General features: G+C 35.1%; 1 long non-coding RNA gene and 1 pseudogene across 2 annotated transcripts; one reads left to right on the forward strand and one right to left on the reverse strand.

Moving 5' to 3' along the window:
• Window positions 1-1859: 1859 nt before the first annotated feature.
• LOC107966458 (polyubiquitin-like) lies at window positions 1860-3110 on the reverse strand (annotated as a pseudogene).
• A 106-nt stretch (window positions 3111-3216) lies between these two features.
• On the forward strand, window positions 3217-57999 carry LOC107969217 (uncharacterized). 2 transcript variants are annotated; one of them, XR_008540415.2, is made up of 4 exons: window positions 3217-3563; window positions 16408-16453; window positions 44058-44228; window positions 57740-57999. It is a non-coding gene; the product is annotated as an uncharacterized LOC107969217 (long non-coding RNA). The 2 variants fall into 2 exon arrangements; XR_001710894.3 differs by lacking the exon at window positions 16408-16453 and having other exon boundaries at window positions 3244-3563.
• The last annotated feature ends 14090 nt before the right edge of the window (window positions 58000-72089 follow it).

Consider the following 72089-nt stretch of genomic DNA (forward strand, 5'->3'; position numbering starts at 1 on the left):
GATCCGTAAAACCAGAGTGACTAAGGCAGATTACCTAAAATTATGTGTGAAACCATTCTCAGGTACACTATGAATATCAAAGGCTTGTTTCTAGATATTCCTGCATTTGTGTAATATACCCATGGGTACTTCTTGCATGCTAAATCACCAACTAGAGATTAACTGGCCAGTGATTTAAAGTCCTTACCCTAAGTATGCACTTACCACGCCAGTTTTAGTACCAGAAAACATTATTTCCCTACTATAAACCTGAAAAAGAAATTAAACAGGGCTCCCCACACTACTCCCAATTTTGTGCCAAGATGAGAATCACATTTACTGAAGTTGTATTACAGAAGATAGTGAAGCAGGAAGATTTGAGAACTTCCTTAGTACACCCTTACTCCCTCAAATATTCTCTATTAGCACTGCCCATGTATTACTGCCTAATGTCCATTGGCATAGAAGCCTAAAAACTGCTTATGTTGCCAGACTTAGACAAGGATAAGCACTTTTACCAAATACAGATAAAATCTCATTTGTTGCTGCAGTCTTTCACAATAAAGTTAAGCTGTTAGACATTAAGAAACAACAGCGTGGCCCGGAGTGGTGGCTCATGCCTGTAATCCCAGCACTTTGGGAGGCCAAGGTGGGTGGATCACTTGAGGCCAGGACTTTTGAGACCAGCTTGGTCAATTTGGTAAAACCCCATCTCTACTGAAAATACAAAAATTAGCTGGTGGGCCCCTGTAGTCCCAGCTACGTGGGGGGCTGAGGCAGGAGACTTGCTTCAACCTGGGAGGCGGAGTTTGCAGTGAGCCGAGATCGCACCACTGCATTCCAGCCTGGGGCAAAAGAGTGAGACTCTGTCTCAAAAAAAACAAAAACAAAAACAAAAACAAAAAACAACTGTGTGAGGAACCACTTTAATTTGCCACCTAACTCATCAAGATCAGGAAGATTGTCTTAGATCAGGATACAGTTTTAAACATTAAGTACCTGCAAGCCATGTTTCTCCTCAGCCAGTAGTCTTCCATACTCAGTAATTAGCTGCTTCTTCGCTCACCATTTAAAACATATACAGCAAACAGACAAGATTACGGTCCCATACTACCACCCAGGTTAAACACTTCGGTGTTACTACACTACAGAGCAATAAACACACAGCTCATAGTCACCCAATAATTGCAGAATTGAAAGCAGTTACGTTACCACTATTCAGGCAGCCTCAATCAAAACTATTTCTCCAGCAATCTTTGATTAGGCCTAGGCAGGCATATTTGTAAAGAAAATCCCTGCAATCACTTGAGCCCAGGAATGATACAGTGAGCTGTCATGGTGCCACTGTATACCAGTCTGGACTACAGAGCAAGACCATCTTTAAAAAAGCCTGGATATCCAACTTTTTGAGATGGAGTCTTGCTCTGTCACCAGGCTGGGGTGCAGTGGCACCATCTCAGCTCATTGCAACCTCTGCCTCCCAAGTTCAACTGATTCTCCTGCCTCAGCCTCCTGAGTAGCTGGGACTACAAGCAGGCGACACCACGTCCAGCTAATTTTTTTTAGTAGAGAGAGGATTTCACCATGTTGGCCAGGAGAGTCTTGATCTCTTGACCTCGTGATCCGCCCGCCTCGGACTCCCAACAGACTTTAAATTCGAGCTTCAGAAAGTTTGCCATTAGTCCAGGATCCTAACTTGTAATGACTTACAGCAAAGAAGGCTCTTACCCCTCAGCCCACCCAAGTGTATACCAGAGTCAAGTGACTTAACTTTGGGCACATTACCAATCTCAAAATTAAATCCCTCCCTAGACATTTTCACCAGTTTTAAGTGTACCCACACATCACTAGAGAATTTCATGACAAAACACCAAGTACGCTACCATTCAGCGAAACCTTTATTAACATTTTGAACAGGTTCAGCTATTACTGAAACTTGTAATTTCTAAACCTAAGTTGGGGCAAATGGCTATAGTGCAGAGTAATGCCATCAATGGGCACTGCTAATGCAAGACTGAAGAATTAACAGCCACCCCTCAGGCGCAGGACCAGGTGCAGGGTCGACTCCTTCTGGATGCTGTAGTCAGAAAGAGTGCGGCCATCTTCCAACTTCTTGCCTGCAAAGATGAGCCTCTGCTGATCGCGGGGGGATGCCTTCTTCATCCTGGATCTTGGCTTTCACATTTTCGATGGTGTCACTGGGCTCCACCTCCAGGGTGATGGTCTTTCCGGTCAGGGTCTTCACGAAGATCTTCATACCACCTCTCAGACGCAGGACCAGGTGCAGGGTCGACTCCTTCTGGATGTTGTAGTCAGAAAGAGTACCGCCATCTTCCAGCTGCTTGCCTGCAAAGATGAGCCTCTGCTGATGGGGGGGATGCCTTCTTTATCTTGGATCTTGGCCTTCACATTTTCGATGGTGTCACTGGGCTCCACTTCCAGGGTGATGGTCTTGCCGGTCAGGGTCTTCACGAAGATCTGCATACCACCTCTCAGACGCAGGACCAGATGCAGGGTCGACTCTTTCTGGATGTTGTAGTCAGAAAGACTGCGGCCATCTTCCAGCTGCTTGCCTGCAAAGATGAGCCTCTGCTGGTCACGGGGATTGCCTTCTTTATCTTGGATTTTGGCCTTGACATTTTCGATAGTGGCACTGGGCTCCACTTCAAGGGTGATGATCTTGCCGGTAAGGGTTTTCACGAAGATCTGCATTTTGACCTAGATTAAAAGTAAAACATAAGCATGTCATCTCAGGATCATTGTATTTCTTGCTTTTACATCTAATATGCTTCAAAGTTAGCAACTACTCCTTCAAAATGCCTTAAACATGGTAACATTCCGCAAACCTCCCCTGATTTTTATGAGGCTAAGTCACTTAATACAAAATTCGTCACTCAAGGTTTCAACGTCAACAGTGGAGAATCCAGAGCGCTCTCTAACCAAGCGTCCACAACTTTCTCCACTACCTGTTCCGGATATTCAAACTCCCCTGACCGAACTCCAACCTGCCTCAAACCTAAGCACGGTGTTAGGTAAACTGAAAACAAAACCGAACCCACAAGACTCGCGAAGTAAAAATCCCATTGAAACACAAGAAGGGACACCATTCTCATACTGGGATTCCAAATTTAGGGTTTCCAGAAGCCACACAAACTACCTCTTTTCCGCCTTCCTCCCAAGTAAACGCGACGGAATCGCTGTCGGTTAATGTCTGTTAGTTTCTGTCGGCGTGTGCGCGTGCACGTGCGCGTGCCAACTGCCCTCGCCCCACCTTAGGTCAACAAGGCCTACTCTCCCAGAAAGGCCGGGCGTCGCGTCACCTCGCCCTCCCCTCCCCTCAGCGGCCCACCCAACCCCAAGAAGCCTCCAGCTTGACCTCACCCATTCCCCCCTCTCACGCCCCCCCCTCTCACGCCCCCCCCCCTCACGCCCCCGCAGGTCTTTAGGGCTGTGGGCCAGTACCTGTTAGTGGATACGAGGATGCTGCGAATCACGTCCAGCCACAGGAACACCGCAACAACCTCCCCCATCAAAGCCAGTCGTGCCTGAATGCTCCGGTTTGGCAGAGCGCAAATTTGTGCAAGGTGTGTCGCGTTAACACTTCTTACATAGACACAGTCTCCGTGCGCCACTGAAAGTAGTTCGCCGCGTCCAACATCCCCAGATGCAGTTTAGGCTTTTCAACTGAGCCCCAAATTCCCATAGCGTAAGAAAGGATCCTAACAAATTATGTCCCTTCTCCTCTATGCACTTCTCTTCTTTAGGAAAATATAAGAAAATTATTGGGCGGATGAATTCGAGTTAAAGAAACCTTCCTCGAAAGCTCTGGAAACTTTCTTGCAGCGCCAGCACTGATTGGTTAGGCCTGCGAAGGCGAGGTCGGCGCTGATTGGTGGGGGATGCGGTGGCTCTGTTGTTCCTGGGCTCCGCCTTGGGTGGTTTAGCCCCGAGGTTGCTAAGTAACTGAGTGTGCGTGTGCGGCACAGGAGCGCCTTCCTGAAACAGGGTATTTCCGGCGAGAAAAAGAGGGGTTTTTTTTTCTTTAAAAAAAATTTTTTTTTTTTCCTGAGACGGAATTTTCGCTCGTTTCCCAGGCTGGAGTGCAATGGCGCAATCTCGGCTCACCACAACCTCGCCTCTGGGGTTCAAGCGATTTTCCTGCCTCAGCCTCCCAAGTAGATGGCATTACTGGCATGCGCCACCACGTCTGGCTAATTTTTTGTATTTTTAGTAGAGACCAGGTTTCACCATTTTGGTCAGGCTGGTCTCGAACTCCTGACCTCAGGTAATTCCACCCGCCTCGGCCTCCCAAAGTGGTCCGTCGTGCCTCAGAAGCGGGATGGAGTGGCACCCGATGTCGCAACAGCTGGTGGTGATTCTGAAGCACAATTCCCTCTCCCATGTTTTAAAAAACACGCACCCCTTGTCGGGCACAGGGGCTCACGCCTGTAATCCCAGCACTTTGGAAGGCCGAGGCAGGTGAATCACGAGGTCAGAAGTTCAAGACCAGCATGGCCAAGATGGTGAAACCCTGTCTCTACTAAAAATACAATAAAGTTAGCTGGGTGTGGTGGCGGGCACCTGTAGTCTTCGAGAGGCTGAGGCAGGAGAATGGCGTGAACCCAGGAGGCGGAGCTTGCAGTGAGCTGAGATTGCACCACTGCACTCTAGCCTGGGCAACAAGAGCAAAACTCCGTCTCAATAAATCATTCAATCAATCAATCAATAAAGGAAGCAAGATTTAAGGAGACAGGAAAAGTAACTGTGAACAGAGGTACGCACACATGCGAAAGCCAGGCTGAAGCTGCATGTGGTGGTGCACACCTGTAGTTGCAGCTACTCTGGAAGCTGAGGACCACATGAGCCTAGGAGTTTTGAGACTGCAGTGAGCTATGGTGGTGTCATGCATTCCACCCTGGGAGACACAGCGAGACCCCCATGTCAAAAAACAAACAAACAAACAAACAAAAAAAAAATTGGCTGAATTGGAGGCTTTTAATGGGAAGAAGTAATGAAGAGATCAGAAAGGTATGTTGAGGATAGAATGGACGGTCTTGGATATTAGGCTCAGGAATTTGGCCTTTATTTTGTAGGCATTGGGAAGCTGTGACCACCTCTGAACAGGATGAATAAAGCCTGGCCTGATATAGTCTTTTGATTGGTTGCCATCTCCCTCTCTTCTTAACTTCGCATTGCTCCATATTACTATCATATTAACTTTCTTCAAACATTCCTGCCATTACCAAATACTGAGTACAAATAATGGCAAATGCTTAATAAATATTTGCTCTTTTCTTTAGGAAAATTAATCATGAAATGATTTGTGAGGTAGACTAGACAAGGAAAAAGAACAGGGAGAAGAAATAAAGATCTCAGAACAAAGGTCTCTGAGAAAAAAAAAAATTGGAAAAAAAAGTCCGAGTGTGGTGGCTTACACCTGTAATCCCAGCACTCTGGGAGGCCAGGACGGGTGGATCACCTGAGGTCAGGAGTTCAAGATCAGCCTGGCCAATATGGTGAAACCCCGTCTCTACTAAAAACACAAAAATTAGCTGGGCGTGGTGTCGGGCACCTGTAATCCCAGCTACTTGGGAGGCTGAGGCAGGAGACTGGCTTGAGCCCAGGAGGCAGAGGTTGCAGTAAGCTGAGATGACACCATTGCACTCCAGCCTGGAAGACAGAGTGGGACTCTATCTCAAAAATGAAAAACAAACAAACAAAAGAAATATAGATGGCCAGGCCACGCAAGGGGGCTCACAGCTGTAATACAGCACTATGGGAGGCTGAGGCAGGAGGATTGCTTGAGTCCAGGAGTTCAAGACCAGCCTGGGCAATATGTTGAGACCCCGCCCCCCCCATCTCTAGAGGAAATAATAAAATACAACAAAAATGGCAGTTTCTCAGTTTGCTGTGCTGGGGTTCTCTGTGGTCATTGCCTCTTCAGAATCACTGATGGCCAGGTTCACTCCTCAAGACTGGAAGGAGCACCCACAAGGATGGGATTTTCGAGGCCAGAACTCCAGGTATTTTTAATTTTTTTTTTTTAATTTTAAAATTATACAGGGGCCAAGCACAGTGGCTCACACCTGTAATTCCAGTACTTTGGGAGAACATGGCAAAACCCTGTCTCTACTAAAAATACAAAAAATCAGGCCAGGCACGGTAGCTCATGCCTGTAATCCCGGCACTTTGGGAGGCCAAGGCAGGTGGATCATCTGAGGTCAGGAGTCTGAGACCAGCCTGGCCAACATGGCGAAACCCCGTCTCTACTAAAAATACAAACATTAGCCAGGCATGGTGGCATACACTTTTAATCCCAGCTACTAAGGAGGCTGAGGCAAGAGAATTGCTTGAACCTGGGAAGTAGTGGTTGCAGTAAGTCAAGATTGTGTGCCATTGCAATCCAGCCTGGGTGACAGCAAGACTCCTTCTCAAAAAATAAATAAATAAATAAATTAGCTGGGTGTATTGTTGCTCACCTGTAGTCCCAGTTACTCAGGAGGCTGAGGTGGCAGGATCACCTGAGCCAGGGAAGTTGAGGCTGCAGTGAGCTGTGATTGCACCATTGCACTACAGCCTGGGTGACAGAGCGAGACTCTATCTTAAAAAAAAAAAAAATTTTTTTAGAGATACGTGATCACAGCTCACTGTAATCTCGAACTCCTTACTTCACGCAATCCTACCACCGCCTACAGGTGTGTACCACCACACCTGGCTAATTTTTTAAATTTTTTTTGTAGAGACGGGGTCATGCTCTGTTGCCCAGGCTGGCCTCAAACTCCTGGCCTCAAGTGAGCCTCCTGCCTTGGCCTCCCTAAGTGCTGGAATTATAGGTGGGAGCCACTGCACCTGGTTGCATTTTTTTATTTAACTACATCTTGATCTTTTCATATCAATATACATATCCTCATTATTAACTGTTATGTAGAATAGCATAGTGTGGGCATAGTTTATTTAGCTATTCTTTTTTTCATGGAAATGATGATTGTTTCCAGTTTTTTTGCTATTACCAAGAGTGTTGACAGTGAACATTCTTGTACATACCTCTTTAAACATACATATGTGTATTATTTGAGAATAGAGAAGTGGGGTTGCTGAGCTGAAACATATGCATTTTTTTTTTTTTTGAGATGGAGTTTCACTCTTGTTGCCCAGGCTGGAGTGCAATGGCATGACTTGGCTCACTGAAACCTCTGCCTCCCTAGTTCAACCAATGATTCTCCAGCCTCAGCCTCCCAAGTAGCTGGGATTACAGGCACCCGCCACCACGCCCAGCTGATTTTTTTTTGTATTTTTGGTAGAGACAGGGTTTCACTATGTTGGCCAGGCTGTTCTCCAACTCCTGAACTCATGATCCACCCACCTCGGCCTCTCAAAGTGCTGGGATTACAGGCGTGAGCCACCACGCCTGGCCGAGTTTTAATTTTTGATTGAGTCAAATTTATTAGTCTTTTTTTTTTTTTTTTGTCTTAATGGCTCTCTGATTTGGGTTTTCTGGGTTTTTTGTGATTTATTTTTTCTTTTCTTTTTTTTTTTTTTGAGATGGAGTCTGGCTCTGATGCCCAGGCTGGAGTGCAATGGCATGATCTCGGCTCATTGCAACCTCCATCTCCCGGGTTCAAGCCATTCTCCTGCCTCAGCCTCCTGAGTAGCTGGGATTAAAGGCGTGGCCACCATGCCGGGCTAATTTTTGTATTTTAGTAGAGACAGGTTTTCACCATGTTGGCCAGGCTGGTCTTAAATTCCTGACCTCAGGTGATCTATCAGCCTCAGGCCTCCCAAAGTGCTGGGATTACAGGTGTGAGCCACCGCATCTGGCTGTGATTTATTTCTTGTTCAAGAATATCTTTCTGGGACTAGGTGTGGTGGCTCACACCTGTAATCCCAGCACTTTGGGATGCCACATGAGGAAGGCCACTTGAGGCCAGGAGTTTGAGACCAAACTGGGCAATACAGGGAGACCTCATATTTGCAAAAACATTTAAAAAATTAGCTTAGCAGGGCCGGGTGCAGTTGCTCATACCTGTAAGCCCAGCACTTCGGGAGGCCGAGGCAGGCGGATCACGAAGTCAGGCGATTGAGACCATCCTAGCCAACATGGTGAAAGCCCGTCTCTACTAAAAATACAAAAAAATTAGCCGAGTTGTGGCGGGCTTCTGTAGTCCCAGCTACTCGGGAAGCTGAGGCAGGAGAATGGCGTGAACCCAGGAAGCGGAGCTTGCAGTGAGCCGAGATCCTGCCACTGCACTCCAGCCCAGACAACACATCGAGACCCCACCTCAGGAAAAAAAAAAAAAAAATAGCTTAGCAGCGCAATGGCTCACGCCTGTAATCCCAGCACTTTGGGAAGCTGAGGCAGGTGGATCACCTGAGGTCGGGAGTTCGAGACCAGCCTGACCGACACGGAGAAACCCCGTCTCTACTAAAAACACAAAATTAGCCGGGCATGGTGGCACATGCCTGTAATCTCAGCTACTTGGAAGACTGAGGCAGAAGAATCGCTTGAACACGGGAGGCAGAGGGTGCAGTGAGCCCAGATTGCACCATTGCACTCCAGCCTAGGCAACAAGAGTGAAACTCCGTCTCAAAAAAAAAATTAATTAATTTAAAAAATAAATAAAAAATTAGCTTAGCATGGCACATGCCTGAGTCCTAGCTATGCAGGAGGCTGAGGTGGGATGATAGCTTGAGCCAAGGAATTCAAGGCTGCAGTGAGCTGTGATCAAGCCACTGGACTTCAGCCTGGGAGACAGAGCAAGACGCTGTCTCAAAAAAAAAAAAAAAAATTCTTCCTTACCCAAGCTTATAAACATATTTACTTATATTTTCTTCTACTACTTTTACAGACTTTTGTTTGTTTATTTGGTTTTGTTTGTTTGTTTGTTTAAGATGGAGTCTCCCTCTGTTGTCCAGTCTAGAGTTCAGTGGTGCAATCTCAGCTCACTGTAACCTCCACCTGCTGGATTCAAGCAATTCTCCTGCCTCAGCCTCCTAAGTAGGTGGGACTACAGGCACATGCCACCATGACTGGCTAATTTTTTGTATTTTTAGTAGAGACAGGGTTTCACCATGCTGGCCAGGCTGGTCTCAAACTCCTGACCTTGTGATCCACCCACTTCAGCCTCCCAAAGTCCTGGGATTACAGGCGTGAGCCACCACACCCATATGTGTTTTTTAACCATATAGTTCTTTGATCTACAAAGAAATTTCCCCAACCTTGCTAGAGAGGTTGACATTCAAATTCAGGCAATTCAGAGAACTCCTGTGAGACAGTGGAAAAGACAACCATCCCCAAAACGCATAATCATCAGATTCATCAAGGTCAATGTGAACGAAAAAATATTAAAGCAGCTATAGAAAAGGGTTAGGTCACTTACAAAAGGAACCCCATCAGACTACAGCAGACCTTTCAGCAGAAACTCTGCCACGCAGAAGAGATTGGGAACCTATATTTAGCATTTGTAAAGAAAAAAATCCAACCAAGAGTTTCAGATCCTGCCAAACTAAGCTTCAAAAGTGAAGGGGAAATAAAATCCTTTTTGGATTTGCAAATGCCAAGGGAATTCATTACCACCAGACCAGCCTTGCAAGACATCCTTAAGAAACCCATTATATCAACCACACTCCAAAACCACATCGCAATAAAATAGAAATTTATACCAAGAATCTCTTTCAAAACCATATAATTACATGCTAATTAAACAACCTGCTCCTGAACGACTTTGGGGAAAATTTAAATTAAGGCAGAAATGAAAAAAAGTATTTGAAACAAATGAAAACAAAGATGCAACATACCAAAATCTTTGGGGCACAGCTAAAGCCATGTTAATTTGAAAGGTTATAGTGGAAAACACCCATGTGAAAAAGTTAGAGATCTGAAATTGGCAACCTAAAATCACACCTAGGGAGACGAAAATAACCAGTAGCATATTAAAAAGCTAATCCAGCAGCTTTATTCCTGGAATGCTAGGTTGTTGCAATATATAAAAATTAATAAATGAGATTTATTACATAAATAGAAATAAAAATAAAAACCACATGATTATCTCAAAAGACATAAAAAGGACTTTCGATAAAATTCAAAAACACTTAATATTAAATACCCTCAAAAAACTAGGCATTAAAGGAACATATCTCAAAATAATAAGAGCTATCTATGGCAAATCCACAGCCAACCCCATACAGAATGGGCAAAAACTGGAAACACTCCCCTTGAGAACTGGGATAAGACAAGGATGTCCACTCTAACCACTCCTGTTCAATATAGTACTAGAAATTCTAAACACAGCAATCAGGCAAGAGCAAGAAATAAAAGATATCCAAATAGGAAAAGAAGAATTCAAACTCTCTTTGCTAATGACATGATTCTATTGCAAAATACTAAAGAGTCTACCAAAAGGCTCCTAGAATTGATAATCAATATAAGTAAAGTTTCAGGATACAAAATCGATGTGTAAAAATAAGTAGCATTTCCATACACCAACAACATCTATGCTAAGAGTTAAGAGTGAAATCAAAAACACAATTCCACTTACAATGGACTCAAAGAAAATGAAATACCTAGGAATACAGCTAACCAAGGAGGTGAAAGATCTCTACAAGGAGAACTACGAAACGCTGCTGAAAGAAATCAGAGGTAACAAATAAATAGAAAAAACATTCCATGCTCATTGATTGGAAGAATCAATATCATAAAAATGGCCACAGTGCCTAAAGCAATTTGCATTGCTATTCCTATCAAACTACCAATGTCATTATACACGGAATTAGAAAAAAATGATTTTAAAATTCATAAGGCACTAGAAAAGAGCCCAAATAACCAAAACAATGCTAAGCCAAAAGAACAAAGCCAGAAGCATCACATTACTCAACCTCACATCATATTATAAAGCCACAGTAACCAAAATAGCTTGATGTTGCTACAAAAATAGACACACAAACGAATGGAACAGAATAGAAAAATCAGAAATAAAGCCACACACCTATAACTATCTGATCTTCAACAAGGCTAACAAAAACAAGCAATGGGGAAAGGACTCCCTTGCAATAAATGATGCTGAGGTAACTGGAATTCAATCGCACACATGTTATAAAGGAGTTTAAAGTGTTACTGAAAATATGTAATAATATAAATAAATTGCTCTCTATTTTTAAGGAGCTAAATCAGGTAATTTTAGTAAATATGAATTTCCAGTTTGAAGACATTGTTTTAAACACAAACATCTGCATCTGTTTCTTCTGAGAGTTAGAAGGGGAAATAATAGCAAAAGTATTTTAAGCAAAGAAAAAACAGCATAATGGTAACTGTCAATTGGCCTTAACAAGTAAAATCCTAAAGTGGCAGTATGGACAGCTGAGCAGCAAAGTGACGTGCACTGTGGAACATTTGCAGGGTTCAGTAATTGGCAACATGAGGTAGGTTAGGAGAAAGGGTGAAAATTGGAAGATTGCTTGAAAGTTGGATTTTCTACTTCAAGCAATCAGAAGAGGCTGTCTCTCATTATCTTAGAAAATTGAAATTTATTACCCATCGAGGTAGAAAAAGTATCTGGACCACAATGTTTCTGGCCACAGTTCTATCACAATTGAGAGGAAGAATACCACACAAATAGGAAGTAGGGGCAGCTAAAGAGTGAAAGATTTATATTTTCAGAAACCTGATTATTCCCTCAAAAATGACCTGATACATTGGCTCTGGGTATTTTCCAGTAATATTGTCTTGCTAGGTCACCACATGTGCAATCCACAAACAGCATGCATGTGTAAAAATTCTCAAATAAGATTTAATGACTCCGTCTTAAACATGAGTCAAGATCACAGATACGAAAGGAATGTTCTAATATTAAACAGAAAAACTTAAAGAAAGCAACTTGGAAAAAACAGAGACTGTGAAGATAGGTAACTAAAAATAAAATAGAAACAGAAAAAAGCAAAAACTTTCATCACCATTTCAGAGATAAAAGAAATGCTATCATGTCTGTGAAACAAGATTATGGTACTACATAAATACTCAGAGAACAAAAGAATTTTTAAAATTAAATATATGAGCAGAGAATTGAAATTTAGTAGAAAGACTGAAAGATATTATTGTGACACTCTAAGAACAAAAGTGAAACTTAAAATTGCAAACCAGACCAGAACTTTTGTAGACCATATATATGTATGTAATATAGACAAATTATACATGATAAATATATGTATATTGATATATGCTTATATATAACTATATATAAAATTTGTTAAAGTGTAAAGAAAAGCACAATAATACTATACTTAATTTTAGCAACCAGTGATTCATGAATAAGGCTGCTGTAAACCAAAAGTGGCTGTGCTGAAGGAATGCCAGGGGAAGGCTTTTATACAGAGAACATGGAAGTAAAGTAATGACAATTTTTGAGTCATTAAAGTCAAATATATTAACATCATTATCAATCCAAAAATAGACCAATAAAGCCTTATTTTGTCTATCCTGCTGCAACATTCATAACTATAATTAATTGATGGCTTTTGATTGGTTAGCCTTAAATGTTAGTTTTCTTTAATATGGGTATATAAGAGAGATAGCTCAAGTTAAATTATGTTTACAAACCAAGCAAGATTAATATAATATCACTAATGAGGCCTTAATGGGTTTGTCTACTCAGGGGTTCTCCAGTTCTGGTCTCCATTTTACTTTACGCTAACTACATATATGTACACATACATGCACACACGCACACATGTATATACATGTTATACCTATATGTATACATATACATTGTATAACATAAACATATGTATATATAGATACGTTATATACCATAATTTTAATATACATTAATAAAATACCCCTGATGTATATTATATAGAATATAATAATGTAATGCATAATATATATGCATTGATAACATTAATATATATTTTAATATATTATTGAATATATAGTTAATATACTGTAAATTTAATTTAATAATGTAATACTTAAAAAGAACACAGATATAATAGAGAGTAGACAATCATTGAACAAATAATTTAAATTTCTAAGTTGCAAGGCCCCATTGAGAGACAAAAAATGGATGAAAATAGATCCATTCTGGGGCAAATAAGCCTGAAATTTAAGATTACTTGGGAAAAAGAGAATATCCTAGGTGAATTCAAAGCGGAAAAGCTAATATAGTAATGATAAAAAGTTAAATTGACACTGGATTTCTCAACAGCATCTCTGAAGCTGAGAGAGAATGATGCAATGACTTTAACTTCTGAAGCAAATTTGATTTCCAAACTTAAATTATGTCCCATGCTAACAATTATTTGAAAGTTAAGTGTAGATTTCAGATGTACAAGGTCTCAGAAATCTTAACTCCTATGGACTTTAAGAAACTACAGTAGAGCATATAACAAAACAAAGGAGATACCAAGAAAGGAAATAATATGCAATTCTGAACAAAAGGTAATCCAGCACCAAAGTAGGGAATGGGTAGAAGCCACGTGACACTGTCAAGATCCTCCTTCAGTACAGGATTATGTGTTACTCCCAGTGCTGGGAGGGCCACCTGCAAACAGCCCTGAGCTGCCAGCCTTTTGAGAGTGCCTTAGCTGAAGGGAGGAGCTGGCCACTCACCGTACCTTGGGATAGCTGTGTACTTTTGTTTATAATCCCTATATTTCTAAATGTCATGCTTATACTCTCATTGCTCCTTGGTTTTTCTGTTTTTGTCATTAAAACAGAGCTAGGGTTGGCTACTGTGTTTTGTTTTTGTAATAGATAAATTTTGTAGATTATTTGATTCTTCAAAATGTATGTATGTTTAAAAATCAAGCTTACAATGTAATGCATTATCGTGATCAAATTGGAGTCACTGGGATATATATCACCTCACACATTTATAATTTATTTTTATTAGAAAAATTCCCATTTCATTCTTTTAGTTATTTTGAAATATACAATAAACTATTATTAACTATAGTCACCCTATTGTGCCAGAACACTAGGTTGTATTGTTTCTATCTTTTATTTTTTACCCATTAACCAATATCTCCTCATCTTCTCCTCCCCACAACCCTTCCAGCCTCTGGAAACCACTATTCTATTCTTTATTCAAGATTTTAACCTTCTTAGCTTTCACATATAAGTGAGACCATGCAATATTATAAAGTTAAAATAAAAAATTAAATAACTTATATCAAACGGGTATAAAAATGGTGACCTAAATGAAATAAGTCATGAGGTAAAAGGCATTTTCATCCCTTTTGCATTACTAAAAAGGGTGGCTATTCTAAACATCACTAAGAGTAAAGACATTTCCTGATATAAAGATGTTTCCAGAGTTTACTAAGTAGAAAAAAATTTATTGCTTCATACCTGCTTTACATATTTAGAGTTTTCATAATCATTAATCTGATATATAAGAAATGAGTTACTTGCCTAAAAAAACTGTAGACAGTTTTGTTGAAACAGCAGCATAGCATATTATTTGTAGCAACTCTACAATATGGTAATAATTTTATTATTCCTTTACTCTTCTTGATGATATAAAACACTTTTTGGTGAGTATATGCTCCTCTAGAAAATCAAACACATATAACTATACAATTATGATAATAGTTTCAGAGACTAAACTTTTTATTATAGATGAAGAGTTAACTCGAGCGAGGTCTTTTGTGTGCGTGGGTTAAGGGCACATTCCTAAAAAAGTCTATAAAAAGTATCAAAAAGTACCAAATCCAGTTGTATAAGTGTGTGTGTGTGTGTGTGTTTGGACCCAAATATGAAATGCAAATTTTGTGATAACTCTTTTCGTACCATCTCTCCCTGACCCACTGTACTTCCTAAGTTCTTATGTAGCTTCTGCCCCCACCCAACACTATGTATCCCGAAAGATTTGTATACTGCCTGATGATATGTTCCATTTTTAATTATTTTATATGCAGTATCAATGTATTGGCCCACATTATATTCAAACTCTGAATTTATAAAAGTGAGAAAAAGACACCCCTACTAGCGGGCAACTTTCATTGCAGTACTGTTCGGATGTTATTCTTTAACAAGCCAATGGATATCTCCGTTTTTTAATATTGCCTAACATAAATATGTTCTATAAATTGCAATAATATATCTAAAATTTCAGTTGTCTGATGGCATATGATGGCATATATATGTATATATATGACTAGCAACGGATTAACTACTGGGAGTTTTCCTCACTACAGAAGTAGCCCACTCATTCTCAAGATAAAGATGTTGAAAAGAAGATGAGTACAAAAACTGATATTTTATAATTTTCCTATTGTAAAGCACACATTTATTTAATGTGTTTTTCCCTGAAGCTTTGTACTCATTTTTTTTTGCATGTAACTTGATCCAAACAGTTTACAAAAACCAATTAGTTGAGATTTTTATATATTGTCTGATTTAGAGCCATTAACCCATTTTAGTGTCTCAGGTTCACAATTTCTAAGACAAGGGTAAAAATAATCACACACTGAGTGATATTTAATGGCTAATAAAAGTACCATTTGAAAAGAGAATTAGTAGTATAACCTTTAAGCTCAGGCTCTCTTAGGTGTGATATGTAGCCTTAGGAGAAATAGTTTGCAATTAATTGTGTAATTTCAAGTTTTGTCTTTTCATCACTGTGTTCCCTTTTCAGAGAGTCAGCTACGTAATTACAGACTCAGATGAACACAGATACTTGTGACAAGTAACTATAACCAATAAACTCCAGAAAACTGCTTTTATATCTTTTACTTATTTTTCTGTTTTGTCTTTCTCATTCCCCAAGAAAGGTGAGAGTAATTTATTTGTCCCATCAGAGTATTTTATGTCATTATTATTTCAGACTATCATGACAAGCAGGCTAGAGGTTGAGAATTAAGTTTGAATAAAGTTTGAAATGACATTATAATTTTAATTAATATATTTGATAAAAATATGACTTAAAATGTGTTCTCTTGAAATGAGCATTTTTCATAAAAGAATACAGGAACAACTCACATGTGTTTAAAATTCTATTAAAAGAGGAACGAACTTTTTTATTTGGTTATAATAAACAGGCCAGATAATGTATTAATATGTAGTAATTTTAACCTTCCTAAGACTTTAAAATAATCTGAAATATTTGCATCAAAAGCATACAACTGTGGACAATGGTATCAAAACGATATAGAAAAGCAGAGCTGAGCACTTTCAAATTATAAATAAAATTTTCTTACAAATGGAAACACATTTGAAAAAAGATTATTATGACCACTGATCTCTCTATTAGTCAACATAATAAACCAAGACCGATCACTGTTTACTGTTCATTTAGACCAGGTTACATATATGACAAAGTTACTTGCCTATCTGAATATTAGGTACAAAGTTACAGTTAGACAGGAAGAATAACTTCTAGTGTTTTATCACACAGTAGGTGAAAATAGCTGACAATAATGCTTTGTATGTTTCAGGATAACTAGAAGAGATGATCTTGAATGCTATCATCACAAAGAATTGGTAAATGTTTAATGTTAAGGATAAGCTAATCACACTGATTTAATCATTATACAATGTATCCATTACTGAAACATGATACTTTAACTCATAAATATGTACAAATATGTGTCACTTATAAGTAAAATGAAACAACAAAATCCAAAACTGTCTGTTTATTTAAAAGCAAAAAATCCCCCACAAGATGAATGTTATGAGTATTACATATATTACAAATGATACAGCCATTATTTTCAAGGGTAATACTTCTTCTCAGATTCTATTTATATGCTGATTATTTTCTCTAATTCCAGATTCATGTATCATTGTTTTAATTCTGTTTTATAAATGTGTATTTTGCAGTTTTTGTCTACCTCATGAAAGTTCTTTTCAAAAGTCACCATCAAGCAATTCAGAAAAAAGACTTGTTTTAAGTGTAATGTTGGAAAAATTAGCTGATTTTATCTAGTGAATAGGCTGTTATGACTTTGAGGGAAAGAAATAGATACTAATAATACTTTAATAATAATAATAATGAAACGTGACAGACTTATTTACTAGCTGAAAACACTATACGCTATTTCTAATGAGCAAGCTGATTAGATATGATTGAAATAGATTTTACACTTACTAACAAAAAAATTATACTACTTAGAATACATTTTGGAATTTGGGGTCTTTGAATTGCTATTTGATTCTATAATCTCACCATACAGAATATTCTTGATTTATATTTTACATATGTTTTTAAAGTTCACAAGGTCAAGGGTATAAGGTGTTATAACAATAAAATATTTATATTTATCTTATTTAAAGTTGCATATTCTTGTTTGTCTTAATGTTTTCTCCCTCCAGTCTTACTCTCTGCCAGGACTTTTGTTTCACTAACACTGACACTCATTTTTTTATGTGAACTTTTTGGAAATCTTTTACCGTATTGCCATCCCTTAGAGGATAAATCTATCTACCAATGTTATGTTCACAGCTGTTCTTCACCCTGTTGTAGTTTTTCATCCCAGTGTTATCACTTCCTTCTCAACACTCCTTGGCATTAATGCTTTATTCTTCCTTTGCTTCCTTTGCCTAGAATGCTCTCCCCTCCTTCCCACGTTATGCATCTAGTCTAGTGGCATGTCCTTTAACTTTTACAGCATATATAAGGCTTTCCCTTTTCTACGATAACTTTTTTGAAAAATTTATTCAGTGTCAAGTGACTTTGTGGCTTCTTTTCTATTTACTCATACTTTTTTTTACAAGTAACTGTGCATATTTAAATTGTAGAAGTTGGTAGGTCTTATACGTAAAAATGCATTGTATTAACACAGTGAACAAATCCATTACCTTCAAATGTTTTCTCATGTTCCTTTCAGTCTCACTCTCCTAATGCTGCCTAGTTTTCATCCCCAAGGAAGCATTGCCCTGACTTTTGTCAGTATGGAATAGTTTGTGCTCTCTATAATGTTACACACATGAAACCATTTAATATTGTCTTTTTCGGAGGCAGGTAATAGCTTGACTCCTTTTACTTAGTATAATTCTTGAGATTTATCAATGTTGTTGCATGTATGAAGAGTTTTTCTCTTATTGACGAATACTCTTCCATTGTATGGATATGTTCATTTTTTTCACCATTCCCCTATTCATAGACACTTGGGTTATTTCCAGTATTGGGCTACTAGGAAAAAATTAGTTATGAAGATTAGTGTACAAGTTTTTGTATGGACATATATTATCATTTATTTTGGGTTAATATCTAAGGATGAAATAGCTGGCAGGTATTATGTTCAATGTATGAAGATGCTGCCAAACTATTTTCCAAGGTGGTTATAAAGTTTGATTTTTTACCCAAATGTGTGAGAGTTTTATTTGTTCTCCATCCACAGCAACACGGGCTACGATCAATTTTGTTGATTTTAGTTCCAATAATATGTACGGTTTTCTCATGGTCATTTTAAGTTGTATCATCTCATCCCAGTTAAAATGACTTTTATGCAAAAGATAGGCAATAAAGAATGCTGGTAAGGATTTGGAGAATAGAATAATCTCATACACCATTGGCCGGAATGTAAAGTAGTATTACCACTGTGAACAGCTTGGAGGTTTTTTAAAAAAAACTAAAAATAGAACTACCATATCATCCTGCAATACCATTAATGGGTGTACACCCTAAAGAAAGTAAATCAATGCATCAAAGAAATATCTATACTTTCATGTTTATTGCAGCAATAATATTGCAGCAATTGTTTATCGCAGCAAAAATATTGCAGCAATTGTTTATTGCAGCAATATTCACAATAGCCAAGGTATGAAATTGACTTAATTTTCCATCAATAGATGAACGGACAAAGGAGTGTAGTATATATACATAATGGAGCACTATTCAGCCATAGAAATGAATGAGATCCTGTCATTTGCAACAACGTGAATGGAACTGAAGAACATTATGTTAAGTGAAGTAAATTAGGCTCAGAAAGACAAATATTATATCTCTTCACTCATATATGGAAGCTGAAAAAATAAACTCATGGAGATAGAAAGTAGAAAGATGGTTTTCAGTGGCTGAGAAGGGTAGCAGAACAAGGGGATAGAGGGGAAATGGTTAATGGGCACAAAAAATACAATTAGAATGAATAAGATCTAGTATTCAGTAGCACAATAGAGTGACTGTAGATAATAGTCGTTTGCTGTATATTTTAAAATAACTGAAAATGTTCCTAACACAAAGAAATAATAAATAATTGAGGTGATTAATATCCCAGTTACCCTGTTTTGATAATTACACATTGTATGTCACTATCAAAACATCACATGTACCCCATTAATATAGACACTATTATGTACCCATAATAATGAAAAATAAATTGATAACTTTAGCCAATGGAAGGGTTTTATAATTTGCACTTATATTGTTTAAATTTAAAAAAATAAAATATGCTTTTCAAAAACCGTAAGATAAAGAATTAAGCCACAGACAGAGACAGTTTCAAGTAATATTTTTAATAAGAAATTCTCAAAATTCAATAATTATCCATTACTTTGATATAGACCTTCCTCTAATTTGATTCATCTTTTCACTTGCCTGCCTCTTAAAAGATTTACATTCCTTGAAATTAGAGAGTTTTTATATTCTAAAATTTTTTGAGTGATTGTAATAGCCCTCTCATGTAAAAGCCTCCAAAAGTTTGAGAAATGCACATATAATTTGGCGTTGGTTACATAAAATCTATATTTTTACTTATATATTTTATTCTTGTAGTCAATAGTATCAATGAATGATAAAGTTAAAAGGTATATATTCCTATTATGTTTTTTTAAAAATTGCCAGCTAATAGGTAATGGCTTACATATGTAAATATGTATAAAGAAATAGAAGATTGTCTTATTTTTCAAATAATATTTGTGAGTAAAGATATACAAACTGAAATACATCATTAGAAATAGCTCTGATATATTTAGGCATTTGAGTATTATTTTAAACCGGGGGAAAATTTTATGTAATCTCTTCATATTCTTCACTGTAATATTTTAAATAACATTTAACAAGACTGTAATTTATTATTTGAATTGAAATATTGCTTTCTATGGAACTGACTTTTCAACGTCAGTGTAAAATATGGAGACAGGTTGAGAAGTTATTCTGATTGTGGTAATTTGATAGCACAACACGGTGAATACAGTCAACAATAATTAATTGTACATTTTAAAATAACTAAAAGAGTATGGTCAGACTGCTTGTAACACAAAAAAGGATGAATGCTTGAGGTGATGGATATTCCATTTGTCCTGATGTGATTTTGACGCATTGTATACTTATATCAAAATGTCTCACAATATGCCACAGATATAAATACCTATTATGTAGCCACAAAAATAAAAAATAAAATGTTAACAAATTAACACGAGTGCATTTGAGTTAAAATTTAGATGATATAAAGTCATATAGAAATTTTAAAAATCCATCAAAAGTGGCCAGGTGTGGTGGCTAATGCCTGTAATCCCAGCACTTTGGGAGGCCAAGGCTGGTGGATCACAAGGTCAGGAGATCAAGACCATTCTGGCCAACATGGTGAAACCCCGTCTCTACTAAAAACACACACACACAAAAAATTAGCCGGGTGTAGTGGTAGGTGCATGTAATCCTAGCTACTCGGGAGGCTGAGGTAGGAGAATCACTTGAACCAGGGAGTCGGAGGTTGCAGTAACCAAAGATCATGCCACCGAACTCCAGCCTGGCAACAGCGTGAGACTCCGTCAAAAAGAAAAAAAAATCTTCAAAAGTGAGAAGGAACTAGTAACTCTAAGATATATGGAATAGGAAAACCAGTGTTGAAGTCTTCAATTATACCAATGGTTTATTACATAACTCCTGGAGCCAAGATTAAACATAATTCCAGGGCAAAAAAATGTTTATTTATTTTCAAATAAAATAAGATAAAACTCTGACTAAATGTATGAGAATTCTTCACATGAATCACAGGTATCTGACTATGAAAATGAAGCAGACATGCTATTAGCCATTATTGGAAAATGTTACAAAAAATTATCCAAAAATGTTACCCAAAGATGATTAAGAAGTTCTTAGTTTGATTTGGAAAGATGTAATCACCTTGTATTAAACTCTTACTAGATCTTAATACTTAATAATTGAAATTAATAATTTATATAAGCTCCAATGCTATTCAATAAGCATTTTTGATAAGCATCTGGGGTCAAGCTACATTTTGTAGCATCTTTCAGTGTTGTCTAATTTTGCAAATGAAAATATTTTAAGAGAAATTGCTCTAAACTTCCAATGCCAGCCCAAACCATAGTGACTGTTCTGCCAAAACTAAAACATTGGATAACATATGCGAAACAGTAGCTTTCAAGGCATTCACCAAAGGTTGGTAAATACTTTCTTTCAGCTTGCTTGACTAAAAGAACAAATCTACAGCTGAAACCTCTGAGCTTCCCATGGCTTTTCCAACTCCATCTATACCATTTCCCCTCAGAAGTATAAGAACCAGTCCACTGAAGGTTCCTCATTAACCTAATTAATGGTACCTCATTTCTTCTGTTTAATTCACCCCGCTTTGATGTAGGTAGCTGCTTCCTAGTCTTTCTGTAATACCTCAATTCCCGAGTTGGAAACTTCCTAATATTTACATCACGTGAGCATTTCCTTTTCGATTTTTTAGTATTATACTTTTCAGGATTTTCTTGGTCAAGAATAAATGCAGACAGTATATATTTTGCCACTTTTTTCTCTATAATTACAAGTGGAATTTAAATTCTACAAAATTAGTCTCGTAGAGAAAAATATGTTTATTTGTGTCTAACTAACCTTGTTGATTTACCCAGAAAGTATGACTTCCATGTGTTTCTTCCACATCATCAAAGTTCTATAATGCCAACTATTGTACCATCTCCTTATCAGTGTGCAAAGATCCACTCACAGAGGATTTTTCACTGAGTGAATTTGTTTGTTTCTTGGGGGAGAATAGAACAAGTTGATGTTCTCCCATGGGACCTAATAAAACCTTATGAACCTCTCTGCTCTGAAACACTGCACTATTCCAAACCATCTTGGCAATGCTGATGATTTGTAAAAAGCCAGATCAGCTCTAATTCTTAATGAGAATTGTGAGAGAAATATGAATTAAAAGCTTGACTATATGCCATAGTTCAATTTAACATTCATTTCCTGAGTTTCTTAATTCTGGTAAGATTGTGCAATTAACATAATACTACTTAACTCTGGATTCACATAATTTCTATTTTACCTTTAAATTGAAAATATCATGCTTCAGTTAAGTAAGACTCTAAAGTTATAAATTATTTCTTGATACATATCTAAAAATTGAAATAAATCCACAATGGAAAGTTTTCCATAGCTTGAATTTTTTAATATATTTCCAACTGAATTGTAAGTGTATCATTTTTTATATAAAGATTATTTTATTACAATATTTTGCTTTATTTCGTTTTCTCTATTTCTTATGCCTTGGATATGTATTAGACATAAAGATATGCTTTTAGACATAAATTGATATTTTACATTTCTGATATTGATAGGGTCTTTTTAATCATTCTTGCTAGTATTTGGTACTGATTAGCTTCACATCTTTAGATATATTACTTTATGTTTTTATTTCTTTATCTCTAAAATAGAAATAATGGTGGTATCTGCCACAAGATAGTCTACAAGATTCCTGCTTATCTTGCATATTCACTTTACTTTCCCTCCCAAGAAAACTTTCCTTCTCCTAATTTTGTTAAATATTCAAGTTTCTCTAATTAACTATATAATTTCCTGAGAGTTAAAAATAATGCTTTCAGGATAAGGTACTCTCTCAGTCTGCATGACCTTGCACAATTATATCCTTGATTACAACCAAATAATACTCTTTGCTTCAATCAATGTAATGGGAATATAAATATCCAGTAGATTTTGATTCATATTTGGCCCTTAAATATTGGTTGATGAATTGCTACTGATGTTCATAGAAACTCAGAAGACAAATTCATAACACTCTTTTCAGCATGATATTCCTAAATAGTTTCTCTATTTATTCTTTGTCTTCTAAATATAATGTACTTTATGGCAACGGACAAAGAGGGAGAGAGCTTGTGCAGGGGAACTCTTTTTAAAACCATCAGATCTTGTGAAAATTATTCACTATGACAACAACAGCACAGGAAAGTCCTGCCCCCGTGATTCATTTACCTCCCACCGGGTCCCTCCCACAACACATGGCAATTCAGGATGAGATTTGGGTGGGGTCACAGCCAAACCATATCACTCTGCCCCAACCCCTCCCAAATCACATGTACTTACATTTCAAAACCAATCATGCCTTCACAACAGTCCCTCAAAGTCTTAACTCTTCTCAGCGTTAACTCAAAAGTCCACAGTCCAATGTGTAATCCGAGACAAGGCAAGTACCTTCCGCCTATGAGCCTGTAAAATCAAAAGCAGGTTAGTTACTTTCTAGATACAGTTGGGGTAGAGGCATTGGGTAAATACAGCCATTACAAATGGGAGAAATTAGCCAAAACAAACGGGCTACAGGCCCCATGCCAGTCCAGAATGCAGAAGGGCAGTCAAATATTAAATTTCCAAAATCATGTCCTTTGACTCCTTGCCTCACATCCAGGTCATGCTGATGCAAGAGGTGGGTTCCCATGGTCTTGGACAGCTCCACCCCTGTGGCTTTGCAGGGTACAGCCTGCCTCCCAGCTGCTTTTACAGGCTAGCATTGAGTATCTGCAGCTTTTCTCTGTGCATGGTGCAAGCTCTCTGTGGATCTACCATTCTGGGGTCTGGAGGACGGTGGCCCTCTTCTCACAGCTCCACTAAGTAGTGCCCCAGTAGGGACTCTGTGTGGGGGCTCTGACCTCACATTTCCCTTCCACACTGCCCTAGCAGAGGTTCTCCATGAGAGCCTTGCCACTGCAGCAAACTTCTGCCTGGATGCCACCGCATCCAGACATTTTCATACATCCTCTGGAATCCAGGTGGAAGATCCCAAACCTCAATTCTTGACTTCTGTGTACTCACAGGCTCGACACCACGTGGAAGCCACCAAGGCTTTGGGCTTGCACCCTCTGAAGCTATGGCCTGAGCTCTACATTGGCCCCTTTTAGCCATGGCTGGAGCAGCTGGGACCCAGGGCACCAAGTCCCTAGGCTGCACATAGCACCGGGACTCTGGGCACATCCAACAAGACCACTTTTTCTCCTAGGTCTTGGGTCTGTGATGGGAGGGACTGCTGTAAAAACCTCTGACATGCCCTGGAGACATTTTCCCCATTGTTTTGGGGATTAACATTCAGCTCCTTGTCACTTATGCAAATTTATGCAGCCGGCTGGAGTTTCTCCTCAGAAAGTGGGATTTTATTTTCTATCACATTGTCAGGCTGCAAATTTTCCGAACTTTTATGCTCTGCTTCCTTTATAAAACTGAATGCCTTTAGCAGCATCCAAGTCACATCTTGAATGCTTTGCTGCTTAGAAATTTCTTCCACCAGATACCATAAATCATCTCTCTCAAGTTCAAAGTTCCACAGATCTCTAGGGCAGGGGTAAAATGCCACCAGTCTCTTTGCTAAAACATGACAAGAGTCACCTTTGCTCCAGTTCCCAACAGATTCCCCATTTTCATCTGAAACCACCTTGGCCTGGACTTTATTGTCCATATCACTAGCAGCATTTTGGGCAAGGCCATTCAGCAAGCCTCTAGGAGGTTCCAAACTTTCCACATTTTCCGATCTTCTTCTGAGCCTTCCAAACTGTTCCAACCCCTGCCTGTTACCCAGTTTCAAAGTCACTTCCACATTTTTGGGTATCTTTTCTGCAGCGCTGCACTCTTGGGACCAATTTACTGTTATTAGTCACGCTGCTGATGGAGGCATGCCCAGGACTGGGCAATTTACAAAAGAAAGAGATTTAACTCGACTTATGGTTCCACGTTGCTGTTGAAGCCTCACAATCATGGTGGAAGGCAAGGAGGAGCAAGTCACATCATACCTGGATGGCAGCAGGCAAAAAGAGAAAACTTGTGCAGGGGAACTCCTCTTTTTAAAAGCATCAGATCTCATGAGACTTATTCACTATCATAAGTACAGCACAGGCAAGACTTGCCCCCATGATTCAATTACCTCCCAACAGGTCCCTCCCACAACACATGGGATTTCAAGATGAGATTTGGGTGGGGACACAGTGAAACCGTATCAAATGTGATCAGCAAAAGTATCTTGTCTTTGTAATTAAAGAATAAAGAAAAGAGTGTGTGTGTGTGTGTGTGTTTGTGAACTATGAAGATCATTAAAATAGTGAAATTAACTTGTCAACTGTAGTATCATGGAAATTGTGATTCACCAAGAGAGTAAATAACAATTGTACATGCTCTAAATTTATCATCAATATCAAAGCTTTATTCTCTTTTACTGGGCTTATGTAAGAAAATAATGTTTCTAAGCAAGTCATTAAAAAATATAAAGCAAATCGATTAATGCATCTGAGTTGAATGAAGTGATTATTTATTTATTTATTTGAGATGGAGTTTCGCTTTTGTTGCCCAGGCTGGAGTGCAATGACATGATCTTGGCTCACCGCAACCTCTGCCTCCCAGGTTCAAGCAATTCTCCTGTCTCAGCCTGCAGAGTAGCTGGGATTACAGGCATGCACCACCAGGCCTGGCTAATTTTTTTTGTATTTTTAGTAGAGAGGGGGTTTCTCCATGTTGGTCAGGCTGGTCTTGAACTCCTGACCTCAAGTGATTCACCCACCTCGGCCTCCCAAAATGCTGGGATTACAGGCGTGAGCCACCGTGCCCAGCTTGAAGTGATTATTTTTAAGGAAGGTGATAGGATAGTTAAAAACCACACAACTTTCTCATGTTCTGTACCCACCAGCCACTCTGCAATTATCAGTAGGTAGCAAAGCCCTGAACTTGGTCTTACGTCTTATTTTACATACAGCAACAGACTAAACTGTAATCATAGTATCTGCCTCAGGAACCTGCTCCAATTTTAATAAAATTGTGTATTTTATAGTATGGAGTAACTATCGGCTGAGCTTTGATTCTGTGATCTGGTTCCCTTTCAACTTGTGATCTTTTGCGGTGGAATAGATTATATATTTTCCAGTTGCAAGAGGATTAATGAGATCTTCTTTTAAATCATTAATGTAAGGAAAGCTTGGAAAATAATGTGAGCCAAAATTTGGATTATTGTAAGAATCTACACTCTCTTCTTTTAGTTGCATCTTCCACAGCTCCTCTAAGCAAAAGCACCACATTGCATATTATTTCCTGTTGAGCAGGAAAGAAATATAGCATATGGTCATGCTAATGGGAATTGGGAGTAAAAGTTTTGTCCAGGCTTGGACCAGAGCTTATAACAGCAACAACAAAAATAAGAATAACAAGTATCAGGTTGAATTATGAATTCTCTACTGGGGATATATATATATATATACACACACACACACACACACATATATATACATAATATGTATGTATATATATGGTTTTGATTTGTTCATTTTTTATGCAAAGGTAAGCAGTATTGTAAGAAATAAAATCTAGAAACCTAGCAATGAACATGGACTTAAGTGTTTTCCCTTTGCTGTCATCCAACTCTTCAATGAGGCTTTGAAATTTAAAACCACACTTATTTTAATAGCCATGTGTATATATTTCCATTTGTAATATTTTAAATAATAAACTTAAAATATTATAAGTATATTTTAAGTAAATAAACTTGCTTTCTATTTCTTCTTCTTCCCAAATGCATCTCTTCTACCACTAGACTTATACTGACATAAGTTACAGGAAGTGTTTATATTCTTACTATAGAACAATCAGCTGTGCCTCTAGGTTGCTTGAGGCAGATGTCATTCCAACTGACTTGAAAAGTATAATGACCTTCTGGGACCTTGACACTGATTGTGCAACCTGAATGAAATATGCCTCTTTGGAAAACTCTATACTTGTCCAATATTGGAAAGTAACCTTCTTGTAAGAAAGTTAATGCCCAGATCCCCAAATGACTTGGCCTCCTCACTTCTGTGCAGCAGTGAAGTGTAAAATGGTAGCAGATAAAATGCTATCTTTGTTGTTTATAAAATACTGTAAAGTTTGAAAAGCACTTTTTCCTCAGCCCCAAAGGAATTTTATAAATGAGAAAAAAGTAAGATAAAATATTTAGTATCTAGTGAAGAAAGTTTATTTTAAAAAACATTAAAATTGTATATTAAAAATGATGAAAATTATAGTAATAAGACTCAAGTTTCTCCTTTGCAAAACTCAAGTAGGAATTATTTTCATTGAAATTTATTATTTTAGTTTTAATGGAAATGTAGGATGGAAACTTTCTTCCAAAATTTTTAATATTATGTTATTAAGCATATTAGTGAAAATAGTTGCTCTAATATTTTTCCTCTTACAGCATTTTGATAGAAAAAGTTTTCTCCATTTCATACAGAGTATGCTGGATTATATAAAATACTTACAAATTGTTTATTATTCTTACGTTAAAAGCCACACGTTAAATTCTTCCCATCCCACTGATTTAACTCACAATATTCCTTGCACATAAAATATTTTTTCATCTGATATGTGTCTGCTGTTATCAAATTCTAAACTTTTTACAAAGAATCCTTTGATTCATCATCTCATACCAAAATAATCTCTTTTTTTCTCTGAAAGTGTATCTATAGGCCAGGTGCAGTGGCTCATGCCTGTAACTGCAGCACTTTGGAAGCCTAAGGCAGGCAGATCACTTGAGGCTAAGAGTTTGAGACCAGCCCGGCTAACGTGGTGAAACCCCTTCTCTACCAAAAATACAAAAATTATTCAGGCATGGTGGCTCACACTTGCAATTCCAAATACTCAGGAGGCTGAGGCAGGAGAATCACTTGAACCCAGGATTGGGAGGTTGCAGTGAGCTGAGATCGCACCACTGCACTCCAGTCTGGGCTACAGAGCAAGACTCTGTCTCCTAATAAATAAATAAAATGGAAGTGTATCTACAGTTTTGTACATATTTCTGCACTTAATACATTTTAATTTACATGATTTATACCACTGACCAAAATATAATTTCTTTGAAGACAGCATGATATTCCTGTTTTTATTTTCTAAATAATCTAACAGAATAAAATAGAGGAGTGTATAGGAAAGAATTTTATATTTCATTCACATTCTTCCTTCTTATTGTGAGTAATTAAAGAAACTAATCTCTTTGAATTTTTGTCTTATCAATAAATCAATAATTTTAATGCATGTCTCAAAGCATGTTTTTAATTATTAAATACAATAGCATTTCTGACACATAAAAGTCAGTATTTGTCTATTCCTTTCCCATAGAAATATACCCCTGATATATATACTAAATAAATGGATAATAATATTATTGTCAATATATAATATATCACTGTTCTTGATCAGATACAAAGGTTACTATGGGGAAAATATTTGAAATTTCACGAACTTATCGAAAATTTGGAAGAACAAGATGATTTTTTGTAAATTGAAGATTATGAGGATGGCAGCTGTTTTTCATCTTCCCTCAAAACAAAATGAAGATAATGAATTGATTAATTTTTTGGTAGTGCTACTAAAAATGTAAATGAAGTTGAGATTTCAAAATGAATTATACATTAACAAAACTTTTGCAATTCAGCATTGGTTTTCCATTTTTTTCAAATATCCACCCCTCCCACAATCAATGGGTTTTGTCAATCAAATTTTCTTCCACTCTCCTATTGAATATGTGATGTATAATTAAAGTTCATTGATTAGGCTTATTTCCTGGGAATCCCACTTTTAAGGAGACAGAACAAAAATTCCAGCTTATTCTTTCTTGCATAAGAATTAAGAAAATGATGTTCAGTAGACCTACAAACTCCCCACTACCTTTTCTAGGTTCTTTTCTTTGTATAATATTCCCTCGATTTGGAAAACCACAGTTTATTATTTCAAGCAATTTTTTTTTTTTTTTACTTAAGTTAACCTCATTTCATGTTTGTTACTTGAAACAAAAATACTTAAAGTAAGCAGCAATATAACTTTAAGGTATACTTTACAAAGCACTTACCAGTTTCTATTCGTATTTCCTACAGATATTTCTAGGCTTGTTTAATAAATAGGCTCAGTCCTTCCAGTTTAAAAACTAGCCTTCTCAAAAAATGTGTCACTCCCTCATAATAAAATTGTATATTTTTAAAACTCCACTTGTCACTGAAAAGTGTTTTTTAAGTATAGTTTTAAATGTATTGCCATCACTGAAATACCTCGCATTCATTCTTCAGCACACTAGGTTGTGTGAGAATCCTGAAACAACTGGCCCAAAGTTGTCAGATTCAAAATTAAATGTCAAGTGACCAGTTGTTATGCATATTATTAATAGACTCTAACCTTCTGCAAAGCTGCCTGTTGTTCTAGACAAATATATAATTAAGGCATCACATCGTCTTTAAACTGCTATTACCTGCATATTAACATGATATATAGCTAATCTAAAATTCAATTTAAGGCCATGAACATTTTCTAAATCTTATCTGTATATCGCTAAATAGATTTCTCATGGAATTAATCAATGTCATGAAGAGTATGACTTCTTGAAAATCATTGCCTCAGGATTTGATCATGGTGACCAGATAGTAAAGTCCAAGGCAAGAAATTTCCTTTCCTTCAGCAAACATTTTCAAGATACTAGTTGAGACACTTGATCTATAACAGTGAAAAAGGCTTGCTTATAGTGAAACATCATTCCTAGTGTGGTTCTTCTTGAGCCTACTAAACAATAAAAGCCATAAAAATTACCCAAAATATTTATAGTTTATAAAGAAAATGCAAAGCTCATTTTAGATTCATATTAGCATGGATTTAATAAATCCAAGCTGATTTTGTCACATAATGTATTATTATCAAGTGAACTATTGTATAAATTTTGAGAATAATTTACTATTAAATAAGTATAAATATCACATTTATTTTTTGAAGGAAAGATATGTCCATGTATTTTTCTTTAAAATTTTTCTTATTTACCAGCCAGGCATGGTGGCACATGCCTGTAATCCCAGCTACTCGGGAGGCTGAGGCAGGAGAATCGCTTGAACCCGGGAGGTGGAGATTGCAGTAAGCCGAGTTCCTGCCATCCTATTCCAGCCTGGGCAGGAGCGAAACTCCACTGGAAAAAAAAAAATCCATAGTTTAGGCCGGGCGCGGTGGCTCACGCCTGTAATCCCAGCACTTTGGGCGGCCGAGGCGGGCGGATCACGAGGTCAGTAGATTGAATCATCCACGGTGAAAACCCGTCTCTACTAAAAATACAAGAAATTAGCCAGGCGTGGTGGCGGGCGCCTGTAGTCCCAGCTACTCCGGAGGCTGAGGCAGGAGAATGGCGTGAACCCGGGAGGCGGAGCTGGCAGTGAGCCGAGATCGCGCCACTGCACTCTAGTTTGGACGACAGAGCGAGACTCCGTCTCAAAAAAAAAAATTTTTTTTTTCTCATTTGCAATCCACTAATAACTAGAAGTCATGAATGATTGGGTTATTTGATCCTTTTAGATAACCAGTTTGCTCCATTGGACTTTTTTCTTCACCTGATTTCACAACAAATCTTGGCACATAATAATAAATTGTAAGATTTTTCTGTTTAGGCATTATGGAAGAGAAAGTTTAAATAACATATTTGCCAGTGTATATAAAACTTGGCTACAGGCTCACGCTTGTAATTCCAGCACTTTGGGAGGCCAAGGCGGGTGGATCACTTGAAGTCAGGAGTTCAAAACCAGCCTGGCAAAAATGGTGAAACCCTGCCTTTACTAAAAATACCAAAAAAATTAGCTGGGCGTGGTGTTGGGGACCTGTAGTCCCAGCTATTCGAGAGGCTGAGGCAGGAGAATCACTTGAACCCCAGGCGGAGATAGCACCACTGCACTCCAGCAGGGGCGAGAGAGGGAGACTCTGTTTCAAAAAAATAAATAAATAAAAAACTTGGTTAATATTAGGATCATCAGTTATCTTCCATCTGAAATCAGTATTATTTTATCTACTATTTTGCATCTGTCTCTTAATCTAAAATAGTATTTCTCCTTTTTTGTATGACGGAATGGTGTATATTAAAAAGATGCCAGAAATTTTAACACTTTGGGCTTATAAACTTTTGAACTACAGAAAGAAATTGGTTAGGTAAGATTAACTAAATTGAATTAACAAAATGCAGAAAGACTATATTGATAGAACAAAATAATAACTTAAAATATGTAAATAACTAGCTTCAAGTATTTAAAATTTATTTTATACTAAAATTTAAAATTTATAATATTTAAAATTTACTGTCAATAATGTGTGTTGTTTTGGGATTTTTAAACTGCATCACATTTTATTTGGCATCCAAGATTTTTGCATTATTTAGCTATCATAGTCAAATATTTAAGAAGGTGTTATTTATAAAAAGGAAGTATAGTGAGAATCATCATGTATCATAATTAAGATAACAAACAGAAGTTGCACCTAATAGAAAGTGTATGTGAAAAAAAATTAACAAATTCAGACATAATGACTCTTACTCAACATTGTGCTCTCAAACATGGGTTAAGTGATGTCATTTCAAGATTCTCAAAAAGATTATATAATCAATCATTATATGAATCACTAGAGAGATGTGTAAAATCTGCCAAAAAGAAAGGGAGAAAAATAACAAAATTACAAAGTTTACAAGCTTAAAAAATCTTTTGCTTATACTGTTCTGAAATATCCCACTAATCTATTCAGTCTTTCCTTCTTTATACACTGCCAAAAACAGTTCAACCCATCACCGTCTAGTCAAAACGCAGCAGTGATTCCAAAAGAGTGATTCTTCACTCAATTTGAAATCCCATATAATCTATTATTAATTAGTTTTAGTATGAAAGTATATAAACTGTAAATGTGAAATTTAATATTGTTTAAAAAAAGGGCAATGAGATAACCTCCTAAATCAAGAAATACTGCACTGCTCTCTGTGACCTAAGGGATACCATTTTCTATGCAAATTTTTCCTACTAGAATTTTGTGATAGCTATTTTCTCTATATCTTTATTGTTTTTGTAACTATATTTTTTCCCTGGACAAAATAATTTGCTCTTGCCTCTTGTGGTAGTCAACATAATGGTCTCCCAAAGATGCCCATGTCCTAATCCCTGGAATCTGAAAATATGTGATCTTATATGGCAAGAAGTCTTTTCAAATGTCATTTAGCTAAAGACCTGAAAATGGAAAGATTATCCTGGATTATCTAGCTGTACCAAGTTTAATCACGTGGTTCTTTAAATTAGAGGGATGTGAATATAGAAATATGACACAGAGAGAAGCAAAGTTTTGCCTTGAAAATGGAAAAAAAGGAACAGCAGTCAAGGAATGTCTGCAGTATCTTATAGTTGAAAAAGTCAAGAAAAGAGATTTTATTCCTAGGACCACCAGATTATAACACTGTCTTACCAATATCTTAATTTTAGTCCAGTGAAACCAGTGTTAAAGTCTAACCTACAGAACAAAAAAAAATAACTTTGTGAGTTTTTTTAACCACTAAATTTATAGTAATTTACTACAGCGGCAACAGAAAATTAATATATCTCTTTTATTAATTTATATAAATGAATCAAACTAAATTGAGTTTAATCTTGGTATTTTGCTCAATATTAATGTTTTCTTTAAAAATGTATTCATCTCAAATTTACTGTTGTCACTCATTATCATTGTTGCTGTGTAATATTACATTAAAAATTTATAGCAATTAATTATCCATCATTTAATAAACACAATGAAATTTTAGTTGTTTCCTACCTGAGAAAATTAGTCAAAAATTTGTAATGAATATTTTTGTATATTTATCAAATGGAGTTTTCTAAGATAAATATTTAGGTGTGCTGTGTCATAGGATGTGTCTATCTTAAGATTTAGATGATAAATATTTAAATTTTTTTCTAATGAGGTTGTACCACACTCTCCAACCAGCAGAGTATGAGAGACCTTAATGAGGTCTACATCTATTTAGTTTTAGCCAATACGATAAGTACAGGGTTGGGTAGCATTGTAGTTTTAATTTGTAATTTCTCAATCAATAATAGTTAAGACTTTTTTATGTTTATTAGCCATTTGGAGTTAATATTTATGAATTATGAATTCTAAACCATTCTTAGGTCATTTTTTTCAATTGGGTTATTTGCTGTCTTTTTCTTATTGACTTTATTTCTTTTGTGTCTTTTTAGCACTAGACCTTGGTGGTTATATGTATTGAATATATTTTCTCCCACTTGATTTGTATTTTCGTTCATTTTCCAGTGTCTTTTAATGAAGACAAATTCTTAATTTCAATGTAGTCAAGTTATAACTTTTAAGTTCTATGTGTTTATTTAAAAATATTTCTCTAAATATATCATGAAGATATTCTTATATATTACCATTTAAAAACCGTATTTCCTTGCTATCACATTTAATTTTTAATACTTCTAGAAATTACTTTTATAAGACTTGAGTAAGGGGGAAAATCATGTTTTCATAGAAGAATACACAGTTGTTTTGCCATTACTTTAAGAGAATATTGTATCCAAATGGTTCTACAGTGGAACATATCTTACAATAAAATGGTTATAAAATTAATTATTTTTATAAGACACTTCAATGTTTCTGAACTTCTTTGTTTCTGATGAACAGTGGGCAATTAATCATAACATTCTTCCCTGTATGTGATGTTTCCTTTCTCACTGGTTCATTTTAAGATTTTCTTTTTCTTTGACTTTTAGCATTTTGTCTATAATGTGGTTAACATTTTTGTTGTGTTTAGTTTGAAGCTCCTTGGATCTCTAAGTCAATATTTTCTACAAAATTTGACAAGTTTTCAGTTATTATTTCTTCAAATATTTTGTTTCTCTTTCTGTTTCTCTTTCTGGCACTACAACTATAAGACATGAACTTCTTGGCAAGGTATGTTAGTATATTTATGTACTGTTTGTCTTTCTGTTACTTAGATTGATCTGTTTTCATGGTAACTGGTTATTTTTTCTGTCATCTTCAGTCCTTCATTGAGTCTTTCTTTTAATTTATTGGACATTTTAGCTCTAAAATTCCATCTTTTGTCCTTTCCTTGTCCTATCAGAATTCCGTTCTCCGTTCACTAATTACTACCATTTTTCTTTAAACTTTGGACATATCCACTCATTCTTTGAATATTGCTTAATAAGCTTCTGTGAAATCCTTCTTGCTAAATCCAAAATTTGACATTACTTGAATTTTTTATTCAGTATCTTTTTCTTTATTGTAAGTTATCACTTTCCTGTTTCTTTACATTCATGAAAAATTATAAATAACATACTGTAGGATATATGGATTCTTAGAATTATTATCTTATTTTTGTCTGCTAAATAGTAACCTTGTTTGGACTTGAAATGCTAGCTTTATTTTCCAAGCATTAGGCATCAGCTAAAGTGTCTGCTCAATTTTTGTGCCTTCAAGATGCTGTTTTTAGGCTGGACTCTTAAAGATCTCTGAGAAACGGGTTCACTTGGACTGGTCACCGACTTGTCTGAGTCCAGTAAGACAGAACACCCATGCATCCATAAGTAATATGAAACGTGTTTATTACATGAAAATAGGTGGGAAGAAAAAACACAAGTCTAGAATTCATGTGAACCAGTCCGCCAAGGCTCAGAAAAGCTGCCCGGAATGGATGGAATCTTATTTGCATGTCTCCCACCTGCACTGCAGCTGAGGAACCCTGGTAAACAGCCTGAGCTCGGTTTTATACCCCTGGGTTGTCATTTTCGGATAAAGTGGGGAAGGACATCCTGTTTTCAGGAGAGGGAGGGTGGACAGGTTGAAACAGAGTCCAGGCTTTCCAGCCAGTCCCTCCCTATTTTAGGATATTACATTCCCAACATATTTTATAGTTATTCATGAGAGCTACAAGTAAAAATGGGGGGGGAAACTGGGTTAGTTCAAGGCCACCTGGAGAATCGTCCCCCAGTATCCACTGTCTCTGCTTAATTTGTCTCTCAACATAAAAGAGACAGAGATTACCAGTTGACCCTCCTTATCTGTGGGGTTTTGCATCATGGATTCAACCAACCACATATCAAAAACATCAAAAAATGCATTTGTATTGAATATATACTGACTTTTTTTGTCCTTATTCCCTAAACAATACAGCAGATCAACTATTTACATAGCATTTATATCTTACTAGGTATTATAAGAGAACTAGAGATTAGTTAAAGTCTGCAAGAGAATGTGTAGAGGTTATATGTAAATATTGCACCATTTTATATTAGGGACTTAAGCATCCATGGGTTTTGGTATCCACAGGGGTCCTGGAAACAACTCCCACAGATACAGAGAAATGACTGTACTCAAAATTAGAAGCAAAATCTTCCTGGCATTTCCTTGTTTCTGGGGATTTCTACTAATTTACAGCTGCTCCATAGATTTGTTTTCTTTCCTTTGAATCTCCAAGTTGAATATGGTTGAGGAATGCCATCAATTAATTCAATTAATAAGAAAACAAGTACATGGAACTCACCTGGAAGAGCTTTATTTTATGAGAATACATACTTTTGGACTCTATGTTCTTTTAAATGGATATCTCTAATGCATATGTATAGTTTATCTTAGTGACCATTCAGAAATATAAGTTTGTGCTGAAATTATAGATCACACACTTTCTGTGATTCTTTCACTTCCAAAATATCCCATCTTAAATTATTTAATCTTGAACTTCTTTTCTACCATATTGGGCTGGTAAGCCTGCAATGCATCAGTGTGATTTTTCACATTGAAAACATTTTTTCTCTGCTGTAGCAAAGTACATTGGAGGATCTCTTCAGGAAACAAAATGCTAATATTCTTACCCCTTACTGTTGAAGGACTCTCCTCTAACTTCAGCTTGTTTTGTATACTTACTCCTTCTTTTGAATCCTTTTTGAAATATTCATGCATTTTTATCTACATGTTATAATTTTTATCCCAAAAAAATTTTACATGACCATTTTACTCTCCCATCATTACAAGTAATGAATATTCATGTATTTTTTAAGAAAATATACACTAAGCAGCCACTTTATGCTCAGAACTATTTTAGGAACTTGAGATATATTTCAGTGAATGAAATAGCCAAAAAGTATTGCCCTAATAAAGCTAAATAAAACTTGTGATAGAAACAGAATAATGCATAAACATAATATATAATCACATTATATGTATTTGAATAGTGTATTTGATTCCTGAGGAAAATAATTCATAGCAAGTAAAAATATGAAATATGGAGGTTAAAAAGGTATTAGTTTTAAATACTCCAATCATAGTAGGGATTATTGACAAGATAACATATCAGCAAATAATTGAGAAAGTTCAAATAATTAGCCGTATAAACCTGGAGAGCAAGGAATGCAAACAAAGGCAAGAATCAGTGCAAAGATCATCGAACAGTGTCATGCCTAGAAAGTTAGAAAGAAATCAAGAAGACAAGTGTAACTGGATAAGGATGAGCAAGTTAGAGTGTAATTAGTAATTACGTTGGGAAGACAATTAAAACTAAGTAAAATAGATCCTTAAAATTTATCAAAAAGACTTTGGCTTTACTCTAGATAAAATAATGGTAAGTGTTAAGAATTGACTGTGGAGACCAACAATGTGACCAAGCTGAACAGTGAAAACATTATTCCGTGAATAAAAGAACAAAATCTTATTAGACTGGACTTTGACAGTTGCAGTAGAGATATGCAAAATTAGCCATACTTGAATTTGCATTTATAATGGCACAATATCATGTCCTAATTGAAATGTTTTTGCAGATGTATTTTTAGATTTTGTGTGTTTAACAGAAAGACAGGAAAGAAGGGTGATATGGTCAGGCTTTGTGTCCCCACCCAAATCTCATCTTGAATTATAATCCCTATAACCCCCATAATCCCCACCTGTCAAAGGAGAGACAAGGTGGAGGTAACTGAATCATGGGGGCAGTTCTCCCCATGCTGTTCTCAGGATAATAAGTGAGTTCTCATGAGATCTGATGGTTTTATACAGGGCTTTTACCCCCTTTGCTTGGCATTTCTCCTTCCTGTTGCCTTGGTTAGAAGGTTACTTGCTTCATCTTTGCCTTCTGCCATGATTGTAAGTTTTCTGAGGCCTCCTCACCCATACTGAACTGTGAGTCAATGAAATCTCTTTACAAATAACCTAGTCTCAAGCAGTTCTTTATAGAAGTATGAAAATGGACTAATACAGTAAATTGGTACTGCAGAGGGTGGGGTGTTGCTAAAAAGATACCCAAACATATGGAAGCAACTTTGGAACTAGACAACAGGCAGAGGTTGGAACAGTTTGGGGGGCTCAGGAGAAGACAGGCAGACATGGGAAAGTCTGGAACTTCCTAGAGACTTGTTGTATGGCTTTGACCAAAATGCTGACAGTAATATGGACAATGAAGTCCAGGCTAAGGTGGTCTCAGGTGGAGATGAGGAATGTGTTGGGAACTGAAATAAAAGGGACTCTTTCTACACCTTAGCAAAGGAACTGGTATTTTTGCCCCTGTTTTGGAGATCTGTGGAAATTTGAACTTGAGAGAGATGATTTAGGGTACCTGGCAGAAGAAATTTCTGAACAGCAAAGCGTTCAAGAGGTGATTTGGGTGCTCTTAAAAGCATTCAGTTTTATGCATTCACCAAGAGATGGTTTGGCATTGGAGCTTATGTTTAAAAGGGAAACAGAGCATAAAAGTTCAAAAAAATCTGTAGCCCAACAAGTGATAGAAAAGAAAAACCCATTTTCTAAGGGGAAATTCAAGCTGGCTGCAGAAATTTGCATAAGTAACCAGGAACTAAATGTTAATTGTCAAGACAATGGGCAAAATTGCTCCAGGGTATGTCAGAGATCTTGGCGACAGACTCTCCCATCACAGGCCCAGAGACCCTGGAGGAAAAAAACGGTTTCCTGAGCTGGGCCCAGGGCCTTGCTGCTTCGTGCAGTCTCAGAACATGGTGCCCTGCATTCCAGCCATGGCTAAAAGTGGCCAATGCACAGCTCAGGCCATTGATTCAGAGGGTGCAAGCTTCAAGCCTTGGCTGCTCACACATGGTGATGGACCTGCAGGTGCACAGGAGTCAAAAATTGAGGTATGGGAACTACTGCCTAGATTTCAGATTATATGTAGACACATCTAGATGTCCAGGCAGACGTTTGTTGCAGGGGTAGAGCCTACATGGAGAACACCTGCTATAACACTGCAAAAGGGAAATTTGGGTTCAGGGCCCCCACACAGATTCCCCATTGACGTAATGCCTAGTGGAGTTGTGAGAAGATGGTCACCATCCTCAAGACTCCAGAATGGTAAATCCACTGACAGCTTGAACTGTACTGGAAAAGCCACAGACACTCAATGCCAGCTCATGAAAGCAGCCAGAAGTGGGGCTGTACCCTGCAAAGCCATGGGGCAGAGCTGTCCTAGGCCATCTGAGCCCACCTCTTGCATTGGGAAGACCAGGATGTGAGACATGAAGTCAAAGATCATTTTGGAGCTTAAGATTTGACTGACTACCCTCTAGATTTCAGACTTGCATTTGTTTTGGCCAATTTCTCCCACTGGGAACAGTGTATTTGCCCAATGCCTACAACCTCATTATAACTAGGAAGTAACTAAATTGCTTTTGATTTTACAGGCTCATAGGTAGAAGGGACTTGCCTTGTTTCAAGTGAGACTTTGGACTGTGGACTTTTGGGTTAGTGTTGGGATGAGTTAAGACTTTGAGTGACTGTTAGGAAGGCATAATTGGTTTTGAAATGTGAAATGGACATGAGATTTGAGAGGGTCTAGGGGCAAAATGATATGGTTAGGCTTTATGTCCCCACCCAAGTCTCATCTTGAATTGTAATCCCCATAATCCCCACACGTCAAGGGAGAGAACAGCTGGAGGTGATTGAATCATGGGGCAGTTTCACTCATGCTGTTCTCATGATAGTGAGTAATTTCTAATGAGATTTTATGGTTTTATAAGGGGCTCTTCCCTGCTTCACTTGGCACTTCTCTTTCCTGCTGCCTTGTTAAGAAGGTGACTTTCTTCCTCTTTGCCTTTTGCCATGATTGTAAGTTTCCTGAGGCCTCCCAGCCATGCTGAACTGTGAGTTAATGAGAGCTCTTTCCTTTATGAATTACCCAGTCCCATGCAGTGCTTTATAGTAGTATGAAAATGGAATAAGGAGGGGGAAAAAGAGAAAGAAGAGAGAGATGAGAGGGAGATGTCAGCACATAGATGTCTATAGAAAAATTCTTGCTATCCTCTATTCAGTCAGGACTACAGGTTCTTATGCAAGAGCTCTTCCATATTTATCATAGCTCTTATTACAATCTAGCATACTTAATTTTTTATTTTCCTAAATGATTTAATGGCCTATAATCGGCTAGTGTCTTTTTGAAGGTATTGTAGATATTCAATAATGAATTGTTGATTAAGTGATTTACTGAATAAATAACAGTTCAACTGAATAGCTCATTAAATAATACTAATAGCTGGACATGGTGGAGCATGCCTGTAGTCCCAGCTACTCAAGAGGATGAGGTGGGAGTATCGCTTGAGCCTCGGAGGTGGAGGTTGCAGAGAGGTGAGATTGTGCCAGTGCACTCCAGCCTGGGAGAGAGAATGAGACTCCATCTCAAAAAATGAATGAATGAATGAATGAATAAATAAATACTGAGAAAACTGATCTCAAGTAAAAATAATGTTTACTAAAAACTGATTTGAAAATAATCACCTAAAAATATTTGCATGATCCTCTCTAATGATACACTGGAGTTTGGGAAAAGATCAAGTGAGGTAAGAATGGAGAAGTCATTGCACTTTTAAATGCCCACAGCCAAAGAGTATCATTAGGATACAACAATGAGTCAGCTCCCATGAAATTACAGCCATAAATCACACTAATGTAATGAAGATGAATTCTAGTCAAAAGGATTTGGGCCATTTGAAAACTTCTTAATCAAAATAGTTGCAGAAAATGCAATTGAATTTTGTATAAAAAATAAAAGTCTGTGACTCCTCAGTGACTCCTCATCACAAGGATAAAACCTGTGATTTTTTAATGGTTCAGAACAACAGGATCAAGATAAGGAAAATAGATTATGAATGTTATGGTGGGAGTGAAGGCTTAGTTGGGTTCAATTCCCAGCTTTTCCACTTACTAGCAACAAGACCAAAGACAATTTATTGTTGTGTATTTATATCTTTGTGCTTAAAGTGGTGAAAATAATAGCACACACCTTATAGATTTAGTTTTTAAATGAAATGAGTTAGATATTTTGGAAAACACATGCCAAATGTTAAACCCTGCATTTGTTTAATATCTCACAACACTGACTCAAAACCACTATTGAGATACAGAGATTTAAAGACTCTTCTTTTTTTCTTTCTTTTTTTCATTTTATAAAATAACTGGGATTATAACAAATAGGTTATCTTGAGAGAATCTCTACTTTTATATTTTACAATACAATGTGACTCTGAATACGCAAAAATAACATTTGGCTTGGAAAACATGTTAATAAGGAAGGAAATTGGTAGGATAACATTTAGTATAGTCTTTTTAAAATTTCTTTTGAGACTATGTGACAAATATGCTGTCATACATCTTGATATGTAGTAAGCTGCTGTATGGTCAATGTGGGTTACAACACCGAGCTCTGTTTAACTTACCATAGGTAAGGTTGTTGAACTGTTAGGGCCAATATTTTTTAAAACATATTATTTCAACTTTTGCTTAGACTTTTCCTACCAAATTTCTACTTTGTCGAAGTTTAAAAGCTGTTTTTTGACATTTAAAAGGCAGATGCACTCCTGAGGGATTCACTGGTAAAAGCCATTACTGAATTTGCTGATATAAAACTTGCATGATAGCTTAAATCTTTTATAGAGTGTCTTTTGAAAATGTGTGTGTGTGTTTGAGAGAGAGAGAGAGAAAGAGAGAGAGAGGTTAGATGGTAATGGTAAATTACATTACATGAGTCTTCACCATAAGCCTTCCACATTACACTTTTTGATGTTTAATAAAAGAGAATCACAAAAACTGTATCCTCAGAGCCCTTGTTATGTTATCATATGAATGAATATCCATGCCATAGGTTTTGAGAAGCCATATAGACATAAGTTTGGTGAAATTTTATTTATGAAACTGATAAAGTGATTTTACTTTTCTGGAAACTCTGGGTGCCTATCAACTGTGGAGCCATAAGAATAACACTTCACATGAGTTCTATATATATCACAACTATAAAAGATTAAGGTAAAGGTGTTATATCCATATCTATATTTCTACTTTATTTCGATCATTTGGTGTTTAGAAATAAAGCAGAGGGGAAGAGAAGTATACTGTTTGCAATAATAATTCTAACTTCTGTAGTTAAATGTATAATGTAGTATTTTTAGCAGAAAAGATCTTTTTGCAGCTAATTTTGAAACTTTAAAAAGTCAAAATTAGACTTCTGACTTTGGGAAAAGTTGATGTAGATTTATTTTTCTGGTTTCTACTATTACCTCCTCACCCACTTCTTCCACAAGTACACCTAAATATCCTGAACATCATTTAACATATACAACCATGAAATGACTCTATCAGGTATCATAGAACAGAAACATGAAAAAATTGAAATAAAAACCTTGCTAGATGAGTTTGGTTGTAGAATGGAGATGATGGCAGAGAACAGAATTAGTGAACTAGAAGACTTATCAATAGTGTTTGCTCGATCTTAACAACACAGAGAAATCGACTTTAAAAATACACAGAGTGTAAATGATATGTAAAAGAGTAACAAAAGATTTAGCATCCATATCATTGCGGTCCCAGAAGGAGAGGGAAAAATGAAAGGGCAGGACAAACATTTGAAGAAATAATATCTGAAAACACCCAAACTTAAGACATGAACCCACATACTTAAGAAGCTGAGCAAACCCCAAAGATGATTAAAAACAAACAAATGAAACCTTTAACAAGACAGACAAAAATTATACTTATAAAAACTATAGGAAAAAAAAAACCTTAAGAAAACCAGAGAGAAGCAACACATAATCTCTAGAGGAATGTAACTTCAAATGACAGCCCACTTCTCATCCAAAACCATTGAGACCAAAAGCAAATAGTGGAACACATTTTTAACCTTCAAATTAAGACAATTGCCAAAGTAAATCTTCTGTCAGGTGAAGCTATCCTTTAGAGGTCAAAAAAAGAAAGCCATTCTCAAAGAAAAACTAAGAAATTTTTCCACCATAGGATCTACCCTTAGGGCATGCAAAAAGAATTTTCCCAATGGAAATAAAGTGATAACAAAAGAGTAGAAACTTCAGACAAGGATAAAACAATGTATAACAATGTGGGTAAACATATAGACTATCCTTCATTTCATGAGTTTCTTAATCAGATTTAATGGTGGAAACAGAATTTATATTATAACTCAATTGATACGGGGCTCAATGTATGCAGAGAACATATTTAAGAAAACTGTGAATTTTGAAAATGGGAGATTAAATAGATCTAAATTAAAGTAAGTTTTCTATACATTGATGTCAATAGGCTACGATAAGTGCATGCATAGAAACACTAGAACAAGCATTAAGAAATCTATACAAACACTTAAACACATTAGCAAAGGTAAATCAAAACTAAAGTGATAGAAAAAGTTGTATCATCAAAATGTATCATAGGCTTAAGTGTAACACGTAAAGCTATACAAATTTTACTGAGTTTTGGTGAAATACTCCTCACAATGTTGAGTTGTTTTTCTGCTCTCAATTTTCTAATACACTCTTCTAACAATCACTAAACCATGCAATACATTTGTGTGATTAAAAGCCAGGATCCTGGCAGGAAAAGAGAATTCATCACAAAGACTTGCAACAGTGGAAGTTAATAACACCCAAAAGGGACAACAGGAGGAAAACAAGGACAAAATACTCCAGTCCTCTATACTCTTCTTCCCCTTTATCTTCTTTTGATGCCTCCTTTTTGTCAAACTTAACTTGAAGTCTGCTGAAAACTAAGCCTGAGAGATGCAATCTGCAGAGATTAGCATATGGACAGAAGGATGGAGCATGTATATGAGAGGCAGAGAAAGAAACAGAAGCAGAAAATTTTTTTTTTCTGAAGAAAAAGCTATCTGATTTCTGTCTACATATAATATCAGGACACATTATTCCAACTACAAAATGATCATCCCAAAATTGAAATAATCCCTCATCACTTCAATTATAGACAACATATCTGGTCAACTAATCTTCATTCCATTTCAAATCTTTCAAAGATTGTTCATACACTTCAAAATCTATTTCTATCTTTTCTATTAGACATGTAGTCATTTTCTCTGAATATCGAATTTATATACATAATTTTACATTTGGATGCAATCTGTTCTGCTATAATAAAGTAGCTGTTTCTTCTGCTATCTGATCTTTGTATTGAATTACATATTTTCTTGTCTCTCAAGAAAATGATTCTCTCAATTCTCTCGTCTCTCTCTGTCCTTCTTTCCACCCTATTTTCTTCCTTTGAAGCTTCCTGAGACATACAATCCTGTTTTACCTTCTACTTCCCCAGCATATAATAATGCTTATCAGTTACAAGTAATATACGCTTTTATTTAGTAATAAATGCCAATATAAATAATTTCAAAGAAAATACTACACTGCTATGAAGTAGGAAAGTTTAATTGAATGTTAATTCTGCCTTTCAAGAGACTCATGTATGTGTTCATCAAGCATCAATTATTGTGAACATTACATAGATTTAGGATTTAAGAATTCTATTTTAAAATTGTTATTGTGGTTAAATACATATAAAATAAAATTTTCTATTTTACCTTCTTCTCAATGCATAATTCAGAAGCATGAGTTGCATTCACAATGTTGTGAAACCATAATCATTACCTATTTTTATAACTTTTTCATCACCCAAATAGAACTTCATAACAAACAATAACTTTCCATTCTCTCTTCCCTCAGCCCCTGAGAACCTCTAATCTCTTTCTTTCTCTATAATTTTACTTGTTCTAGATATTTTATACAAGTGTGTCAGAAAATATTTGCCCTTTTATGTCTGGCTTTTTTCATTTGGTATAATGTTTTCTAGGTTATACCTGTTATGGCAATACATCAGAACTTCATTCCATTTTCTGGCTGAATAATATTCTACTATATGTATACATCACCTTTTGTCCATTCATTCATTTGTTGATGAACACCTGGATTGTTTTCATCTTTTGGCTCTGTGAATAATGCCACAATAAGCGGTGACATACAGGTATGTGAAACTTTGTTTCCAGTTTTGGGGGATATATAACAAAGTCTAAAATTGTTTGGGTTATGTGGTAATTCTATGTGTAGCTTTCTGAGAGACCGTAAAACTCTTTTCAACAGTGACTGTACCATTTTACATTTCTGCCAGCAAGGTGCAATTGTTCTAATTCCTCCACATCCTTGCCAACACGCATTATTTTCTTTTATTTTATTATAGCTATCCTAGTAGGTATAAAGTAGTATCTTATGGTTTAGATTTCCCTAAAGACTAATAATATTGGACATGTTTGCATGTGCTTATTTGTATATCTTCTTTGTATAGATGTTTATCAAGTCCTTGGGTCATTTAATAAATTGGGTCATATGTTATTTTGTTGAGTTTTAGGAGTTCTTTATATCTTAGGTATTTAGTTTCCATAAGATATGTGTTTTAGAGATATTTTATCCCAATCTGTAGCTTTACTTTTTCACTTTCTTGATCATATCCTTTAATAAATAAAATATTTTAATTTTGTAAAATCAAATATATATATTTGACTTTCAAATTTATATACATACTTCTACATTTGGATGCAATCTGTCCTGTTATACATTGCTTTTGTATTATACATTGCTGCTGTATTATGCATGCTCGTGTATTATCCATTGAGAAGAAGGTAAAATAGGAAATTTTATTTTATACATATTTAACCACAATAACAATTTAAAAAATAGAATTCCTTTTTTTTTTTTTTTTTTTTTTTTTTTTTTTGAGACGGAGTCTCACTCTGTCCCGCAGGCTGGGGTGCAGTGGTGCGATCTGATCTCGGCTCGCTGCAAGCTCTGCCTCCCGCGTTCACGCCATTCCCCTGCCTCAGCCTCCCAAGTAGCTGGGACTACAGGCGCCTGCCAGCAGGCCGGGCGAATTTTTTGTGTTTTTAGTAGAGACGGGGTTTCACCGTGTTAGCCAGGATGGTCTCGATCTCCTGACCTCGTGATCCGCCCGCCTCAGCCTCCCAAAGTGCTGGGATTACAGGCTTGAACCACCGCGCCCGGCTAAAAAATAGAATTCTTAAAGAAATCCTAAATCTGTGTAATGTTCACAATAATTGATGCTTAATGAACAGGTACATGAGTCTCTTGAAAGTCAAATATACATATATATATTTAATTATATATACATATATATAATTCGACATATATATATATATATATATATATATAAAACTTCGACCCCATGAACATGGGCTGCCTTTCCATTTAAATAAGTGTTCAGTTTTTTTCATCAGTGCTTTGTATTTTTCAGTGTATATTAAAATATTTGTTAATCTAACTTTCTTGGTTAAATTTGTTCTAAAGTATTTTAATATTTTGAATGATATTGTAAAGTGAATTACTATTTAAACTTCCTTTGCAAATTGTTCATTGCAAATGTGTAGAAATACATTCAATTTTTCTATGTTGATTTTGCACCTGACAATTGGGCTGAATTTGTTTCTTAGTAACTTTCTTGTGGATTTTGAGAGATTTTTCTACATATAAGAACATGTCATATGTGAAGAGATATATGTTTATCTTTTCCTTGTAAATTGGGGGACCTTTTATTTATTGTCCTTGCCTACTTGCTCTGTCTAGAACTTCCAATATAATGTTGAATAGCAATGATGAAAGTGGGCATCTTTGTCTTGTTTCTATCTTAGTGGGAGGCTTTCATTTTGACTTTGGGTACAATATACGGAGGGAAAAAAACAGGAAAAACTGTGCTTCTTAAAATCTCTTTAAACAAATTTGCTAAATATTTTATTACTGATTTATTTTTAAATGATGTTTTATATCCTAAAAATTCAGGAACCACCTATTAAAATATTTAAAATGTTAAAATATTAGAACAGTTGCCTAGGACCAAATTTACCCAACATCAAAAGCTTATAAAAGCTCTTCACTTTATAACTTTCAGGGGGATCTCATATATCTGAGTGGAAACACTTACATTAATTGTAATACAACGTTAGTTGTAAGTATTTTCAAGTGCTTAGCAATTTTTGCTGTTAGTAGATCTTAACAAATATTTCAAATTTTTTTGCTTTATTGCTGAGCGAATAATCATGTATAAAGTTATCCTCACTTCATTGTTAAAGATTAAATTATCTAGGCGTTTATAAAGCACATTAAGATTGCATGCAATGCACTAAATTAACAAATATTATTTTTAATAACTAAAAATAGGTAAAATGATGATGTAATAAGGATATCTTAGAGAGTCAGTTGCTTTTATACAAACAACAATAATGAGCATAGCTGAATGTGCTGATTCTCTGAATCCATGATAAAAATAATAGATTTTTATCTTATCCGTGGATAACAATCCATGATTCTCTGAATTCACAATGAAAAAACATTTTATTAACCTTTAAACTACAAAATAAATAAGAAAAAAGTGAAAACTTTAGAGATTTCAGATAATTAAAATAACTGAAGGCTCAAATTCACTAAGCAGTCTTAGGCATTAAAAAAACAATGGCACGATGCTTTCAAGTAGATCAACAAAAGTAAACAAAAAATAATATGGGGTTTGGGGATTCACTTGTGGTTGTAATGGATAAATTAAAATAGCAAAGCTAGTTTCTTCTCATTCAGAGTTGCAAACATTAAAATAACCAAAACATTATAATAACCAATATGTTAATTAAATATATCTGTCATTATATAAAACTTGTTTCTGTTTGAAAATATTGCTGAAAGTGCATGCATTATTTGTCAACAATTTATTTCCCAAATTAGAATAGTTGTATTACATTCTGAACAATTTATATGCTTTAAATGTAAATAATCTAATTGTGGTTTAATTTTCAAAATTGCCTCTATGTAAAATTCCAAAGTTGCTTATTTTCTCCTTCAATAAAATGATGTAAAGTTATTAGTTCACTTAATATAATGAAAGTAAAATGCATTGTTCACAAGTTGATTGTAGAAGAAAAACACATAGGCAGCTCTCCATGTCATTGGTCAATACCATATTTTCTTAAAAGATCAGAGTCTGGAAGTATAGATGTAAAGTTGATTTCAATACATCTTGTCTTAAAATCCAGGCTATCTTAGTCACCCACTGGAACTTTCCACCTGGGACATGGATCAGAGTTCCGTTGGCTGATGTAATTTAATCAAATTCTGCACATTTGCAGCTGGCTTTATACTAAGCTGTTTGATTTGTCCTTCTTGAATATATTATAGATTATATTATTATTATAGAATATATTATAGATTATATTATTAAATCTATTTAACATCTTATCTAATGTCAACAAGTTTTATAAATAATTCTGTATCACTTTACTCATCGAATCTAAATGTTCCTCCCATTACACACTTAAATAAAAATACTCCAGTGTGCAGCTTTACTAGAAACTTCATCAAGTATCTGACCTTCACAGATAAAAAGCTGCACTGGGAACAACATAGATTTTATTCCTTATAACAGATATAAGATTCTTGAGAATAAAAATTTTATAAGAGAATAATTTAACATATCTCATATTATTACCATAACAAGGCAACCCCTTATTAAGGTTCAAAGAATGTCAAAGGAAGTGGGATTCTTTCATTTACATTATATTGCTTAATAATTCTACAAAATAAGAGAACATTGTATGGTCCCAGAGGTACAGTAAGAGATTTGAATATACACTTAGGCAAACCTTCTAGCTACAGGTAAATTTATTTAATTCTCATAAAATTACCAACGAAGAACTAATCCATTACATGACTCACTGAAATCTTTATAAATTAACATTTTTGGTATGTGAGTGTTATTTCATTTGCTAAAAAATATCCTTTACAATTAATGGCACTGTTTAATACGGTAATTTCAAAAATTGATTCTCACTTATTACAATTATATTAATAACACTCATGGTAATTCTATGATCATAATCATGGTAAAATACTAATTGAGAACTGTAAGTTCTAGGCACTGTATTACATACTTTACAAATTTTCTCATATGATTCTTAAAAAAACTTAAGTGGTGACTATTATCATGAGCATGTTTTATGTATAATCACATAGGCTAAGGTTGTTAAGTATACTTTTTAAGGTAACAAAGCTACTAAGTGTTGGAACAGAGATTCAAACATCAGTCTGACCCAGTAAATTGCCTAAGAAATACAAGTGACAAGGAACTAATATCAATATGTTTTTCAAAATGCAAGCTACAATCTACTAATAGTTCATGAACTCAACTAAGGCTCATCATCAGTATTATTTAAAATAAAATTTAATAAGTTATAAATATTAGACCGTATCATAATAGTAACAATATAATTGATTCATGAATTTATTTTCAGATATATTCTATTGATGACTTAACACAAAACCAGAGTTAAACATTTTTACAATGCTGAGTTCTATTAACTCCATGAAAGAGCACATGCACCATTTAAAAAATTACCAAGTCATCTGCAGAAGGCAAAAAGTCAGTTTTTAAGTGCTAGAAAGTGAGAGTTCATGAACGCTGTGCTTATTAAGCATTAAAAATTAGTATCCTGGAGAGGATAGAAATCAAATGACCTGCATATAGTTGGATAAAATGAATTTCACTCTTCATTGATCAGGAAAAAGTCTTCACTTTGTGTCCAGTAAGGGTTTGTAATCTTGGGGATATTCAATAGTCATGGTCCTTTACAAGCTTTGATTGATTAATGACAGCAGTGATAAACACAATAATCATTTTTGATATTTCATAGGGAATTGCCACTATAGGCTGTATGTTCAAAGTAAGCAACAATTTTCTTATGGTCCTTTCCTTAATCTCTATTGTAGAGTAATGATACAAGGAACGATATATGGTCAGATATTTTTGGTCAATACTTAGATCTTGGGTTTCAATTTTTAGTGGATATGTTTTGTTTATCCATATACCTTCAATTTCACTTTAATGCACGATCCATAAAATAGTTACTCTACTAAAACTGTTAATAATACCCTGATCACAGCAACAATTAATCATATTCTTTCATTTGTACAAGGCTGAATCATTAAAAAAAATCCTGTGGGCAGGTGTGTCATATTTTGGAAAATCAATTGGCTTATTAATTTTACATAGAGTCTTCTTAACCTACAATCAAGGATTTCAAAGGGTTAAATATTTAATCTACTTACAAGTTAACAAGTTAGCTTGCCACAATTTCGTGGACAATGGGAGAAAATAAAATATTTCTAGGTGAGAGACAAAGGACATTATTACTGATAATGCTGCAAAAGCAGTAAAAGCATATGTACATTCCTGTCACTTTCCCTTGCCCCAGAGTCCAATGGGGAGATACATATGGGCTCAGGTAGAAGCCAGAACACACAGTGAGTTGTGTTCAGAGAGAAGCTGAGCTTTAGGGAATGTGGATCTCTTATAATGGGTAGGAAGCATATCTACCCTTCACTCTGGAAGGAGACATCCCTTCTATTTTCTAAGGCTCTTAATATGAGACAAACAGCAACATGCAACATACATGAAAATTTTTCTCTCAACACTTACCTTGGAGCATTTATCCAAATAAAAACAGGAGACTAAATAGTATAGAAAATATTGTGATAAGTAAATTGTTTTGGAATTGTGAATAAAGTGATTCTGTTGTTCAGTACTCTTGCAAGAAAAATGTGCAAGAAATTTTGTTGAACTTGTATCTCAGGGACAACATATGGCTTCCTTTGCTATGATTGCTTCTGTCATAGAGCTTCAATGCAGTATTCAAATATAGGAGTATCAAGGCCAATAAAGAAAACTTCTCAGGAATCAGTGGATACAAATATCTCTGATACAGCCTGAAAGTTTTATACTTCAACAGGCATGTACATAGATCATGTGAAATACTACCATTATAGACTTACAAAAATTTCAACAGAGCATATAAACTCTTTTAAGATAGTAGACTTATTTATCTCCACAATCAATATTGTGATACAATATATCTTGGCGCATACATATGCAAGTCATAAAAAGCACAATCTATAGTTTTTGTAGTTATCTGAGGAAATTGAGAGTTGTTTTAACCAAATAATTCGAAATTCACAGCAGGACAAGTGTAACTAGTTCAAACAGTTCAAGGACATTTTTTTCTTAATTAGTTGAGTGCAAACATGTTGTTAGTGATTTCCTGTGATATGGAACAATTGTCAATATTTTAAGCTATCTGGCTTTATAGAAAGAATATTGTATTTTATAACTATGATATTCATGTCATATAAGAAATAAGGTAATAACAGTCATATGCTATAAAATGATGCTTATTTTAACTAAAGATTTTTTTAGCTAAAAAAATTGGTTGCTGGAAAGTTTGAGCCTGAAGAAGTAATTACCAATTTTGCTAATATTGGGCTGATGAGAAAATAAACTTCTCTGGATGAACCTTATGAAAACTGTAGTTGTAATAATTTTAGCAGAATATTACAATAATAGAAAAAGTATGACAAACTCAACAGCTTAACTTGTGTAGCAAATTATACCTGCCTTGAATCAAACAAATTACTTGTTTTTTTAAACACCTTTATTGAGGTGTAACTGATATACAAAAGCCTTCACATATTCAGTGTATACAATTTGATGAGTCTGAAAATACGCATACATCTGTGAAACCATCAGCACAATCAAAGTAATCTCTGAGAGGTAGCTGCTCTCCCATGTATACTGCAGCATTATTTACAATGGTCAAAATATAGAAACAACCTAAATGTCCACTGACAAAAAAGAAGATAAAGAAGATGTGATATGTCACCGAACAATGGAATATTGTTCAGTATTTAAAAAGATGAAAATGTTATCTTTTGTGAAAACAAGGAAGAAAGTAGAGGACATTATGAAAAGTGAAATAAGCCAGTCAGAAAAAGACATATGTTGCATGATTCCGTCTACACAGGATATCTAAAATAGTCAAACTCATAGAAGCAGAGAGTAGAATGGTGGCTGCCAGGGAATGGGTGAATACGGAAATGGAGACTTGTTGCTCAATTGATATAAAGTTTTGGTTACCCAAGATGAAAAAGTTTTAGAGATCTGCTGTACAGCATTATATTTATAGTTAACAATATAACATTTAGCACTCCAAAGTTGAAGAGGATAGATTTCATTTTATGTGCTTTCACCACGCCCACACACACTCACTCAGATGTGTGAGCATGCAGCATGCAAACACAGAAGACAGTAATTCATCAAAATGTATACATTAAAATGTCCAGTTATTTTTATATCAATTATATCTCAATAAAGCCTTAAAAAGAACAAGATAACATATTAGATACCAGAAATTGTAAGAAAAAAAATGTCTTTTTTACAATATTTCTTTAGCCTCATCCAATTTGCAGCAAATTTGAAGTGACAATTATTTCATAAAAAATATTTAATTTTTTAAGATTTACTTTGATTAGTTATATTTATAGAAATTTAATACCTCTTTACAAATATAGAACAATTTTTAGTCACCGAATGACTTGTCTTTTTTATTCTCTCTTAACTAAGAGATAAGTAACCGAAGTGTTAACCTTTAATGCAGCTAAAGTTTCCTTTTTTTAAAGAGAAAAAAAAGATATTGTTCCTATAATAAAAGACACAACCAGGCAGTTATTCTTAGAAGAAGCCAGCTAGACATTTTAAGCATTAGTAATTAATTTTAAAAAATCCTTGTGAACTTTGTGCTATTTTAAAATTATGTATTTATAAGTTTCAGTAAACCAATTAGCATTAGAGTTACCATGAAATTTACGAGACTTTGTAATCAGTTTCATTGTTTTTTTTCTACTTAGTTTTATGTGGACCTGGGCTAGATATTCCTGGACTATGCATATGTAATGACAAACTTTAAAAGCAATTTAAAAGTCCGACTGTTGTCAAATTAAAAAGTCCCCACAGGAGAGTGAGGGTACAGGGTAATAACGGTTTGACACTGTAGTTCCTATATTAACCACGTAACAGACCGAAATGTTATCTATGACAGCTACAAGACAGACTTAGGAAAGCACCAGAAAAGAGAGCAACTGATTCTCTTTTCCCAAGCAATCACCGAAAAATAAGAAACAAAATAAGACTGAAAGCTCAGTGACAGATGACTGATGGTCAAAACCATATTGGCCGGGCACGGTGGCTCAGGCCTGTAATCCCAGCACTTCGGGAGGCCGAGGCAGGCAGATCACAAGATCAGGAGATGGAGACCATCCTGGCCAACATGGTGAAACTCCGCCTCTACTAAAATACAAAAAATTAGCCAGGTGTGGTGGCGGGCGCCGGTAGTCCCAGCCACTCAGGAGGCTGAGGCAGGAGAATCGCTTGAACCTGGGAGGCGGAGGTTGCAGTGAGCTGAAATCGCGCCACTGCACTCCAGCCTGGCAACAGAGCAAGACTCTGACTCAAAAAAAAAATCATATATAAGTCATGAGCTGTGGTAACTCAGAGCTACAGCTCCTCAAACCGTCCCGGTAAATGTAATAAATTTAAGGGGGTCTCCAAGAACAATCAAATCTTAAGTTAGTCACCACTGCAATTGTACCTGAAGACCAAAACAGAGGACCAAAAGGCACAGGTAAGAATGTTGTTTCCGGTCTTAAGGCTGACAACACCAGCACCACTAAGTGAGGCCGACAAGGCAATTTTGGTGGATCTCCTAAAATGTCTGATAAAATAAGACCAGGGCTAAGTACTACTATGACTACGACTACGACTACGACTATGACTACGACTAATCATACTACTACCTGTAATAATAATTACAAAGCTGCTGAGTCTATTAACTTGCCAGGCAAGGGAACACTCAACAGTTAAGAAATTTACAAAGTCTCTGCAGCATACGATCAGGGTTCCCTAAGTGATTTAAAAAAAGGGAATTCATAATAGTTATGCTAATTAAGAGCCGAAACTAGAACACCAAATTAAGTGAAATGAGTTTATACGTCTGCACTGTCCATTCATCAGGAAAGACTCCTTAGTTTGTTGTAATAAATAAATGTTCATTCAGGTCACTCAAATTCATGACATCTTATCAGCTTTAACTGGTTAGAGCCAGTTATCACAAAATGAAACAACCAGTTTTGCTATATTCTAGGGAAGTGTTATTGTAGATATGTTTATGTGTGAACTAGATTGGTATGTAAACTGCATTTCTTAGTATGAGTTTCTGCCAAAAAAATTGAGTACCACTAGTTTAGATGTTGGGCAAAATTAATTATTTGTCATATATATTTTGACTCTTCTCTAGATCCTAAATGCTCAGAAAGTTAGTTATTTTAAAATCACAGTTTTTTAAAGATAAAATAAGAAACATGCTGATAGTCTTTATGAGGAATTTTTGGCTAAAATTAGGTTAGAATATATGCTATGTTTCCTTTCCTTTGCTGATCTGTTTGTAGTAGAGATATATAAGTAAATGAACTTCTCATAATTTTTTAAATGCACCAAATAAAGGAGAATGGACAAAAGCTATCAGTGCTGCACATTGTTAAAAGAAAAGATGTCCAAGGTGTTTATCAGCAAATTGAATTACAAATGCAAAGCCAAGGAAAAGTTTTACAACGCAAAGCTGAAATCAGGATTAGATCATTTTGAGGCATCTGGGTTCCTTTTTCATGGGTATATACATAAGCTTGATTAGACAGAAGTAAAATGGAAATCATGAATTCATAGGCAGGGGTACATATATTTAAAATAATGACATTGGTCTGCATGGAGTAGCTTAGCTAGCAGATTGTCACAGCAAGATATCTCATTAGGATATTTCCTTGAAGCTTAAGATTGTTAGTGTAAACAAGGCAGAAATATCCAAGTGATAGTGGCTAGACACAGGTATTCATCTTCAAATTTAACTGTTCTTTGAAGAATTATATGGTCCACAGAAATCGTGATATACTGTGAATCATTCACAATAAGTATTATCACAAACTTTAAATAGGCACAGTGCGCACCAGCTTACTTAAAACTGAAAGTTTATGAGACTAATTGTCTTCCCTTACATACAGATATTTGAATAAGCCATGTCCAAAGTATATTTTACTTCTGAAATTTATTTTTGCTTAAATTGGAGCTAATGTCTGATCTGGCTTTGCAGTTAAGAGATAGTCATTATCAATATCCAGTGTCATATTTAAACCCAGATTTTAAAATTCTTTATGGTTTTGACTATTTCAGCTGCTTTATATGTTTTGGAAATACAATAGAATTCAAAAACTCAGATTTTTTGGTTGCAAAATTGCATTTCCTAATATTAGGACTCAAATATGTCATATGAAATCTAGATAAAGTTTTTGCAACTCCCGTCAATTTTTCAAGAATTTGAGTTTGTTTTATGCATTAATATGTTTGAAAATGTTTACATTTTAATGAATTAAAATCTCATGTTAAATAATATAGTTTACCTCTATTGATGTAAATCCTTTATCTCTTCCTTTATATACATTTTAGAGTTTACATGCTCTAAAAGTTACATGCTATTGTCTCTAGCAAACTCCAAGTGGGTTGTTCACTGTTCAAAGTCTTTTGAAATATATTTTTTCCTTCATAAAATATTTTATTAAGTAAAATATTTAGGTCAAACCCATGTTTATGCCTTCATAAAGGTATATTTGCAGAATGCATGATGATGAAAGAGCTACTTTTCCTTTTTTAGATTTTGAATAAAAGACTGTGCTTTGGGAAAGAAAATAAGGATGTAAAAGTGGGCAAGATTAGCTATGGTAGCTATAAATGAGTGTCCTTCAGTAATAGTCCAACTTCTAGTCCAAATATTAGTGAGATAAGAGCCCAGGCAGTGTTTCTATTCAATTAATCATGGCTACCTTTCTTACACAATTCTTATTTCATCATTAATTTTTAAAATATTCTTTTACTCCTTAATTTTAAGAATACAAATTATAAATCTTTTGTGAGTACAAATAACAGCATATATGCAAGCAATAATACTTAGTAAAATGGATAATATCAACCTGTCAGTAATTCAATAAATGCAATATTACTTATACCATTGAAGTATTACTTATACCTTTATGCTCATCATAGAGGCAATACCCCTGCCGCCCTTTTAGAGTTAACCACTGAGCTAATTTGTGTGTTTCTATACTGCTTTTCATTATAACGAAAATACACACCAATGCACCCACACATGTTCTTATGTATGTTCTTATAATTTAATACATATTAATCTGTCAGCTGTAAATATTCTCAAAAAATGTTTGCTAGTTGTACCAGTAAATAATGCAAAAACATTTATCACAGTTTGATGTATTAGCTAATTTGAACTAATCATTATTTTCTGTCTCTCACTTATAATTTGTCATTATTTGCTACTGTATGTCTTACATTACAAACTCCAGGAAAGCACATATCTGTTTTGGCTATCTTGTTTTGTTGCGGGAATGAAGGACTGAAGAGACCACGGGGTGAGACAGGAGAATTTTATTGAGTGCAGTCAGGCCCAGCAGCTTAACATCCAAAAACTGAGCCAAGAACAAACACAAGTCTTGGCTTTTATACACACTTCAAAAAGCGGGTTGGCTAGTTTGAAGCAAGCTTACACTGGCATGAAGCGTAGTGGCGCAAAAGCAAGTGTGCAGAACGAAGCAGAACAAAGACAGTTAATCAAATTGTGACAGGTGCATAACTCGATTACATATGACATCCTGCTATGCGGCTCAGATGGCTGTTACCTAGGTTTTACTCAAGTGCCTTGCATGGGCTTATCTCATAACATTCGCTATGGTGCCCAGGTGGCTGTAGTTCAGGCCTGCTCAGGCTTCTCATGACCTTCACTGTGCCGCCTAGATAAAACAGAATACTTGAAGGTACTAGTTACAGAGAACAGAAATCCATAAACTCGTAGGTTTACTCACATCATAAGAGAAGGGAAAATTTGTTTTTTCTTCTCCCTATGTTGAGGGAGTGCTGGGAGAGTCTCCAGAGCACATTCCTTTGAGCCCTGGTTTCTTAGGTAACCTTATTGGAACTTTTGCCTGGGTCTGGGTTTTGCCTGTCACTGCCTTTGGGATTATCAGCGTAACACAGAAAGCTTATTTCTTTCTCTCTTTAATTTTATTTTTCTTTCTTTCTCTAATTTCTACCTCAGTTTAATGCTCAAATTCCCCAAATTAGCATATATCGTTAGGAAAGAAACAAAATGCTCACAACCCTTTTCTCTTTTTTCATTTACAGCAATATTTATGCAAAACATAAAGTTTATCTGCATCTAATTTTTCATATATGACTTCATTGAATCCACTCCCACCATTTTTTTGCTGCTACTACCCCAGAGAAACTGCTCTTGTCCTGGTCTCCAATTATCTTCATGTTTCTACCTTCAGATTTTCCTTCTACTTTATTTCTAATTCTACTCCTCTCTGTAACATCTTAAAAAGTGTCCCAAGTTTCAAACTCTTCTATTTATAGTCACTTTGGTGATGTTACTACATGTTTCTTTTTTTTTTATACTTTTGAGTAAAATCTGTACACTTAGAAATCCAAAATTTATAAATTCAGCTTTGCAATCTCCTTTGAGTTACAGACTCTCAGGCACAGGTGCCTATTCAATGTCACTTCTCAGATGCCTACTAGGCATACGAAATGCCAATATGATTCTTCTATTCACCCCTAAAATGTGTGCTTCTTATACTCTTTCTCATTTCAGTTAGTGACACATCCATTCTGTTACTTAGGCCAAACTCTTTGAGTCATCCATAGTGTTTAACATCTTCTCACATTACAATTTAATTCCTAATTCCTCAAAAAAAAAAAGTGGGTTCTTTCTAACAATGTATCTGAAATTTGACCAGTTCTCTCTATCTCTGCGCTGTTTTCATCATGATAAAGTCTGTATTGTTCCTTTCCTGAATTATAGTGAGTTTCTCCTAATTGATTTTTTTTGTATCACACTTGACTCCAATAACATACTCTCAATTCAAGGGCTAAAGTGTATTTCAAATTATGTTACATCGTGTTACTAGTATGTCCAACACTTCCTGATGACTTCCCAACTCATCCACAGTGAAATACAAAATCATCACAATGGCTTACCAGGCCTATGAGATTCATTCTCACCACATCCTCATTATTTATCTAATCACATTTCTTGTTTCTCATTCATTCACAGACCTAGTTCTTTGAAGCTAATAGTTAACTTGTGATTATTCTGTTGTGTTCTACCTATTGTGTTGCTGAATTAAAATGCTCTTCCTCACAATATGAAAATGGCTTATTCCCTCAACACATTCCATTTTTTAGTCAGCAGCATTTTTATGAAGGTATTTCCTTACCACCCTATTTAAAATTGAAGCCCTTAACACTCCTAATTATCTGTTCCTGTTTTTTGTTCCTCACAAAAAACATGACACCTACTTTTAAAATTTCAATTGTTTCTCTTTCAATGTGAAAATGTATGTACTATGAGGTTAGGGAAATATTGTGTATTTTGCCATCCCAAGCAAGACATGGTATTTAGTAAGCATTTGTTGAATAAATAAACAAATATTTGTTGAACAAATAAATGACTGACTGATTTCACTGTTCCTAACCACTAGGTCCATCTCGATCAATGTGAAGATATGAAAAACATCAGAAAGAGAAGAATGTTGTCAAGTGTTGCCAGAGCACCGTAAAAGGCAAACACTACACCACATTCTGCCCCCACATAGAATTAACACAAAATAATTTTGTAGAAAGGAGAGACACCTTAACTAACAAGGTTAAATTTGAAATTGGTGAAAAAAAGAAAAGCACATACATATATGATCTAGAGACAGAACCCATGTTTACAAGGGAGAATAAAAAGTTACATTTATTGTATGCCTGAATTTCATGGTTTCACTGTATCATATTGGCTGTATATGGGACCAATTTCTGATTACAAAAAAGTCTTATGCCATTTGCATAGAGATTTGAAAACACAAGGCTAAAACTAAAGGGTTATCATCATAAATGCATGTCTGTAAATGTTTTCTAGAATTGTGACCCCTTGGTGCTATTGCTGGGCAGAGAAGTTACTTTCAGAATTTATTGCCTTTTTTATGAAACATAGATTCTGGTAACACTAGCTCTAAATGTCTAGTTACTCTAGACTGTTCTAAATTTTATGTCAAGATAGGTTGCAAAAGGAGACAAAGGAATAGAATACCATTTTTGGAGGGTATTGATGAGCCTAAATTTGAGGCTCAATAGAACATCTATAAACAGAGGCACATTTCTAGTTACTAAAAGGCCAAATTTTGAATTAGATCTTTTTTTGAATTTGAACTTTTATCCCAAATGAGCAGTGTCAAAGGAAATATTTCACTAGACAAAGTTAAACAGCAGGGAATACTTTATCCAAGGGTATTGCAATTGTGGGGAGAGGCCAGCATTCAATCTGGGCTCTACTCTACATAAAGAACTGAAGCATTTTTAAGATGTAAGGTAAGAGGATCATAGGCCACATGTGTTTGCTAATTGGCTTTACTGAAAGGAAAAATGGACATTTTAATATTTTTATGACAGGAAGTAGTTTCACAACTTGGCTCAAGGCACCAGTACTAATGTAGGTTTTACCCTCCCATACAAACTGGTAGATAGGGGTACTCAACTTGATGATTACATTTAAAGGGGATGGGGCTCAGGTCCTTGAGAAAATACCCCTGGGTTGTTAAACTGGTAAGAGGCTGCAAAAATATTTACATCTCAAAGGGACAGACAAAGAATTTACAGTTTCAAGTGTTCTAAATCAAATGGTATACAAAAAGGAAGGTCAGTGGCCTAAAGCAGGAACAAGCCTGTATAAAGTTTTGTGAAGCTGAGGAGAATAAATACGAACGTCCTCTTGGTCATGACTACTATGTACATCAGCATCAGCTCATCCCTAAAGGCAGATCAACACTGCCAGCCTAGCAAACCAGCATGCCTTTAACATCTTGTGGTTTGTAATTGACTGAGAACCACATGCTATAAATATTTTCTTTTGTTTTTTCACAGCACTGACTTCTCAAGATGACAACTTTTAGATTCTCAACATTTGTAGATAGTCTTTGTTGATTTTTTTCCCACATGACACACTTTTTAGTAACTCTATGGGATATGAAACTAATAACTGAATTGCAATGGTGATGACCCCAACCTATTAACTTCAGCCTTCAGTAACAGCGAGGATATGCCAGGATATAGAGAAGAAAAATGTAATTGTCCTCAGTATTTTTTCTTTTCACTAAGCATAGTCCTTGTTGGAAAGGACATAGTCAAAATAATCTTTATAATTTATTTTAAGAAATTTTCTGTGGTAGTTCTACATTTTATTAGCAGGAACCTTTGTTTAAAAATATTATTGTGTATATATATATATAAGATGTAAATAATGATGATTTTGATACACATATAGATAGTAAAAAGGATTTTTTTTAGATAAAACCCTGAAGACAGTATAACATTATTGAGTTTTCTACGGAATTTTTTTTGTATTTCTGCTTTTTAATTATAGTTTTAGTTGACATGCAATAATTACACATATTTATGGGGTACATAACAATATTTTGATACATGTATACAAGGACCTTAGTATTTTTCATTCTCACTAATTATAATCTTTAACGGGGGGATGTCATTAAGAGTATCTTCATAATTTATTTCAAGAAATTGTCTCTAGCGGTTCTACATTTTATTAGTTTGAACCTATTTTATATCTAGACAGCTTTCCTCAGTGTAGTTGGCTCTGTGCCTCATTGTCAGAGCTGATAGTAATTCCAACCACCATCTAAGTTTGTCATTTGTTTACAGCATTTATTTCTCACAAGAGAATAAAGCCAAAAATTTTTAATCAAGTTAGAAGACATCATTTGATAATTACATTGGTTTTTAATGTGTATGAATCTTAGCACCTTGAATTAGGAAAGATTGTCAATGACTGAATTAAACTGATAATACCTAAAAAAAAAATCCTGACAATTTCATAGTACTTATTATGTATTATACATTAATTAACTCATTTATTCTTCACAATATTACTAAAGACAATATAAATATTACTGTTATTTTCAAAATAAGGAAACTGTGGCACAAAATGTTAAGTAATTTGCCTAAAATCATAAATTACTTGATGAGTTTTGATCCCAAGCTGTCTGAATTTAATTTTATAATCAAAAATTCATAAACTGTCCTGCATCTCCTAAAACTTCTAAGAGAACCATATATAAAATTTAATTTTAAATATAACTTGAAACATGTCATTTTCCTGAGTGTCTGTCTTATCTAATACATAATATCAGAATCAAATGTTGATACTACTTAATTTTATTTTATATAACAAAATATAAGACTATTAGCACAGATTGTGTGCATTTCATCATGCCAATATTATATCACTAACATACTTATTTCTTATTTCACTTATAATGTAATTAGACGTTGTGTAAGTTTTGTTTCAAATACAATTATGCAAAAATTCTACCTAACACAAATTCATTTTAATTTTACATGTTTTGTCTCAGCTGATTTAATTTTGCGGAGGGGGCCAATATTTTACAAACAATAGAACAGAAATGCCTAACTCCAGTTAATACTCTAAATCAACATTTGAAAATACCAATATTTTATTTTAAAAATATTCTAAGATATATATCTATCTATATCTATATCTATCTATGCTACTTAGCTTGTGATAATCACTTCACAATGTATACCTACATAAATCCTCACATTTTCAGCCTTAAATATGTACAAGTTTTATTTTTCAATTCTACCTCAATAAAGCTGAATGTACATAAATTCATTATTTATAGCTGTATATAAAATAAAATATATATGACATATATTTTATAACATATATTATAAAAAAGCTAAAATGTATATATATTTGGGGAATCAAAAAGAAAAAGCATACAAAAATGCATTTGTACAAATATATTTTACTTTACAAATCAATGAGGAAACCACATTTTAAAAGGTGTATAATTTATGAAAATAATTTTTCTATTCTTTAATTGAGTTGACATATACCCATGCATCTTTGAAAATATAATTCTACAGGCCGGGCGCGGTGCTCACTCCTGTAATCCCAGCACTTTGGGAGGCCGAGGTGGGTGGATCACCAGGTCAGGAGATCGACACCACGGTGAAACCCCATCCCTACTAACAATACAAAAAATTAGCTGGGCGCGGTGGCGGGTGCTTGTAGTCCCAGCTACTACAGAGGCTGAAGCAGGAGAATGGCATGAACCTGGGAGGCGGAGCTTGCAGTGACCCGAGATCCCGCCACTGCACTCCAGCCTGGGCAACAGAGCAAGACTCCATCTCAAAGAAAAAAAAAAAAGAAGAAAACATAATTCTACATATTGTAAAACATTTTATTTCAAAAAGCAGCATGCGCTTTGCTTTTTTTCCCCCTAGTAATTTTGCATTTGATGCGCAATACTAGATGCTCCATTTATTGGCATATCCTGTGTATGCGTCTGCATGTATAAAGGTGGCACATTTCTTCTTTATTTTAGGACTTCTGGATTAATGGGAAACCAACTAGACTTAAACTGAAGGGTCAGAGGTTTCTGGTGTCTTTCTTAACATTGCCTAGCGGGATTCTTCTCACTGCAGAAATTTCACATGCAATCACAGTATACCCTGGGGTCATTTGTCATGGTCTTGGCAGGTTAGATAAATAGTTATTAAAAATAAGGACAAGTCTGAGGTAGCTAAATTAAAAGCAAAATACCAGTTATAGTGTTACTTGTAGTGGAATGACTAGTTAAGTTCAAATAGAGCAGAATCCAACTGTCAGATTATAGATTTACAAAAGCATATTTTGACTCTATGGTAATAGGCAATTTAAATCAAAAATCTATTTTTGTACAAGGTTATTCTCAGGACCTGTGAGAACCTGTTATCTTCCTATCACATATATGATTTGTCGAGCAGGATTGATTAAAAAAATGCATTAAGTCAGAATAAAAAACAAATTGGAAGGAAAATTAGAGGAGTGCATGATAAATGAGAAGTATGAGTCAATTCAAAGTGACTTTTTATTAATTTATGAGTACAGAAGTGTTAGTTCCTTTATTTCTGACTAGAAACTTTTAGCAACAAGTAGAATCTAACTAATGATCCATTTTGCATTATTAAATATGTATTAACCACTGTGCTAAGATTATGTCATAGTTCCTACAGTCACAAAGTATAATCTAATTAAGTCATTCATTAATTGGAAAAAAAATCATTGTTTTCTTATAAAATACTATCATAGAGAAAACTGGGAGACCAACTTTTAATAAATATACAAATAAATGAATACATTTATTAATATAGTGTTACATATTTTGAAGAAAATTTAGAGATATTACTTATGGGGTCTGGTGGGATGGGCAGCATTGTATATAGTGCTTAGAGAAGGTCTTTCTGGAGAGCTAATGTTATTTATGAGATTTAAATGGTGAGAAAGAGACAGACGTTAGAAGACAAGAGATTTAGACAAAGATTATCTAGGGCAGAGGCTCTAAGGCAAGGATGAATGACAAGAATGTTTAAAGGAAAGATCAAAGAGCAATGTGGAAATGATAGTGTATAAGTTATCAGCAAAGGTGTTAAGCACTCTACAGAGCCTCACTGGCTTGTACCTAAGTAGAAGATAGGTAAAACTTTTCTACTCAAGAACACTTGAGTTGATAATTTATGACAAACAGTCAATGACAAAGCAGGGTGCAAACTATTTTGGTAAAATATCAGATAGTAAAAGTTTTAGGCTTCATTGGCCAAAAGGCAAAATTGAGGATATCATATGTCTGCTTATGTATCAAAAAAGAAGACACATTTCCATATTTTTGTTGACCAAAATAAAAAAATAATAATTAGACTTATGAATCTACTGATAAAAACAATTGAATTCTTTACTGGGAAACAGCATTTTGCTTAATTGAGATTCAGGGTTTATTTTACCTATCATCAAAATGGATTGCAAATGCTTATCTGTTAATACTCATCTATAATGAAATTTTACATATTTTATCTTTGAATTTTTTTTTTTTTTTTTTACATGGAGTCTCACTCTGTTGCCCAGGCTGGAGTACCGTGGTGCAATTTCAGCTCACTACAGCCTCTGCCTCCCGCGTTCCAGTAATTCTCCTGCCTCAGCTTCCAGAGCAGCTGAGATTACAGGCATGCACCACTAAGCCCAGGTAATTTTAGTGTTTTTAGTAGAGATGGGGCTACACCATGCTGGCCAGGCTGGTGTCAAACTCCTGACCTCAGGTGATCCACCTACCTTGGCCTCCCAAAGTGCTAGGATTACAGGAATGAGCCACTGTGCCCAGCCTGATACTGTTTTTAACAGAGAGATACCGCCAAATATTGGTAACAGTTCATAAGCATATTATTTTAATTGAACACACAAAACATTTGGATGGCATTCTACCAGATTCTTCCCTTGATATTTGCCTTTTAGCATATCATTATATTACTAAATTGCAAGAGTTGTCACTTCCAGTTAAAGGTGAGGTAGGAGTTTCTCAATTGTATTATTACATTCACTTTGAAATATTAAACTTTCTTTTATAGCTACATCAATTTTCAAATACCAGTCCTGAAATTGTAGTTTGAACTCAGAGAAAATACATTTTACTGCAAATTTGCATGGGAATGAAGAACAACCTTTTTGTTATAGCTTATGAAAGCACAGAGAGAATGTATAGCAGATTGGCATTTTGCTAAATGATTTATTGTTTAGTTATTGAAATTACATTATAGTAGTCAACAATTTTCATATAAGCACTATTTTGCTTTGTAATTTTTGAATTAATTTTGATAAATATCTACAAATGTTTACACTAAAAGCTAATTTCAAAGCCTTTCAATGAAGTGATTGGGGTGATTCTTCTTTAGAAAAATTTCAATCATGTCGATCTGTCCAAATAATTAGTATAAAATGTTACCACTGCTAAATGATCTAATTATTATGCAGGTAGGTTAGGATTCTTCAATTTTCCATAAAAATATTTATAGAATTGACAATGGTTACACAGACAAGAATGAATGAAGTTCACATGATTAGGAGATTCAAACTTTTTTTCAACTATATGCTGGTAATAGGGAATGACAAAAGATTTTATATACCTTGCATTTTCACATACTATAAATTTTTCCAATTATGTACTTTTTGATGCACATACATTTTTACCACCAATATTTGTAAACCATCTTAGCAGATTCCATTTCCGGATGTACGAAATTAGTTTTAACTTGACATATTTGAAAAAATTCAAGTGAGAATATTTTCACTTGAATTTTTTTCCTTGTAGACTACAAAGAGAAATTAATTCTTCAAATACTTCAAACTGGTCATTAACCTACTGAAAAATCGATCACAGTTGAAGAGTGTTAATAATACCTCTCAACTCAACAAGTACCATGGGCCACCACCCTAAGTCATATCCTTTACTTTTATTTAAAATAATTATATAATATTCTGCTCTAAATTTCATCTTGAATGAATTCGATAGCTATTCTTGTATACTTGGCATATGTCATGCTCCTTTGTTTTTCAACATTGAAATTTCATTTATATCTGGAAAATAAGACTTACCTATGAGGTTAAGGGACTTATTGTGAGTTAAGAAAGTCATTTTTAGAAAAATTCCACTGGGCTCGGTGGCTCATGCCTGTAATCCCAGCACTTTGGGAGGCAGAGGCGGGTGGATCATGAGGTCAGGAGTTCAAGACCAGCATGGACAAAATGGTGAAACCCCATCTCTTCTAAAAATACAAAAATTAGCCAGGCGTGGTGGCAGGCACCTCTAATCCCAGCTACTTGAGAGGCTGAGGCAGAGAATTGTGTCAACCTGGGAGGCAGAGGTTTCAGTGAGTCAAGACTGTGCCACTGCATTCCAGCCTGGGTGACAGAGTGAGACTCCATCTCAAAAAAAAAAAAAAAAAAAAATCCACATTCTTAAAATCCAGGGCAAGTTCCTCTGCTTTAAATCTGGCCATTTGATTCTTTCGTATGGGACTTTGTAGCTGGGGCAAGTGATTCAATGGTTTAGAAATAGTTTGAATTTTATTAATGAGTATAGACATTGTATATAGGATTTTTTTTTTTTTTTTTTTTTTGATGCAGAGTCTTGCTCTTACAACCCAGGCTGGAGTGTAGTTGCGCCATCTCAGCTCACTGCAACCTCCTCCTCTCGGGTTCAAGCGATTCTCCTGCCTCAGCCTCCCAAGTAGCTTGGAGTACAGGGCGCGCCACCACTCCCAGATAATTTTTTTGTATTTTTAGTGGAGACAAGGTTTCACACCACATTGGACAGGATGGTCTCCATCTCCTGACTTCATGATCTGCCCACCTCAGCCTCCCAAAGTGCTGGGATTACAGGAGTGAGCCACCGCGCCTGGCCTGTATATCAAATTTTTGAAGGAATCTCTATTCCTTTTTAGATCTTTTCGAGACACAGCCTTTGGTACTAATGTAAGTATCATGGAACCCATGTAACCAGAATATTTATTTCTCTCAGTCAGTATGACATTATCTGATCCACAAAGTATAAAGACAGGCATTACTAGTAGCCCTCCATCACCAAGTCCACTTAGAGAACCCTAACATAGTCTCTTAAAATTGACTATGATTGTTTTAAGGGAAAGAGAAAAAAGTTCTAGCAGGGCTTCTGTTTTATTCTGCAGAGTGTGTTTATTCCAAAAAGGGATGTTACTAAAGTAGGATAAGAATATAAATGTTTCCCATGGAGAGATTTTGTATAGAACATCTTCACTGCTCACTTTGGTATAGAGGAGTAAGTCACAATGTTAGGACCTATACCAATAAATAAACAATGGCAAATAAATGCACTTGATTCATGTGACATTCACAGATAATAGCCTAAGTTGCATTTTTGTCTTCTGTAAAATAACCATAATTATTGTAAAGAAAACCATCTTCCAGCTTTAAAAAATGTGTCTCTCAGGGCCCATTGTAGCCAAGAATGCTAGGAGACATAGTTATACCAATGAAATATAAACGAAAAGCACTGGATAAGCATTTTTACAATACTCTTTTAAATATACCTAATTGACTGGCATGTACTATTTTTCCCAGGTCTAGAAAATAGGTGCAATATTTAAGTGGAAGAGCCTTTCTCAGACTATGAAGCAACAAACTGCAGTCAAATGGTGGTTGAATATAATTTTATGGAGAGTGTAAGGGTTTTATACTCATGGAACTGTTCTAAATATACTGGCATACTTTCACTTAAGAAAAATAAAAAGTCAAATTCATTTAAACCATGTTTTATTTAGATTTAATTTTACTTACAGCTCTTTTATCATATGGACAGTAGGATAGATCTGACTTAATATGACACATAGAATAATTTGGATTTATTTTCTTCACCCTTTTTTTTTTTTTTTTGAGACGGAGTCTCACTCTGTCGCCAGGCTGGAGTGCAGTGGCACGATATCGGCTTACTGCAACCTCTGACTCCCTGGTTCAAGTGATTCTCCTGCCTCAGCCTCCCAAGTTTCTGGGATTACAGGCACGCGCCACCACACCCAGTTAATTTTTCTATTTTTAGTAGAGACGGGGATTCACCATTTTGGCCAGGATGATCTCGATCTCCTGACCTTGTGATCCACCCACCTCAGCCTCACAAAGTGCTGGGATTACAGGTGTGAGCCACCACACCCAGCTTTCTTCACCCTTTTGCTTTCTGCCATGGCATTATGCATCAAGAAGGCCCTTAAAAGTTGTACCAGCCCTTTCACCTTGGATTTCCTGGTCTGTAGACTGGTGAGAAATAAATTTATGTGCTTTATAATTTACATAGTCTCAGGTATTCCGTTATAGCAGCACAAAATGAATACATGCATAGACAATGATAAATAATAACAAATGTTTTGAAAGCTGTTTATTTTTTGGAGGGGGATCAGCTACTGTACCTATGACATCACAAAAATAATTACAGATTGATTACAAAACAGTTGTGGAACATTACTTCAGAGGTCATAAACCTTAGAATTGTATGGGTAATTAAAACTAGCCTGATTTTCCAAATTAGGATATTTTAATGGCTTTTAGTATATTAATTAACTTTTGAAAAGGCTATGTTTTAATATTATATAAAAAGATTACAATTGGAAAAATGCTCAACAGGATAAAATGCTACCATGTTTTTCAAATAATTATCTGTTTCTTTCCAGGGCCATACAGCTCCATCATAGTAATCCCCAGCCCAAAATAAGTAGCCAGTGAGTCACTAAGAAAAACTGGAGTACTAAGGCTGCCTATTGGGAGATGATCAATCTATCAACAAGAACTTCTTATCTTGTTGAAAGTCATTGACATTTAATGAGATATGACATAATGATATTCCACCAAATACAGTAAAATTTGACAGATTAATCTGGGGAATTTGACATCTTAGTAATGATTTTTTTCATCCCATCTGTTATAATTAATTACCATATATTGTGTAATACAAATTTATATGTACTGCTTTATCTGCCTTTCACAAGTTCCAAGAAGTAATATTTACATACTGAGTTCTAAGGAATTTTATTTATATTAGTATTTTCATATGTGCTCATTAAATTTTTATGTCCAAAGCATCTTTTATGTTATTTTACTGTTGTTACTAATGTCTATAGTGATAAGAATATGGCTGAATAATAAGGCCTATGATACTAATTTTTTAATAAGATATGACCAGCACATGATTACTTATCCAAATATATCATGGGTTTTTGAAACAATATATATACTTTAGTTTGGAAGGGCTGTGATACGGTTTGGCTCTGTGTCCCCACCCAAATCTCATCTCGAATTGTATCCCCATGTGTTGAGGGAGGGACCACGTGGAAGGTGATTGGACCATGGGGGGAGATTTGCCCTTTGCTGTTCTCCTGATAGTGAGTGAGTTCTCAGGAGATCTGATGGTTTAGAAGTGTGGCACTTCCCCCTTCGCTCTTTCTCTTTCTCCTGCCTCTGTGGGAAGATGTGCCTTGCTTCCCCTTTGCCTTGCACCATGATTGTAGGTTTCCTGAGGCCTCCCCAGCCATGCAAAACTGTGGGTCAATTAAACCTCTTTTCTTCATAAATTACCCAATCTCAGATAGTTCTTTGTAGTATTGTGAAAACAGACTAATACAGGCTGCATTCTATGTATTTTATTCAGCTTAAACGTATTAATTTTGTTGTTTAAATTTTTATACATATATTGAACTATATATGCATTTAGTCTATCATTGACTTATAGCTATCCTTGTTCCATCATTTTTGCTTTGTATATTTTTAAGCTCTTTTATTACTGTAAATTTAAAACAAATATATCTAATATGTACTAAAACTTTTTGAGTCTGTATTGGTCTTGATCTTGAGTTACAGGTTTTGTTTTTGTTTGTTCTCATTATTGTTTTACCTTGAAGTTTATTCTACTGGTAATAGCCTACGTAGAGTAAGATTCTTGTGATTAGTACTCACCTGAGATATTTCTCAGTTATTTTACTTTTGATCATCTTTAAGCATTAGAAAGTTTTTTTAATAGCGTAAATTTGGATTTTTTTTAATTTAGTCTGATAATTTTTTTGTTTATTTTAGAGACAGGGTCTTGCTAGATTGCCAACGTTGGGCATAACCTTCTGGGCTCAGGCAATTCTCTTACCTTAGCCTGTCTCATAGTCTTCAGCCATGAAACTGTCTTTAGGCTTGAAACTCAACTGGCAATTTTTTTTTTCTTAGAGGGAATTTTTTAAGGCATTTTACCATTAATATTTTAAGAATAGGTAATATTTTCATCTATTTCTATAATTTTATGTTTTGCTTTCTTTTACATCGATTTTCATATTGTTTAATTTTTAAATTTTGACTTATTTTAGAATGATAGTTATAGGTTGCTTTTTAATTTATTTGGCCCCTGCCCCAAATCTGAGGATTGGCATTTTTCAACAATTCTGAGAAACAATCATTCTGATGTGGGCTACGACTTCATTTACATAGGGTGTACACCAAGTAACCAATGGGAAACCTCTAGAGGGTTTCCTCAGAAAACTCTGTAATCAGGCTCTTGAGCACCTTCTCTCAGGCCAGCTCCTACCCTGTAGAGTGTACTTTCATTTTCAGTAAATCTCTGCTTTTGTTGCTTCATTTTTCCTAGCTTTGTTTGTGCATTTTGTCCAGTTCTTTGTTCAAAATACCAAGGATCCAGACACGCTCCACCGGTAACAATTAGATTGTGTCTCTGGAAACTTAGTGGAGACTTTTAGCTTTTATTCTCAATTTCTACTCAATATTATTGTCAACATGGGCAAATACATTATCTTTTTTGTTAACAAGTGGGCATTTTTGTGCACTCAGGAGATCATTCCCTGTGGGGGTCTCATCTCTAAACTAACTTTTCACCCTTTATGGGTTCCAGGTTTGGTAGTTTATCTCTCAATTTGTGCAAAAAAAAGAAAAGAAAAAAATACATATATATATATATATATCCACTAAGATTCAGTTCTAGGCCAAAAGTATTCAACAGATGTTCTCAGTGTTAATACCAGTTACAGTACTATCTTACTTCTCTGCATTTGTGTTTGTTTATTATGATGATGATTTATGGCCTTTATCTATTCAGCTAAGCGTTTTGGTTTTCTTGAGCCATCCTATCTCTCTAATATTTGTTTAGACTTTAAATATGTCATATCTTTTTGCATATAGACATTCAAAAATATGACAAGTTCTTGTTTTGTAAGGTAGATATTTACCATGTCTTTTTATATGTTTGGAATTTTCATGATATCCTTCTCCTATGTATGCAATGCCCATATACACAAACATAGGAGGGCCAATATAATAATGCATTGTTAACATTTTAACAAATCTCCCCTAGAAATTATTTTTCCCATAATACTTATTGAGATGAAAGCATAAAAACTAGTTTAAGATTAACCAGTTATTAAGTGGCAGAAACTGCATGCTGAACTCTGTACATAAACAAATAGTGGACTCATCCAACTACACCATAAAAAGACATGTCAAAATATTATAAAATTGTAAAGAGCTATATATTGGGAAATACTCTAAAGAAGGAGGTAATGAAATGTGAACTGGGTGTACTGAGATCTCATTTATAATTTTGAGAAAATGGCTTCGTGTTACAATGACAAAATTTTGTTAATTACCCAATATAAATGTTGTCAAATAAATGGGGTACTTGCTTTAAAATTTATCAATTTATTTATAATTTACGATTATTTATAATTTATCAATTATTATTTAAATTTACAGTTTAGGAACTAGTTACACTAAAAATGAATTATAAATTGTTTCCACAATTTCAGGATTCAAAATTATGTTTTTATAGTACAACCATTATATTTGTTTTTGGAAGCCGGTAGTTTAATATACATTTTATATGTACTTCATTTATATCAAAAGGCAATCTTCTTGAAATATTCTATGGATATCAAGCTTTATATATCAAACAGTATTAATCTAAGCATATATTTGAAAAAAGGAGATAACAAATTTTTCTCTTATAAAGTAACAAATTATTTCATTTATGTATCAAAAATTTCTGTAAATAAAGTGAAATCACGCATATTAAAAAATAAAAAAGTCTCCTTAGTGTTGAATAAAATCTAAACATTAGATGTTTGATTTATAATTTTAAGGAGTTTTCTCTTCTTGTGCATCATCCATCTTTATAAAGTTGAAATACTGTTTTGACTTGAAAGTTATGGTATTATTTTGTGTTTTTTATATAATCTGATCTCAGATTCAATTTGATATAGAGTAAATTTAATAAGAAAGTTATACCTTGTTTACAGATTCTGCCACTTAATAGCTTGAAGGCACTGAAACTTAAAATTCACTATATGTTTTTATTAATGATAAAATAATGTCACATCTAATTTACATAATTGCATAAAGCTTTGGAATATTTAAACTTATGCAATCATACATTCTATGTGGTGGCACAAAGTGTTAAATATTATTGCATGAATCATTTTAATTATATTTATTAAAACTTTTCATCTCCCAATAATTTTTTATTGTGACACCTCAGTAAAAATATTAAAATGATAAAAATGACATTTTGATGTTATAATTCAAAATTTCCATTGTCTTGAATGTATCAGATTGACTAAAAGGAATATTAGCACATCTACTGCAATATAGAATTGACTGATTTTTAAATATATCAGAAATAGCTATCTGTCATTCATCATGTTTTATTCCTGATTTAAAACTGAAAACAATGTATGAAAATATATACTTTTAATTTTTGGGTCATGTACTAATGAAAGACATACAATCATAAGAAATTTCTTTATCCAACCTGCCTGAAATAATATTCACATGGTCTTGATTTTCTCAAGCGTTTATTCACTTTTTACATAATCGTAAGTTTAATTTTTAATAAGATAGTAGTATGTAATTAAAATTTATAAGTGCATTATCGATTCCAATTAATTTTCAGATTATTTTATACATGATTGTGTCATTTTAAAAGACATTGCTTCCAAATGTAAATAAAGTGAGCATTCCAGATACATTGTAAAGATTATATTCATAACTGGATTATCTATCTTCAAGGATAAGGAAAAAGTTTTAAACACAAAACATTAAATATAAGGTGAGGGTGTAATACTGACTTATTTGTAATTAGAAAACTAGATCAAAACGTTCTCTTAGCAAAAATAGGTGAACCATTCTGGAGCAAATTACTAATATAAATTATTTGGAGGTAAACATCAGTTTTGCACTTAACGCACACTTATTCATATTTCTTTATAATAAATGATTACTAGTAATTCATATACTATGCATAAGTAAGCATTTCCATAGGCTGCCAACCTAAATATGCATATGCAAAATATTAGGGCTGTATACACATATTGTTTTAAAATAAGAGTTGACTTCCATAAATTTTGAGATTTTATTACAGAAGATAAAAA

This window comes from Pan troglodytes, chromosome 19, assembly GCF_028858775.2.
Source record: "Pan troglodytes isolate AG18354 chromosome 19, NHGRI_mPanTro3-v2.0_pri, whole genome shotgun sequence".
Lineage (NCBI taxonomy): Eukaryota > Metazoa > Chordata > Mammalia > Primates > Hominidae > Pan > Pan troglodytes.